Source organism: Carya illinoinensis, chromosome 8 (assembly GCF_018687715.1).
Source record: "Carya illinoinensis cultivar Pawnee chromosome 8, C.illinoinensisPawnee_v1, whole genome shotgun sequence".
In the NCBI taxonomy this organism is placed as follows: Eukaryota; Viridiplantae; Streptophyta; class Magnoliopsida; order Fagales; family Juglandaceae; genus Carya; species Carya illinoinensis.
In genome coordinates, this window is record NC_056759.1 from 3,371,592 (window position 1) to 3,429,226 (window position 57,635).

The window sequence follows — 57,635 nt, forward strand, 5'->3', positions numbered from 1 at the left end:
AAATACCAACATTCCCCCACTATTTTTTTAATAAAAGAATATTTCCAGATAAAAAAGGATTATTATGCATCATGAAGGTGTGCTCTGTATTGAACCTTCACTTAGTGAAATAACAATCTTTACTCTAGAGTCAGTAGTGGTCTCAGACTTGAACTATGACTGCTTAAGGGAAATAAAGAATTATTACTCACACATAGCAATCCAGTGTTGACATGAGCTTTATTAGCCAGCACATTACGGCCTTGTACTAATCCCGGTTTCATGAGTGTATTTAAGAATAAACCCAAATCTCATAGAGAGCGGCCCCACTCTCACACTCACATAGGTGAAATCTGTCAAGGGTGCTCCTGTAATTCTTACACCCTACTCATAAGAGCTACAAAATTTCATTAAGAGTTTCTCAAAAAAGTCATCCTCCACAACATTACAGGATAAATATACTCACGTCATAGGAATGTGAAATAAATAAATAGTGCATTTCTTACGACCATCATATAATTTGTTTTTCCCATTGAACCCAGTTCTCAGGATCTCTGGTCCCCAGGTTGGGTATCTTCATACATGGCTCATGAATTTATGGGTTTTAATCTCATTCCCCTCGATGTATTCCAGACCCTTTCTCTTGTTAAGGCCTTGGTTAGTGGATCTACAAGATTATCACAAGATTTAATATAATCCACGTTAATAACACCATTATTCAAATAAGATCTCACAGTATTGTGTTTTCTCCTTATGGATCTGGATTTACCGTTATAATAACGGTTTTGTACTCTACCAATAGTAGCAGTACTATCACAACGAATTAAAATGGGTGGAACTGGTTTTTCCCATAAGGGAATCTCATGTAGTAAATCTCTCAACCAGTTTGCTTCCTCACTTGCTGAAGCTAAAGCTATAAGCTCAGCTTCCACGGTTGAGTTAGCAATAATCGTCTGTTTTTTAGACTTCCAACATACAGCACCACCACCCAATGTAAAAATATAACCAGTAGTTGAAAGAGAATCACCTGACAGGGTATTCCAATCAGCATCACTAAAACCTTCAAGTACAGCAAGATGCCTTTTATAAAATAAGCCATAATTTTTTGTACCAGATAAATATTTCATTATCCGATCCATTGCATACTAATGGTCTCTTCCAGGCTTAATAGTAAATCTACTAAGTACTCCTACTGCATAACCAATGTCAGGTCTAGTACAATCAGTCGCATAACGTAAACTTCCAATCATGCTAGCATATTCCTCTTGATTAATCACATCATCATTATTTTCAATAGAAAATAAAATAGAAAATAAATGAACACTAGAATCAAAAGAAGTAACAACATGCTTGCATCCAACATAATTATATTTCTTTAATAATTTTTCTACGTAATGCGATTGATCAAGAAAAATACCATCACATGTTTTGGTAATTTTCATACCCAAAATAAAATTAACCTCACCAAGATCTTTCATATCAAAATGGTTACTAAGCATGTTTTTTGTTTCAACTATGACATGCAAATTAGAACCAAATATCAATAAATCATCAACATATAGGCTAATAATAACATGTGATTTTTTTCAAGATTTATGATAAATACATTTATCACTTTCATTTGATTTAAAGCCATTCTCAATCATGCAAAAGTCAAATCTTTCATGCCATTGTTTAGGGCCTGTTTTAAGCCATATAGAGATTTAATCAACTTACACACTTTTCTTTCTTGGCCAAGCTCTACAAAGCCTTCGGGTTGATCCATATAAATTTCTTCATCTAGGTCCCCATTTAAAAAGACTGTTTTAACATCCATTTGATGAATTTTTAAATTATATATTGCTGCAATTGCAATCAATAATCTAATAGATGTTATTCTTGTAACTGGAGAAAAAGTATCGAAAAAATCAAGGTCGGCTTTTTGTTTGAAACCTTTTGCAACAAGCCTAGCCTTAAATTTTTCAATTGTTCCATCCGATCTAAATTTTTTTCTAAAGACCCATTTACACCCTATGGATTTGCAACCTGGTGGTAATTCAACTAATTTCCAAGTTTTATTAGAAATTAATGAATCCATCTCATCATCCACAGCCTCTTTCCAAAACACAGAATCAGGTGATGCTAAAGCTTCTTGTAAATCCTTTGGATTTTCCTCAATATTGTAAATATAATAGTCGGGACCAAATTTTTTTTTCAATTCTAGCTCTCTTACTCCTTCTTAATTCAAAAGATCCTTCATTTTCTAAAGGAGTAGAAGAATTAGTTTTAGAAAAAGAATTGTTTCTAAATTCTTGACCCCCACTATTTTTTGATTGAAAAGGAAATTTTTCTTCATGCAAAATTGCATCGCCCGATTCAAAAATAACTTTATTTTCAATATCATAAAATCTATAGGCTGTACTATTTTTTGCATATCCAATAAAGACACAAGTGGTAGTTCTAACACCCAATTTAGGCCTTTTAGGATCTGCTAGCCTTACAAAAGCCAAACAGCCCCAAACTTTAAAATATCTCAAATTTGGCTGATACCCTCTCCATAATTCAAAAGGTGTAGTTTTTGAATTTTTGTAAGGCACCCTATTTAAGACATGACAAATAGTCAAAACTGCTTCACCCCAAAAACTTGAGGGAGCACCTGAATCAATAAGCATAGCATTCGTCAACTCAATCAAAGTTCTATTTTTTCTCTCAGCCACACCGTTAGAAGCAGGTGAGTATGGTGCAGTAGTTTCATGAATAATTCCCAATGACTGAACAAAAATATTAAACTCATTTGAAACATACTCTCGACCTCTATCACTTCTAAATCTTTTAACCTTTCTAACAAATTGATTTTCAACTTCATGGAGGAATTCTTTAAACTTTTCAAAAGCATCACTTTTATTTTTCAATAAATAAATGTATGTATATTTTGAGAAATCATCAATAAAAGAGATAAAATATCTATTTCCTCCACGAGTTAAAATACCTTCAAATTCACAAAGATCGGTGTGAATTAAATCTAACAATTTGGTATTTTTTTCAACACTTCTATGAGGCCGTTTTGTAATTTTTGCTTGACTACAAACTTCACATTTTTGAAAATCTTTTGTCAACTTGGAAATTAATCCTAAACTACTCATGACAGCAACATATCTACTATTGATATGACATAAACGTGCATGCCAAAAATTTAAAGAATAGAGCATATAAACACAAATATTCGATGCTTTATGCTCAACATTTAATTTAAACATATCATCACAAACATAGCCATTGCCCACAAAAACTCCATTTTTTATTATAACAAATTTATCGGATTCGATAATTTGTTTAAAACCAGTTCTGTTGAGTAAAAAACTCGACAACAAATTCTTTCTCATATATGGTGTATAAAGCACATCTTTCAACGTCAATACACACCAGAGGTGAATTTCAATTCAACCTCACCACTACCAACAGCCTTGGTTTTACTAGAATCACCAAGTGTAATTTCTTTCTCTACTTCAAAAGGAGTATAATTTTTTAACAAACCTTTATCATAACAGCTATGCCTATTAGTACCGGAATCTGCCCACCACCCTTCAACAAATTGAAAGGGTTTATTGAGATGTCCACCGCTTTCCGTGCATTTTTCGATTGTAGATTCCATCTGAAATTGAATCTCCTTAAAATTGTTAGTGAAAATACACAATAATATAATAAAAATTACAAGGAAATTAATATTCAAACGAAATCAATTTGGACTGAGACACGGAAATATCGCTCTCTTTAAGGAGATTCAAGCCCTCTGCGGTGTACAAAATCTCAAATTAACCGGTGCAGCAGAACTTCTCTTGACTTGACTCCTCCAGGATACAACAGCCCAACTGATCGTCGTATAGCCCGAACCAACTCTGCACAAGTGGTTGAGCTCAAAGCTCCACCAGAAGAACACCTTTCTTTTATCTGGAAATACTCTCAACAAATATTTACGTACAACCCTCTATTTTATTTTATTGTATATCAAGATAATACTACTTTCAAAAGCCTCATCGTAGACTAAATGGACGCCCCCAATATATAGAAAGCAGTTAGCATGTAAAAAAGGTAGCCGTTTATACATACGGCATCTGGGCAATAAAGAAGGAAAAACAATAAAAACGTTGGCCATTATCAAAAATCCATATAAAGAACGTTGGCCAATTAACAATAGTTATTACCCCATTAACACATATCAACGGTAAGTAAAATAGGCCAAATAAATATTGTTTAACATGTACCAACGGTAAAAGCAATGATTAAAATATTAATTAAAAAAAAAATACCAACACTATACTATGATAAATGTCACTTTGATGATAGGAACATGGGTAGATGCCACAAAGAAACATGGCAAAATTTTTGCATTTCATTCGGACACATCGAACGTGACAATGAAAGGTGGTATCACTCTCAATTACTTAATTTAAAGTACCTCAAAAAAAATTTAATTTGGCAATAAATGGGGGTACAAGCGAATTTAATTTTCGTGAGAGGGTCTTTGTCATGGCCAATTTATTTTATTTTTTATTTTTCAAAAAATAATTGATTGACTCGAAGGATTTTGTGAAAATAAATAATAGTTGCAGTCGTGAGTTAGCAAGTACCATGCAATTATTTTAAAAAAGTAAATAAATACGGAATATATATGAAAAAAATTAATTTTTTTAATAATATACCATACTTTTTTTTAAGTGACTGTATAATATTTATATATTTCACGATTGTATATAGTATTATTCATAAAAAAAAAATCAGCCTCTCGTAGAGAACCAAGTTTTATTATGTTTTGGTACACGTGGCACCTACAGCAATTTCACTTTCAATATTGCAAAGCTACAAATACTTTTTAGTGTTACTATTACTTTTCATATACTTTTTATTATTCTATATTATTATTTAATATTTTATTATTATTTTTTCACTACTATTTATAAAATATCAGAGATTACCTCATTATCCAAACACAACCTTAATGTAATGTGTGCTGAATTTTCCCATGATTTTTTGGACGTTTCCTATACCCATTTTATACGTTTATTTGTATAAACTTGTACACATGATGCTTCTCAAACATGCTATATATTCTCTTTCATTTGTATAGCACGTTTGGAGATCCTCCGGGTGAGATAGGATCAATGGATGCTCGAACCTGGCTCGAACTTAGCCTGACCTTTACCCGGAATCAGTTTTCTGGCAGATTTTAGAACAACCCAAATAATAGTTATTTTATTTTATTTAAAAAAAGCCCAAGTGGATTCAAAGGGGCTGAAATTATGAAGTAGTCAGACAGCAAGAGTGTGGATATCCAGCCAATACAAGCTTAATAGAGAACAAGCCCAAGTACGAGGCTAGCACACCACTAACCTGTAATCCAACCATTCAATTTTCCATCTGGGCCATTTTGATAATGATCTTAAATGAGCAATATAGAGGCCTTTAATTAAGCAGCAGGCTTAATTTTTTTAATTTTAATTTTTAAAAAAAGGAAATACTAAAATTAGATTCATAATAGTTTTCCATAATAGCAAACCATCCCACGGTCCACCCCATAAGCGAAAAGTTATTTTGTTTATCTTGATCACTTTGAAAAATTATTTTGTGTTTGATTATGGTTTCCTTAAAACGCCTAGGCTTGATTCCAAGTGAAGTATATCTGATTAAAGATAATGGTTTTGTTAACATGTGTGCCAACTGATCTTTGGAAACAAATTGTACTTTGATGATATTTCTTGTAATCAAGTCCTAAACAAAATAGAAGTCAATCTCGATATGCTTTGTGCGTGCATGGAAAATTGCAGAGAGATAAATATATCCTATATTGTCACGCCACAAAATTAGAGGCTCTAGAGTTGAGATGCCAATTTCCTTAAGTAGTGAAAGTAATCGTTGCTAGCAGCTGTGTTAGATAGGGCTTTGTACTCAACCTTTGTACTAGTCCTGGCAACAGTGACTTGTTTTTTACAATTTCAAGATATTAAGTTCTATTCCAAAAAAATACAAAAACCGCCAATTGATTGACGATCATCCATTAAGCCTGCCCAATCCGTGTTGGAGAAGGCTTGCAGCTAAGTAAATTTTGACTTTTATAGAATGAAACCATGATCAATAGTTTGTTTGAGATAACGTAAGAGATACTACATAGACTACCAATAAATGAGTTTGGGATTGTGCATAAACTAAGAAAGCTTGTTAAATGGGAAGACAATGCTTGGCCTTATTAAAAAAAGATATTGCAGGCCGTTCATAGTTCTCCTATATAGACTAGGATCTTCATAATCTTCACCCTCATGTACTGTTAAACTGGTAGATGTGGCCATGGGTGTAGCAGTAGGATTGGCCTCACTCATTTTGGTCTTGTTTAAAATGTCCAAAATATATTTTTATTGAGATAGAAATAGTTTTCCCCTATTGTGTATAGCTTCAATGTCCAAGAAAAAAATTTAATGAGCCTAGATCCTTAATGGCAAGGTCATGTTGCATAGCTCTAAGTAGTTAATCAACTGTAGAAATATTTGAACCGGTAATCAAGATGTCATCAACATAAATTATAACATATATGGTCAAATTGTGTGATGTATGAGTAAACAAATAAGAGTATGATCTAGACCCTATGAAGCCAAGGTCTAATAACTTGTTGCTCAACCAAGAAAATCAGGCTCCATCAATCCATATATTGTCTTGTGTAATTTGCAAATATAGTTAGGAAATTGAGTTTGTACGTAGCTTGGGGGTTGAGCTATATATACTTCATCTATTAAAGCATTATGTAAAAAGGCATTTTGTACATATATTTGCCTTATACGCCAGCCACAAGATATAGCACGCGAGATAATTAATTGTACCGTGGCAGGCTTTATTATCAGGCTATAGGTTTCAGAGTAATCAATGTCGAACTGTTGTAAGAAACCTTTGGGCACCAACTATGCTTCGTATTGCTCGATATCATTTTTGGCCTTTCTTTTGATTTTAAACACCTACTTGGAACCAATGATGTTATGGGCAAAGGAAAGTGGAACTAATGACCAAATTATGTTCTTCAATAAGGCATCAAAATCAAGATTCATGGAAGCACGCCACTTAGGTAATTTAGCTGCATTTAAATAGCAGTTGGGTTCGGTGACAGAGGGATTGACCTCAACAATGAGAGCTTTAGGAAGATGATATCATATGGAGGAGTTGGTCGGTGTAGGTCTTGGGTTTGAAGATGTTGTTTCGAGATCTGGTGACCATGGGGTGCCGATTGGCAATCAATGCCACCCTAGTAGGTGAGACTGTGGGTGGCAACAAGAATGCATTTGTAGATAAAATAGTTTTTATTTTCAAATCATATCTTAAAATACGTGTAGATTTAATAAGAACTAAAATACAGATTATTATTTAATATAAATAATTTTTCCTACAAATCAAATCATAACATGTCAGTAGAATAAATATTCTATTTGAAAAACTGGAAAAATGCTGAAAACAGAATGTTTAATTGTTGACAAGCTTCTCATAGCAAATGGCAAAGCATCATGTATATAGTTAGATGGAGTTTACGTAGATTTGGAGCGTATAATATGATTTTATACACCTCGGCAAGATTTAGGGAATCATTGTCACAATGTTTCATTATATATTAAGATACTATACTATGATAAATGTCACTTCGATGATAGGAACACGGGTAGATGCTACAAAGAAACATGTCAAAATTGTTGCATTTCATACGGACACATCGAACGTGACAATGAAAGGTCGTATCACTCTCAATTAATTAATTAAAAGTACCTCAAAAAATTTTAATTAATTATAAGGGTACCTCTGGCCCCTGGGTATCAATATTATTAATAACTAATCAAGGTTGGCAATAAATGGGGGTACAAGCTAATTTAATTTTTGTGAGAGGGTCTTTGTCATGGCCAATTTATTTTATTTTTTATTTTTCAAAAAATGATTGATTAGCTCAGAAGAATTTTGTGAAAATAAATAATAGATCTAGTCGTGAGTTAGCAAGCTCCATACAATTACTTTAAAAAAGTGAATAAATACGGAATATAAATAAAAAAAAATTAATTTTTTTAATAATAAATCATACTTTTTTTCAAAACGGCTGTACAATATTTATATATTTCAAGATTATATATAATATTACTCGTGAAGACAAATCAGCTTCTTAAAGAGAACCAATTTTTATTATGTTTTGGTACACGTGGCACCTAAAGAAATTTCACTTTCAATATTGCAAAGCTACAAATATTTTTTTGTGCTACCATTACTTTTCAGTTTTCACTTATTTTTTATTATTTTGTATTATTATTTAATATTTTATCATTATTTTTTACTACTATTTATAAAATATCTGGGATCACCTCACTATTCAAACACAATCTTAATCGCTGAATTTTCCCATGATTTTTTGGACGTTTCCTATACCCATTTTATATGTTTATTTGCATGAACTTGTACACATGATGCTTCTCAAACATAATATATTTTCTCTTTCATTTGTTTAGCACGTTTGGAGATCCTCCAGGTGAGATAGGATCGATGGATGCTTGAATCTGACTCGAACTTAGCCTGACCTTTACCCGGAATCAGTTTTCTGACAGATTTTAGAACAACCCCAATAATTGTGTGTTTTTTAAAAAAAAAAAGCCCAAGTGGATTCAAGAGGGCTGAAATTATGAAGTAGTCAGACTGCAAGAGTGTGGATATCCAGCCAATACAGGCTTAATAGAGAACAAGCCCAAGTACGAGGCTAGCATACCACTAACCTGTAATCCAACCATTCAATTTTCCATCTGGGTCATTTTGATAATGATCTTAAATGGGCTATATAGAGGCCTTTAATTAAGCAGCAGGCTTAATTATTATTATTTTTTTTTAAAAAAAGGAAATACTAAAATTAGATTCATAATAGTTTCCATAATAGCAAACCATCCCACGGTCCACCCCATAAGCGAAAAGCATCTGCTATATGAAAATACTATTTATTGTGATACTTTCAATTATAAAAAAATAAAAAATAAAACACAAATATTTTTTCATGTAAATTAATATGTAATGTGTTTGACGTGTTAATAAATTAATAAATAAATTTACAAATGCAAATTTTCCAACACTTATTGGTACAAAAAATTTATCTGCAGTTACTTTTACGTACTATTTTAAATATTTCACTAATATAATTAGTTATATAATTTTTTTAATATAAATTAATTAATTTAACTAATCACATTAATAAAATGTATCAAAAATTCGTAAAATTGATTATATATAATAAACTAGATTAGAGCTGAACTCAATTCTCAACCCTGTGACTCTACTTTTAGCACTGGACCTTGTTTTCCACCCACTGCGCTGGCAAAACAAAAGGACAAATGAGATCCATACGAGACCAAGCATGCATCAATATTCATCCTCCTGCACCCATGTTCTAATCAACAACATTGTCACGAGCAAGCAAAACTGCGGCAATTACAAGGACGAGATCATGAACATGATACTACAAACCTAAAAAGGGGGTAGGAAAGAACAAAAAGGTGAGATTATTGAGGATGATTTGGTTTTTCTTTTTGCCCTTTTAATCAGGCTCACAAAAAGTCCATGAACTTTCGTCACATTGACAACTACCTTTAATTTGTCCCCTTCTCTAGCATGCAGTAATGTAAGTGCAAGTCGTTTTCACCAACCTGATCTCCTTGTAAGAAAGAGTCATGTGTCCTATTCCAATTTCACAAGCACAAGTTAAGGGAGTGAGAGGGAAAGAGATGATGAATTAACATTAATGGTTAACGCCCTTTTCAATGTCGCGACCAACTTCATGATTGCATAACTTTGAATTCTAACTTCCCCATAATTCAACCTTTCCATTTTCTTTACTAGACAACCAGCAATCAACTTTGTGAAATTTGAGGATTATGGTTTTTTTATTCTTTTTAAAATAAATTAAAAGTTTTTCCGTTTCGAAATTAATATCGAAACATTTTAATAAATACTTTGTACTGACTAATGCATTACACTTCCATATCAACATCGTGTTTAAAATATTATTTAAATTTATTTTTCTTAAATTAATTAAATTCTTATACTTATTATCTATTTACCAAATATTTGATAAAAGAAAAAAATATTAAAAAAAATAAAATATATGATGTGCAGACTTATATGTAGAATTTTTTTAGGTTTAATATATCAACAAGCGATTGAGCTTGTAAATATAATTTTTCATTAGCTAGTTATCACAAGATCATCTTGGATACAAACCCTCTTGGATGCTTGGAAGAGTTGAGAAGGTTGTCGAAGCTAAATTGGACATGTGGACTCATGCATTTGGCTTATTTTAGGAGGTATATGCATAAATATATATTATCTCACCTCTTGGCCGAATCTTTTAGTTCACTTTCTGCCACGGAAACGGTCTTACTCGAGTCACATGTGGTGTACAAGCTTAACGACAAGTTCGGTGGGGTGCAACCCACATGTGCTTAGAAAGCTACCCCATAGAAAAAGAAAAATTCATTCATTTGTCTGATCCAAGAACGGATCGAGTGCAAGAATTAGAAGGGAATAGATAAAAGAATACTTATATATCTTTGTTTTTATTCTCTCTAAATCCAAGCAATAATATTGTGGATGTGAACATGACTTTCGATAATGTTATATGCATGAAAATGACTTTAGACTATAAAAAAAATATAAAAGTAATTTTATAAACTGACGTAGTTTTATTATGTAATTCGTTAAATTTACTTTATAATATAATTTTATAATTTGACGTATTACATTTAGTCACATTAATTTATAAATTTACTTTTACGTAATTTCTTTATTACTAAACTATTTCTCTTTTATGTTTTTGGCTCTCGAATTTCTTATTTAGATTTGATGGTGAAGTTAATGTATACGACATAAAAGAGAGTGCAACTATACGAAATCGTTTGTTTTAAAAGGAATTTATACTGCATTGAATATTATAGACGACGTGTCGGAATGAGATCCACTCAATTCTATTTGAGATATATAGTATTAATTAGACGTGAACTATGAAAAATGTACAATATTTTGCAGACACTGCTTCAATAATAAAGGGCAAAGTTCTGATATAAGATGCAGCAGCTGTGTTGTCTTTTGTTTGATGCATGCTCCAAGCTTTCTGGGTACATTTTTGATGGCAGGGAGCCATGTAGCCAACGAACTTTGCCACAACTGTCAACCACCTCTTCCCTTCTATATATTGATGAATCAGTAATTTATCCATCTAACAAAAATAGCAACATGACTCTCATTCGTAGGGTTACCCTTTAATTATAGGGCCACATTAATGTGGTAATGCATACGTGTATTTCATCTACATTCTACCCTTCACATATACTTTTTATCCATATTTATTTTTGGGATTTACCTTATGCTTTCTCGTTTGAATAATGTTAGATATTATCATAGGTTGTGCAAGTGTCTATCTACTCTTTTTAAAAAATAATAAAGTCTATTATTAAAAAATTATTTTTTTATATGAGTCCTATATTTATTTATTTTTTTAAAAAGAATGCCGATGCTTGCGTATTTTATGTCTACAAATATGATTTCTCATCACATATTAACGGTAGAGTTTGAATAAAAAGTTAAAGAGATCCAACTCATTCAAAGAATCTATAGTATAATTATACTTGCATGATGCGAGATTGGTCAAACAAATGTGTAAATTATTTCTTGTTTGACCATAATTAAATTTTTGATCAATTAATTAATCTAGTGAGAATTAAGATCCAACTTTAATACTGTGGTCTACGCTCACCTTTTGACCCTCTTGTAATTCAATAATTAAAAAAAAAATTGTGGGCCTTCTAAGAAGCCGAAAGTTAGTGAAAGCATTGGACCATTGCATCAAATCAATATATATATATATATATAATATTATTTCACCTAATTAATGGGTCCGATATGATTAGAATTATAAAAATAAATGTTTTAGTAAATTTCATAAAAATAATTTTACTTGATATTATACGTTAGATTGTAATATTATTTTTATTATAAATTATATCTGATATAACATTTTCATAATTGCTCATCTCTCGTAAATATAAAAATAGTTGTTGTTGAGAAATAGTAGGACTATTGCCTAAAGAGTGACTCACAACCATGGTTTTTAATTTTGAAAAATGCTATATTGAAATAAATGTATTGTAATTTTACTATAAAGTAGACCTAACGTATTATATAAATATATATTAGTTTGTAAGTTTATTTTTATAAAACTTATTTGCTGTTAGCTCTTCCCATAAATATAAAAATAGTTGTTGAGAAATAGTAGGATTATTGTCTAAAGAGTGACTCTCAACCATGGTTTTAATTTTAAAAAATGCTATATTGAAAAAAATACGGTTACACTAACCGTCATTGGCATGGGTCAAAGACTCAAATGCAACTGTCCCTATACTCTATAGCATGATCCTTTAATTTTTGTCCAAAGTATTGTGTAATATCGCGTTATATTTATAACGGTATGGACAATGAGATTAATATCTTACAAAATCATTTAAACATTTTCTTTTGTTTAATTAATATTGGTTTTGCAATATACACTCTTTAAATCATTTAAATATTGTTGCAAGTCTAAAATCAAAATAATAATAATAATATTTTATTTAATTTTTATCTTTCATCTAAAATCATTTAATCTCATCTTTAAATAAAAAAGAAAAAACTTATTATAAAAAAATATCTTTTTAATGATTTATACATTTTGATAAAAAATCTACATATGAGTTGTATATTTAAAACTTGTACGTATAATTTTTTAATTATATGGAATGAATGCATTTAACACCCTATTATAAATATATTTTTAGATAATTTATTAATTTCTGATATTTTAGATAAAAACATTCACTCCACAGATTCTAGTATTTTCTGCTTACAAATTGACAAAAAGAATAATTTTATTAACTTTAATTACGAGAAAATAAATCTTGGTACAAAAAGTTATCTCAAAGGGCTACCCTTCCCCTCTCTCTCAGGTTCTCCCTCTGACATAACCAAATTACAAAGGGTCAATATTGACATTTCGTACTAACCGCCCGACAGCTACGCGCGAATGTCCCCTTGCCCTCGCAAACTTCCTGCTTTAAAAAGGCTAAAAGAAAAGAAAAGAAATGAAAAATGAATTACGATATTCGTTAATTAAATGCGTAATTAATGAATACTGAACTTTGATTTAATAAACTAATAACTGGTTCGCTCTATGATTCCTTCCCTCCATCATCTTCGCCTTCCTGTCTGTATATCACAAAACCCTAACTACCTCTTTCTCTCTCTCTCTCTCACACACAGACACACTCACTCTGAGTACTCTCTCCGTCTCTTGCTCTGACTTCTATGCGCTGACCCCCCACTTCCGTCTCCAAATGCGGGCCGCCAGATCTCTTGTCAGTGCTACCAATGTGATCAATAATCTCTGATCTATCCGATCATAACCGTCCATTTCTATCTCTCTCTCATTATCACAGAGGCAGTGGCGTGTATGTGAATCTCTTGCTAAAGCTAAATCTAGCTTCTTGCTCCAGCTGGTTTCGTGGTTCGCTGTTAGTTGCAAAACCACTTTGCTTTTGTTTATTGCACCTTTATTTTTCTTTGTATTGACGGGGATCTTCTTTTGTGGCCGACTATCTTTTTCGGGTGCTCAATTAATATTCTTTGCTTGGATCGCCGACTGAACTTAAAGCCACTGATTCTCCTTCTTATGAATTTTTTATTTAGATAGAGCTGGATCGGATTGGACAGTCTCTTTTTGTGAAATGTGGTTTGATTTCTGCTAGTATGTGTAGATGCAAATATTGAACCAACGCTTTGGTTGATTGAAGCTTTTCTTTTGGTGATCAAAGCTGCTTTCTCTTAGTATTCAGTCTTGGTCATTCTTTTTGTTGTTCAATGATCGGTATACATGCCGCCTCTGTTTTTGTTTAACTACTTTAGTAATCTGGTTTTCTCTGAAATGAGCGTTTTTTTGGGGCCCCTGAAGTGAGTTGTTTTTATTTTTTCTTTGTTGTTTGGGGTTTGACTTTTTAACCCAGATTATTTTTGTTATTATGATTATTATTTTTTCCTTTATGGGTTCAAAGTTGTCAAGGTCGGACCGGTTAGATTTTCTAGTTCCTCATGTTGGGCGGTGATGTAATTGGGGAAAGGAAAAATATATTTGAGAATTTCGATGGAGGATTTCACAATAAAAAACGATGATATCGCCTCAGCTACTCATACAAGTAGTATATTCCGGTTAGGTGGAGGTTATTATTATTATTATTTTTTTGTGTGTAATAGGTTTTTCTCGTAATCGACATTAATTTTTATTTAAAAAAATTTCTTCCATTCTTGACAGGAGCAAAATGCTCAAGTTGTTCATCCTTATTATCACTACATCTATTTATGGTCGTCATCATCGTCTTTATTCGTTTATCTTGCTATAATTTCTACGAAAATCTGAATATTGTTAAATTTCTACGGGAACCTCATTATAAACTGTCTGTTTTCTGATGAACAGATATTGTGGGCTACTTAATCATTGAAAATGTGGGTATCGGAGCTTGGGTGCGCTGTCCTAGTGCTATTTACTGTCTTGACTATTGGGAAGGCGGAGATTTACATAGCTACAATCGAAGGAGAGCCTATCATAAGTTACAAAGGTGGGGTTGACGGTTTTGAAGCCATAGCTGTGGAATCCGATGAGAAGATTGACACCACCAGGTATCTTCAAATTATTCTCAAAATTGTCATCTGTTATGAAACATTTAGGGAGTTCCAAATTTTGAATGAGACTATTTTCCTAGTGTCATACAATACTTGCCAGCTTGACATGCCTTGACCATGCTAAAGCTGTATGGAATGTTGAAGTTGTTAGTGAGGATCTTTTCTTAGTGGGGTCTTGGCTTTTGAGATATCGTTGTTGGATTGTGGACTTTTGTTTGAATAGACTTTGCAAATAGAAGTGTAGTGTCAAAGCCATGCGTGAGCAAGCATTTGATTGTGCCTAGGTATATGATCCAATTTACCTGAATAAAAAATTTAAAATGCATTTGAATAGTTGTCATATTCTGAACGTTATCTTTCTGGTTATGAATATTAGCTTAATAACGTGCTGCCTAGGCCTGACCTGATCCATTATCATCCTTTTCATGTGGTACCAGAAATTCAGAATGGGTGCTCCTTTAGTTTTTTACTCTTCACAGCTCCTTTTGGCAATATCGGCAGCCAAATTTACATTCTTGAGAATGACTTAAGGGAACAAAGGGTATGTTTGGACGGAAGACTTTCTTGAAAACTTCTGAAATTCTTTAGAAAACTTTTGGAGGGGAGTTTTTGGGGACTTGTGAATATGATGGGACCCATTAAAAATATGTTTTTATTGTGAAAGTTTTTTGAGAGGTATTGTGGTCTATTTCATTATGTAAATCGAGGTTAAGATGTTTGATGAAAATTATTTTTGGGATTGTTTTGGTAAGATGTTTGGATTGACTCGATTGAGAGTAAAAAAAAAAAAAAACAAAAGAGAGAATTTTAAAAAATTCTCATTTGACAGCAAGTCTTTGGGATCAAATCAGAGCTGAGTTTTTTTTTTTTATTTCAGTTTTTTCCTGATCAAAAGCGCTGAATTTTTATGCTATTAATTAGAAACACCTGTTAGGAGTAGTAGAATAGAGATAAATGCTTAACAATTGACCTTCATAATTTGCTTGTATCCATCATTGGTGCTTTGTGGTTATTAGGTGTATTCTGTGTATACTTCCTATGTACTTGGGCTATACCTTTTATACTAATAAAGTTTTACTTTTACACACGTGCGCGGGCGCGCACACACACAAAGCATTTGGGGGGATATTATCCTTACTCTTCCAAAGGAAAGTTGCAATGCTATTATGTGAACTATATACTGGTGTAGATTGCCTTGAGTCTCTCTGTATGTGTGAATCCAGATGGATACAGTGAGATGTAAGAATTTCTTTATTATTATTTTTCTTGATATCATGGGTCTTCTTACAGTGAAATGGTTACATCCTACGCACGTCACCTTGAAAAGAAACATGATATGCTTCTTGGGATGCTGTTTGAGCATGGGACCTACAAGAAGCTCTATAGCTATCGACATCTTATAAATGGTTTTGCAGTTCACATTTCCCCTGAGCAGGTAAAAACGTGGGCAAGTAATATTTTAGGACTTATCGCTTTTATAAATCTTTTAATTTTCTTTTTCATATACATTCCTCTTGCATTCTCATTCTTACGATATCGCTTGTATTACTAGGCAGAAATCCTGAGACGTGCACCTGGTGTGAGATCTGTGGAGAGAGATTGGAAGGTGAGGAAACTTACAATACATACCCCACAGTTTTTGGGGCTTCCAACAGGAGTATGGCCAACAGGTGGTGGCTTTGATAAGGCTGGAGAAAACATTGTAATTGGATTTGTGGACTCAGGGATCTATCCCCACCATCCAAGCTTTGCGACCCATAATACTGAGCCATATGGACCTGTGCCAAAGTACAGAGGAAAATGTGAACTTGATCCTGACACTAAGAGGGATTTCTGCAATGGGAAGATTATTGGAGCACAGCATTTTGCTGAAGCTGCCATAGCTGCAGGGCAATTTAACCCTTTTGTTGATTTTGCTTCTCCTATGGATGGCGATGGACATGGAAGGTAGGCCTCCTATAACTTCTATAATTTTCAAGGAAAATCCTGCTCTACCGTATATTCATTTTACATCAGTGTTGCATTACTTGAAGCAATATGTTATAGCTGCAAAAAACAAAAGATTGACAAGCTAAAGCTGTGCCACTGAATTTTATAAACTGTTCATCTTCATCATAGTTAAAAACATAAAAATTAATTTTTTAGTTGTGGACTCCACACATGATGGTGATATTGTGACAACATTTTGGCATGATCTAAAAGCAATTTTAAGATTCATAAATCTTCATACCTTTTAATTCTCTGGTTCCACATTATCAACCCTTATAGATTACCCACTCATGAATAGATCATGCAGTAATAAATCTTGACAATGACAAAGAAAGCCAGCTTCAGAAAATGAATAAGAATGACATCGCCCACTTTATGTGCAGCATTCCTCTAGCCCCTTCAAAAATTGGAGAAGTAGCTCAGTCAAGCTCTGATACTGGCATTTTCCACCTGAATCTTATCTCACTGTAGCGTGATGAGATGTTTCTATGGCCAGTTTAAGTTAGCAACTTCTGATAGAAGGGAGACATTCTTTTAGACCAGTATGTGCTTATGGATTTAATTGTTAAAAACATGGAATCTTGCCAGGTGCATATGGATTTAATTGTTAAAAAATACTCATCCCAACTAGTTCGAGTTGACAACATTGCCACTCCTGTTCTGAGAAATCTATTATTAATTTTCTTTGTTCATTATGGTGTCTGATGGAATTTTCCTTCTTTGTTTGTGTTATTGGCTGCCAGTCACACAGCAGCTATTGCAGCTGGAAATAATGGAATACCTGTTAGAATGCATGGCCATGAATTTGGTAAGGCAAGTGGAATGGCTCCCCGTGCCAGGTGAGGAACAATAGCCTTCACTGGTGATAGGGCATTCAAAGTATTAAATCAGTATCCTTCCTTTGACAATAGATACTTAAAATTGTGTCCAGGATTGCTGTGTACAAGGCACTCTACAGGTATTTTGGAGGGTATGTTGCGGATGTAGTTGCTGCAATCGATCAGGTTTGCCCCTAATAAAATGCCTGATGTAATATACTGGCAGTGTTGCCCTTTGTCCGTTCCAGCGGGGCGGGGGGGCGCATTTGACCTGGGGTTTCAGGTGTAATATAGCTTACCACATTGAGTGATGATGGTTATGTTTATGCTCCTTCTTGTTGAAATTTGAGCAAAATATTTTTTTTCATGTTCTTCTTGTAGTACTCTTTCATAAAAATGGCATACTTGTGCATGCTTTGTATTTGACTCTAGAGCCTCCTCTACACACTTGTCTCTACTTAGTCATTTGTTGAAAAGAGGGGAAAAGGCAAACAGTTTTCAGTTACTTTTGTATGAAGACCTGCATTCTCTGAATAGATTTTAGATGAATAGATTATTTTTTGCCTGGAGGATGACTGAAATTTACATTTGTACTGGTAAAAGATGTTAAATTTGAGACAACTTTTGTGAACAGGCTGTTTATGATGGGGTGGATATACTCAACCTCTCAGTAGGGCCAAACAGTCCTCCAGCAGACACCAAGATCACATTTTTAAATCCTTTTGATGCTACACTTCTTTCAGCTGTGAAAGCTGGTGTATTTGTGGCACAGGCAGCTGGAAATGGAGGCCCTTTTTCTAAAACTTTGGTTTCTTACAGCCCATGGATAGCATCTGTGGCAGCTGCAATTGATGATCGCAGATACAAAAACCATTTGACTCTTGGAAATGGAAAAATTCTAGCTGGGCTTGGGTTATCTCGTAAGTTTTATCAACCGTTGTAGTTTTTTTTAATCTGCCGGCCTCTGGAAAGAAAAACTAATTAACTTGTTTGACATTTCTGTTTGATCACTTGATATTGAAGGTTGATATGGTAAATTTATGTGGGATATATTGCACCGTGTAAAGTTATTCTCATTGGGGTCGAGAGGTTGTAAATTTTCTAGTAATTGTACATTCCATTGTAATTTGTTTCTGCTTCACTTACATTGGGTTCTTCTGTTTCTTCTACACTATTTTTGTTCCTTCTATACCTCATTCTATATATTCTTTTGATTTTGCTCAGACTGCATGGGAAGTTCTCAATAGTTGTGTAAATAGTTTATATGTGCACATTAGTAGACCACATACATTTCATGACTTCGAGTGCAAAGGTGTCACTGTTAAAACTTACTTCCATAGAGTGAGGACAATATGTGAAATGTGGACTGCTTTTACCATTTCATGGTGACTTTGAACAGCCACAGTTAGTGATGTTGCACTCGTGAGGCTGTTTGGTTGTGCATTATTAAATCTGATATTTTCATGTCATGCTCTTAGTTCTTCCAAAAATCCCAATTTACATTTTATTTTCTCTTTGACGATTCACATCCATAAACTATCTATTTCTATAGAGAATTGAAATATTGTTGAAATTTTGTAATTTTTTAAATTATATTTTTGCATGGTTCCAGGGAATAGTGAGCACTATATTAGAGCGCAAATGAAGATGTGGCTTCTTCGTTCAAGAAAATGTTTAAAATCATGTCATTTCCTTTCCTCCAAGGATTAATTTCAAATTTTATTAAAATTTGGTAAAATTGGGAATAAAAGCCAAGAAGTTAAAATAAATACAATCAAAACATGTCTTCTCTGCACCTTTGTTGGATTGAAACTGAGTGGTGTAATTTCTTGGGGATCCTGAAACACGTTTATGGTTTTGGCTCTAAAAAAATCACCTTATTTGCAGTTTTTGTTTGTTTTGCCAATTCTTATCAGTATATGTAGCTCACCTTACTTCACAAACTCACATACTCAAAACACATTGTAATTAGAATTGCTTGGCTTCCAGTTAGTTGATTTCCAGTTTCTTTTTATGTATTTTTCCTTTCTAAAGCTGAAGTATGTGCTCTCATGCAGCTGCTACGGATCCGAATAAATCATTTACCTTGGTTGCTGCAAATGATGTACTGTTGGATTCTTCAGTTAGGAAGTACAGCCCCACAGACTGCCAGAGACCTGAGGTCCTAAACAAGAACTTGGTTCAGGGGAATATTCTTCTTTGTGGCTATTCCTTTAACTTTGTTGTTGGTAGCGCATCGATCAAGAAAGTCGCCGAAACAGCCAAGAGCCTTGGTGCCATTGGCTTTGTTTTAGCTGTGGAAAATGTTTCTCCAGGGACAAAATTTGATCCTGTTCCCATTGGCATTCCTGGGATTCTTATCACAGATGTTAGCAAGTCATCGGTAATTATCCTTACTCTTCTCCTTCTGTGATATGGCTTTTCCCAAAGTTTATCGCTGTCCATGATGGGGCTGATACATAACCTGAAAATAAATTGTTGGTAACTTTGGCTGAGTGTTTGACACTTAAGTGGGTGTATCCATATCTTCAGGATTATATTGTGCATTTTTGGTTCCATATAGTTCCTCCTGAATTGTGAGCAGCCGGACTATAAGCTTGTTATGTGGCAAAATAACATCGACCTTGGAGAAGAAAATTAAGGAAAAAGTAACAAAGAAAGTATTGGGTGCTAAGAAGTTCGTAGAATTCTTACCAATAAAAAAACTTTATAATTCTTTATGTGAACTGTCAAATTGGATTGATACCTCCATTGTGAGGATTTCCTTTCATTATATAGGCACAAGTGTGCATGATACAAGGCTAGAATCAAGCCAAATTTACAGTAATCAAATCTGTCTACAAAAGGAAACTAGGACTATTTACATGATCTGTCTGAGGAACATTATCTGTCTTAGTAAGGAACATGATATGTCTAAGTAAGGAAGTATATATATACAGATTAGGAAAGCTAAATAAGGAAGGTCCTGCTGTCTAAGGAAGGTCCTGTTGTTATGAACCCCGATAGGGAGGGAGGGAGGCTCTAAGACTAGTGCCATTCTCTCCAGATTTCACTTTTGGCATCTTTAATAAAATGTATTAATTTTGATAATTATTATGGTTAATTTCGGTCATCCACGCCCCATCTTTCTTTATTTTGTTCTCGCTTGTCCATGACCCTTATAATTATGTTATTTGGTGCTTGCACATCACTGCTATATCTAGGATCTTATAGACTATTACAACATCTCTACTCCAAGAGATTGGACTGGAAGAGTGAGGAGCTTCAAAGCCACTGGTAGCATTGGGGATGGGCTGATGCCTATACTCCATAAATCCGCACCCCAGGTGGCATTGTTTTCTGCTCGAGGGCCCAACATAAAAGATTTCAGCTTCCAAGATGCAGATCTTCTCAAACCAGACATCCTAGCTCCTGGTTCTCTTATTTGGGCTGCTTGGTCTCCAAATGGCACGGATGAGGCTAACTATGTTGGTAAGGAGTTAATGGGTCCATTCAACTCTATTATTTTTTGATGTTCCAGCTGATGCTCCAATCGTGTGGACTTGGTCAAACTTGGTCACTTTAGACTAGGACATGGAATTTTATCTGACTCAAAAGAAAATTATTAGCAATGGACATTTCAGTTCAACGTCAGTGCCAACTTCATTAACTTTCATAAGCATATATTTGAAATTTCTGCCAAAATTTTATCCATTTTGATTTTCCTTGCCTTTGTGGCCATAAAACTAAGAAGAGAAAATAAAAGCATGATCGGAAAAAAATACCGCTGGAATGAAAAAAGGAAACCTCATTTTAAGCGACTATTTGCTTTGCACAGGAGAGGGATTTGCCTTGGTATCTGGAACTAGCATGGCTGCACCGCATATAGCAGGAATAGCTGCTCTTGTAAAGCAGAAGCACCCTCATTGGAGCCCTGCTGCCATCAAGTCAGCCTTGATGACAACTTCAACAACGTTGGACAGAGCAGGAAGGCCTCTCCAAGCACAGCAAAATTCTGATAAAGAAGTCATGACGTTTGTCACTGCTACACCTTTTGATTATGGCAGTGGCCATGTCAATCCAAGAGCTGCTCTCGACCCTGGACTTATTTTTGATGCAGGTTTATTTTGATCTGCCTCATCATATATACAACTTGTTGGTTGGTAATTTGGCACTACAATACACGGATTTGTTTTGAACATTGAAGTCAAAAGGAAAAAATTTATTGTGTCTTGTCTGGGACGCCCTAATTGTAATAGGAGGCCAAGACAAATAGAAAACTAGAAACATAGTGGAAACTGGAAGAGAAATATGGTGGGGACACACTTTATCTGAGACAAATAGCCAGCACAAAGAACATATAAAGGGAAAAAAAAAAAATTAATTTTATCATATCTTACTGAATGTTAGTTTTATCATATCTGAGACAAAAACATTTTGGAGCTTGTTTGTCTGGACCCTGCAGATGTTTTCAGACAAAAGTTGGTAATCATAGTAGGCACATTCAGTGAAATTGGAAATTTATTACTAATTTTTGTTATTTGTTTTTTGAAGGATACGAGGATTACTTAGGGTTCCTATGCACGACCCCTGGAATCGATGCTCGTGTTATAAAGAACTACACAAGCTCGCCCTGCAACTACACCATGGGCCACCCATGGAACCTCAACACTCCATCAATCACAGTCTCCCATCTTGTTAGAACTCAAACTGTTACTCGCACAGTCACGAATGTAGCCGAGGAAGAAACCTATGTAATCAGAACCAGAATGGCACCAGCCATTGCCATTGAAGCCAGCCCTCGAGCAATGACTCTACTTCCCGGTGCTTCACGAAAATTCTCAGTGACTCTCACTGTCAGGTCAGTGACTGGAACATACAGTTTCGGAGAGGTTTTAATGCAAGGCAGCCGAGGGCACAAGGTGAGGATCCCAGTGGTAGCTATGGGATACCGAAGATAGTTGACTTGGGGGATCATATATTGGATTGGTCTATCTGAAAATTATGGGTTGTGGTGGTAATATTCTTTGCAATATGTGGGAATAAGAGGCTAGATATATTTTCTGGAATATATATAGTGGATCGCTGTAAAGATAACTGGTATAAGGGGTAGACTTCTTCCAAGTTTCTTCCACTGATAAGTTTTGCTAATTTGTTAGTGATTTGGTGGAATGCTTCCCCACCTTCTATTTTGATATTTTCTTTCTTTAGTGATGCATCCTTGTAATTCTTATTAATCCCAATATCACGTTGAATTTAATTTTTGTTTATTATATAGAGATAAAATAAATCTTAGTAAATCGTAGTGATACTTTCTTAAGACTTCCATTTCCACAGAATACTTGAAATTTCTATTACATGTGACCTACCAAAAGAAATCTAGTACATAATAAACTTTTCACTTGACTCCATTGAGGATTTAAATTTAATGATGTCTACATACTCACTTGGAGATATATAAATATTGTGAGACTTCTTTAATGGGTTTGGACAGTGAGTTAAGATGAGCTGATATGAAAATTAAAAGTTTAATAAAATATTATTTTTAATATTATTTTTATTTTAAAATTTAAAAAAATTGAATTATTTATTATATTTTATGTGGAAATTTAAAAAAAAATTATAAGGATGATATGAAATGAAATATCAGCTGGATCATCCATTTTCTTTTTTTTCTTTCTAGGTTGGGTTCTGTTTGGCCACTAAGAATTTTCAGATGAAAATTTTGAGTTTTAAGATAAAATATTAAAATATTATATTTTAATATTATTATTATTTTGGGATTTGAAAAAGTTAAATTATTTATTATATTTTGTATTGAAATTTGAAAAAGTTATAATGATGAGATGAGAATTTTAAATTTGAGATGAAAATTTCAAGTGGCCAAACACGAAATTTCCGAAGGGAACCATTGACTGTAGAGATAATAAATTGAGTCAGCAATGATAATTAAATTTGTCGTTTAAGATTTCTCTTTGGGGCATTGTCGTTTAAGATTGAATCTAGAATAAAGATTTCAGATTTAATAGATAATAATCTTAGAATTATTATTTTTTAATTCGAAATAATTTTAGATGTCAAACGAAATGGTACTTTATAAGTTTATAGACGTTGCTCGTTCATTTATCCCAAACACTGTCCATCTCATTCTCAGAGTGGCAGTGACAGTGACGGAGCGATAGCTAAAGTTTGCTCGAAGTTTACAGGCATCGAATAGGTTCGATTCCACATGCTTAGTTATTCTTACTTCCGGGCTTCAAAGTCTATGTATTTCTTTTTTCGAACACCCGTTGTTTGGTTGCTCCCAGAAACCTGAAGAACAGAAGGGGACAACAAAATCGCATCCTACAATACCCAAATTTCAATTCTTTACATTTCCTTCGTTATCTTCGAGACCAAACAAATTATAATTTTTGCGCGCCAAAATTATTTGCTTAGGTTCTCATGTTACTACTGTTTTTATTATTTGTTTGCGCTCTACGAAGTTTTATACGTACGGGAAACAACTCTCGGCATTCGTTACTTGTTGGAAGTTTTTGTCAGAAGCATGGAACATGTTTGATAGAATGTTTCAGACAAATGTCTTCGAATGTGTGTGTATGCATAATGCATTCACTTAGACCCTGTTGTGTAATGCTTGAACTGAAATTCTTTGGTGAAATATTGGAGAGGAGAAGTAAATTTAAAGCAATCGGTTACCATTTTATTTTCTTGGGCAGTTAAGTGAGGTAACCGAGCTATTGGTGAGCATTGCTAGATTGGCTTGTTTATAAGTAATGTAAATGTGTGAGAAGATAGGAACTCAGATCCATTTTGTCAGAAACTTGTGATTAAGCAACACCCGGTGTGCTTCTGTTTGACAGTGGACAAGTGGGTGGCTCTAATGAATAGTTCTCTTCCCCCCTCCTTCCCTTTTTCCTGAGCAGAATGAATTCTGGAGTTCTGATAGCATCTGCAATTTTTAAAGCAATGAATAAGGATGATTTAATTGAGCAGTCATATAAACTAAACATTTTATATATATATATATATGCCATGTCCAGGTGGTAAAAGTCTCACCTAGAATATCTTTTTGAAATTGATACTTGAATAATTTGATGTTAAACAAGATAGCTTCCCTTAAGACAGTACATAGTTCTTCGTTCTTTCTGAATGAAGTTGAAATAACAAAGACCATTATGCTTTGTAAAATGTACTCTGTAACACACCACCTAGCATCATCACACGCTTTCAAATAGGATAGGTGGGAGTGAATTTCAGCCGCTCAAATGGTTTATAAGATCTCTATTTTGGCTATAGAGGACAAATTCTTTAATCTACAAGATTATATAAGCAGTGTTGGATGTGTATTTTTTCTATTGGTTTGTCGATGTCAAGTGCAAGTTGCATTTACATATTCATGTATTGGTGTTGTTGGATCCGTACTCAAAATATAAATTACATTACCTGAAGCCGAAGGATTTGAATGGGAACATGGGTTGTGTTTAAGTGTGTCAGCAATTCCTGTGAAAACCAGTTATGTTACTTACCGCATATATGATGAATTTAAATTGCAGGATATTGAAAAGGGGGTCCAGCGTGTCAATAGATGATATGGGAGATCCTTCATTTTTTGATCGAATGATCAGCGATCTCCGCGCAAGATGCAAGTATGAGCATCATAAATTTATCAAATACTTTTATGTTTTAATATACGAATTTCTTGTGTGTACTGCAGTAAAATGAGTGCTAAATGTATTTGAGAGCTGAATTGTTGTGGAGAGATGCACCCATGCTACGCATGGGCTTTCCTCACATGTTGGCTTACAGGACTCTTATCTTCCCGTTGTTTGTTATGCCAGAGCTTCCCCTCTTCTCCTTTTCTAATGCAACACTTTGTGAAAAAAATTTAAGGTACTATACTGGTTATCCAAAGGATCTTGGGCCATCACGGGTCATTCATTTTACCTCAGAACGTGAGTTTGTTCAGCTGCTTCATGAAGGTCATCCTGTTGTTGTTGCTTTTACCATCAGGTTACTTGGAGTTCACGCCCATCTTGTTAGTACCTGTTGATCATTTCACTTGATTCTTAACTACTTACCTGATGATGCAGGGGTAATTACACAAAACATCTCGACAAAGTACTAGAAGAAGCTGCAGCCGAGTTTTATCCAAATGTTAAATTTATGCGCGTAAGTTATTTGTGAATGAGTTTCTCTATCGCACATTTTGTTTTTTTTTTTAAATAATAAATTTCTTCACAACCTTTTGCATAACATCTTTTCTGAAAGATGAAATGTTAACACTATAGCCATGTCCAGTAGACCCATGCATTAAAGGTCATAGTTCAAGAAATGATTGATGTCTAATACTTTTTTTTGGGATTTCTGAAAAAAAAAAAAATTGTTCTTATGATTTTCAACCTCCCTTGCCTTTTGTAACATTTGCTTCCGCATTTTTGTTTCTTGCGCTGGTGTTTTATAGGTTGAGTGTCCAAAATATCCTGGGTTCTGCATAACGCGACAGAGGACGGAATATCCATTCGTTGAAATTTTTCATAGTCCAGAACAGGTAGAAGTATCCTTTATCCTGTAATATACTATTGTAATGGCTGTCTTCCTTGGCATGGAAAATAAACATGCACTGGTTGTTGAGCTCTATCAAATGCTAGCTTTTGCTGTGATACAATTTGTATGCACCCAAGGCTGCCTGTGAATGGTTAAAATTCAGTAGGTTGCATCTTTCTGATACAGGCATCTAGCCAGGGGAGGGCTGCTGATCCAAATGTTACAAAATACTCAGTGAAGGTTCTTCCTGTAAGTTTCAACGTCTGTTTTCTGTTTACCATGTTGTCATACAAGGTTGCTTCTCTTTGACATATTAGAACTTGAATACCACCTTTTCTATCAATACTCCAGTCAATATTCCAGGCAGGCTTATGAGTCACAATTTTTTTTTTATTGTAGTTCTGTAAATTTATGTTTCTGAATTATATCTAGGTGTAACACTAAAAGTTTGATCAATGAAAAAGAACGCATGCATAAATTCTGAATCTGTGCGTAAGCAACAAAAGCAATGAAACTTTATAAAGAAATCATGTGATACACAATTTTTGTTTCTTTTCTCGTAATTTTTCAAAATCCAAAATATTGTCTGATTTATTATTTGTTGTGCCCATATCCAGTTCAATTACGACCCCAGTGCCTATGGATTCAGAGAATTCTTCAAGCGCCATGGAATACGGGCATCAGAGGTGAAATAAAAGCCAGGTGGGAAATTGTATAATCTTTAATAAGCAGGTGGGAAAATGTTTAATTTACTATCTTAAGAGCCACTTCCCATAGGTTTTCCAGCATCATTTCTGGAATAGATACCCGCTCTGAAATGTTTTACCTTCAGGACTTTAAAACCGATATTGTTTTGGATCATATCATAATGTTTTTCTTGTTTCGGAAGAGCATTTTTCTTTGGATCAAAAGAAGTTTCAAACCCCTTTGCATCTGAAGAGTTAGGTGTCCGTTTCTCCATATCATACTGATCTCCTCCCCTTATCTGTCATCTATCATCGATACAGACGAAGTGCCACTTGTCTCATATATCTTAGAGCGGTGCTACTCTGCCGCTTAGAGGGCACTGTTTATTTTGACCGCATGCACACTTTTTTTTTTTTTTTTTTAATATATTTAAATATTTTTAAAAAATAAAAAAATTACCAATATGCTCAAAATCACTTCTTTAATCACTATGTCAAATGACCAGCGGTCACTTTTTTTTTTTTTTTTGATATTGGGAGATTTGGAAAGGGGGATGAAACTCACGATCTCTTTTATGGAGACTGAGTCTTATGCTATCTGAGTTTTATGCTCTTGGCTCAACGGTCACTTTGAGGGGACATGAGGGCACACGTACAAGTATTTTTCTATATCTTATTGGGGCGTACGTGGTCCAAAAAATAAAAAAATAAAAAAGAAAAATAGAAAAAAAGAAAAAGACAAAGGAAACAAAAAACAAAAAGACAACCACGGGATATATACAGATCTTGGGATGGTGTGTTGTTGAAATCTGGGTTAGTTGGGATCCCGGCTATTGAATTGCCCATCGAAAACTTTGACCACTTAGCCTTAGCTGGCTTCGCTATCTTCAGTGTCAAAGAAAATATTTGAGGGATTTTTATTCTCACGAAATGATTTTCTGAATTATTTTCACTCTGATATCATTCGGCGAGGCGAGGTGCACGATTCTAGAGATATCAACGTCAACTTTAAACTATATCTTAAAATTTCTGTCTAAACCTTAAAATATAATAAAAATAAACACATGATATTGTAAGGATCACTTTACGTCGGAGTGAAGTGGATTTATGAGTGCAATCAATGAGTCTACCCTGTTCCCCCGCCCAACCCCCATAATTGGCTTAGATAGATAAGAAGAACGTTGTTTTGGAGTTGGAAGAATATTTTAATTTTGGATGGATTGGGGGGGTTTCATCCTTCCCCATGGATGTGTAGGTTGCAATAAATGGTAAGGATACCATCAAATTCAAGAAAACGTAGAAATCATTTTCCTTGGAAGAATGTAATATTGGATTGGGGTTTCCATCCATCCTCTATCAATAAATGGAAATGATATCATAAAAAAAAAAAAAATGGATTTATTTATTTTTTTTGGGATTCTAAATGTGAAAAAGCATATGGAAAATATTAATTTGCTGAATTTAATTTTGGCAGATCAAACAAACACAAAATTCAAACATCACAGCTAAAGTAAAGATTATAGTATATGAATAAGACATCATGTGAACGAAGTTATGCCCGACTAAACAAATTAATTGGCCTCCCCGTACCGCCCTATAAAGATTTCCATTTGACCTCACAGCAAAACCACCCAGAAATTGTCCTCCCTGCGAGTAGTCTCAATCGATCGCACGCACGCACGCACAATCTCTGCACGCTACAACGAAGCCTCTTCAGTACTGCAGTTTCCCTCTACGTACCGACGGCCAAGTCTCTTCAAATGGTATGCCTACTTCCCACCCTCCCTCCCTCTCTCTCTCAAATGGTATATCGATCATATATATAAATATAAATATATGTATGTATGTATATAAGAAAAATGGTTATTTGTATCCGTATATAGATCAGTAGTTCCCTTTATGAGTTTCCCAAAAAGAAGCGGTATTATCAAAACCATTTAAGCTTGTGGTTTTGATCACTAGCTTTAAAAAGAATTCCAGTTAGGTTTTGATCCAAGGTGGTTGTTTCCGGCACGTAAAAGCTGTTTCCATCGGCAAAAGAAGTTTGCCGGCGGACTGGCCATTGCTTGTTGGAGCTAGCTAGCGTATTGTTGTCATATTTGATATTTTACGCGTGATTCTGTCTTTTGTGAAAGCGGCAGAGATAAGGGAAATATATAATGAAACATACAAAGTATATATTAAGAGAATAAATACATATTAGGTGGCCGTCCACTACAAATTTCTTAGTTATGATCTGATTAATTAATTTCCATTGTCTTCTTTTCAACGTAAATTAATGAACACGAACACGCGCGGGTTCGTAGGTTCGCGTATTAATTAAGCATATATAGATGACTAAGCTATCTATCAAACACGAAATCACGTACGGAAACCACCACGTAGTAGACATGAGAGCCATCAATCTTCAATAGAGAAAGAAAAATTGCCGTCCACTACTACCAATATTGCAGGCAGCTTTAGATATTTATGTGCATATATGTATATATATATTTTATGATTATAAGGTTGAGTATCTTCCAAGGTTTGACTATTGTTATTTACGCATGCAAATTGTCTAAGTTCTTCTTTATATGTTTAGACTTAAGCAAAGTTGAATTGAATCGTAATTAATTTGCTTGAATTGTGCATAAAGAGTCATGGTGCGGTGATGAGTGAAGGCTTGAAATTAATGAAAAACCAAATTGAGTAATTGATTCAGACATGCATATTATCTCTTTCTATATATATCTATTCTATTCATAAATGGTTATCTAACTGTTATAGTAATTTTTTTTATTTTTCCGTTAATTCCGTTATTTTCTTGTTTTAAGGATACAATTGTCTTTTTTTACCTCTCTCACTCTCATTCCCGATTCCCTCTCCTCTTATCTCGAACTTCTTTCAGACTCTTCGATATCTGTCTCTCTACCTACCTTTCTCAAATCCATAATTTCACATGTTTTTCTAAAATATTTAGATATGTAGGAAAAAAAGAGTAATAAAAAACAACAAGTACAAAAAAAAAAAAAAAAAAAAAAAAAAAAAACCTCCATAAAGAAAAATACTCAGATCTGAACAATATATGTTCAAATATGTCGACATTAAAAAAAATTATATCAAAACACATGATTTGCATTTATCATCCAATATCTCAAAAAAACATGAAATCTTATGCGTTCTTTGAGTACGGCGGTAATATTTATTATGGTGACAATGATATTATTTTTATTTGTCTATATTATTCTAATGTATCTTGACTTTAATTTTAAACTAATTTTTTTATTTTCTAATATATTAAATATGTAATTATTATACTTATTGATCTATCATTGTCTAAAAATATTTGCTAAAATTTACTTTTTTGTCTCTATGCATTAAATTATTCATTAATCAAGTTTTTTACAAATAAAAAAAAAACTTAAAAACCATATTATTTTTATAAAAATCATGTTTAACTCAACTAAAGAAACGTGATTTACCCGTGCTCTGACCTAATATATATATATATATATATATATATATATATATATATGTACGTACCTTGTCATGAAGTATATATTTAGATATTAGTTAGACACGACACTTATTTTAGCACAATTAATTCAAGACTTGTCTCTCTATACCTAAGATTTTGTCAATTGTCCTTCAATCGAAAAATATTTTTTTAACACAAGAAATCTATAAAATTAAATTGAGAGTGACGTGATTTGACGTATTACATTAGATTGTAAAGTTATTTTTATTGTTAAATAAATTTTAATATATTACACAATTATATTAATTTGTGAGTTTATTTTTATAAATTTTTTTAATGTAGCATTTTTCAATTTTTTTCTCCTATAATTGGATGTAATATTTTTGGTTTAGTCCTCCAATGCATATATGGGTTCAGGGTGATTAGGGTGCGGTTTGGATAGTAAAAAAAATAAAATAATTTTAGATAAAAATTAAATAAAATATTATTATTATTTTAAAACTTAAGAATATTAAATTATTTATTATATTTTATATAAAAATTTTAAATAATTATAATAATAAAATAAAACAATCTAAAAGCGGTCAATACATACCAGCCCATAGAAATTTAGGGTAGTTTTAACAACGAGATTCTTCTATATAATATGAAAACGAGGAGAGATCTGATAAAGTACACACCAACACCGTTCTTGGAGGCTGCAAGTACGATCAATTATTCATTATCAGAGTCTCCTAGTACCGTCGTTGTTATCGGAAAAGGGCGATAAAGGAAAACACAACTACGTTAAAAGACAAAAATTGCCGAGAAAAGAGGAAAAAGACAACAACTTTACGAAGAATGAAAGAGACAACGCGTGCGTTTCATGCAAAAGAAAGAAGGAGCGGATCAGGGCAGGAAGAAAGGACGGGTCTAGCAATGCACAAGTTTTAAATTTTGATTCGAGATAGCTTAGATTATACGAAAACTAATTTTGTCCCTATTTATTTATTTTATTTTTTATAATTTTATCCACAAAATTAGATTTTCTGATTCCACCTATAAAAGGATGGAATGGCAAGGAAGTACACAGACGAACTTTGTATGCGTGCTTTGAGAGAGAGAGAGAGAGAGGCGGCCGGACCGGGGTGCTTACAAGATAGAGAGGTGGTTTTTTCCGTCTCTTAGTGCATGACAGTTGGGAAACATTATATATTACAATATGATGCAGGTCACCGGAGCTGGGAATGATGAGAGCCGGATTGTTCTGACAAAACCGGTGACATTGGAGGGGGAATCAGATATTGATTACACAGCTCCTAATCCTCTCCAGCTCGTTTTGAGTCTCTTCAAAAATGTCATGCCAGGATCAGACCTCTCACGCTTTCAGGCAAGTCAAAAACTCTTTCTAGTCACCACATATATTTATGATTTTTAAAGTACTTGGACTTATAGGCCTGACTCTTATATCTAGCATCATTCGAATGGTTTTGACAATACTATTTCTTGTTTCATTCAGCTGCCCCCTACCTTCAACATTCCAAAGTCACAACTTCAGTGTTTTGGCGAATCGGTGTATTGCATTGCTACTGATATGTTGAGCAGGTGCAACGGCGGCAAGAGCCCCCATGACAGATTCATAGCCGTTACAGCCTGGAGCATTTCCACACTGCGTCCTGTGATGTTCGGTGTGGCTCCTTATAATCCCATTCTTGGAGAGACGCACCATGTTTCAAGTGGGAATCTCAATGTTCTTCTTGAACAGGTATTTTCTTTTTCTCTTATGAATTTCCAATTAACTATCCACCACCCTTAAGTTGGAAGAGTGGAAAGGTAAATACCTTCAGGCCAGAGAAGGCTCATTTATCTCACGCCTGGCCTTGTCAAGATTGCCATATTTATGTTAGGCAAGAGCCTGGACATGCCCCAATTTAGTCTCTAAGAAACATGAGGTCAAACATGTTTGACAAACTAGCTTGATCTTGATGCAAGGAACAGCTTTCCGGCCCAGTTTGAACTGAAGATTTATTTATTTTCTTCCTTACTTTGGCTACGCTCTCCTCTTTGTCCTGTCTGCAGGTTTCACACCACCCACCAGTATCTGCACTCCATGCAACCGATGAGAAAGAAAATGTTGAATTGATTTGGTGTCATCATCCTTCTCCCAAATTCCATGGTACGTGAATTTTAGCAAAGTGATTATTATGAGTTTTCTTTCTATGCTAGCTGGATGCTGTTTATTGAGATTGATATGTGCACGTTGGGCCCTTGGGTTTCAAATCCACTTGTCCTGAACATTCTTCAATTAGTATCCACTGGTTTAACATTCCTATAAACATCTATAACTCCAGTTGTAATACTTTCACTTACTTTAGCTACCAATGATGAAATTTTGTTCAACAATTATCTTTCACATTTATAAGGCTACATCTATATGGTTTCATGACTAGTGTTTAAAGATATCCAACAAGGCAAATAACATTTGAATCTACATACTCCTTTGGCTTTAGTATATTTTTCACTTCTCTTGTTTTATACTATATGCACTTAACGTTTTTTAAAAACCAATACAGGTACTTCAGTGGAAGCTGAGGTGCTGGGCAAAAGGCAGCTGAAGCTACTAAATCATCGAGAAACCTATGTAATGAACTCACTGAATCTATTGATCAGATTCCTTCCAGGTCCTAGGACAGATTGGGTTGGTAAGGTCAAAATCCAGTGTCAAGAAACTGGGCTGGAAGCTGAGTTGTGTTTTAGGAGCAATTCTTTTCTATGGTGCAGAGGAAATCATCGATCTGTTAAGGGGAAGATATTGGACTCATCATCCTTGCAGACTCTTTATGAGATTGATGGTCACTGGGATAGGTATAAGTGTCTTTGCAATATCATTCCTTCTCCATTCTGCAAGCATTAACAATCAATCTCTATTAATACATTAGCATGGTATGCGTTTCCCTTCTCTGATGTTTTTTGGTTGGAAAATGAGGATCTTAGGCAAAATTAATTTCCAGGCTCTTGGTTACTTGCCTTGTCTGTGAGGGGAAAGGAATTCGTGATTCATTCTGCTTTTAATTGAAATAAATAGTTATGAACAATAGCTTTGATTGTACATGAGTTATTGTTTAATATCACAGAATATGTTTGATGGTTATAAAAGCACCTGTGTTATTTGTATACTAAATTGCTAGTTTTTTTATTTCCTACCGCAGAACTGTCGGAGTGAAGGACATCAGTAATGGAAAATTAACAATTATATACAATGCAAAAGAAGTCATTTCAGGATTGAATGCTCCAATTGTCAAGGATCCAAAGGTAATTCACCTGTAATCCTCATCTATCCCTCCTTTCCCCTGTTTTTCCTTATAGTATCCGTGTACATTTTTATCAAGTGTGATGGGAAATAATGGGTTCCCATTTAAATCCAAGCCCATTGATTCTGTGGCTAAATTTTACAATGTTAACATGACAATTGCATCTCTTTTTCCATACGGAGAAAAAACTAAAATTTTTTTTAATAAATAAAATTACTATAACGTGAATGCATACAGTTCAAATAGAGAAAGCAAAGGAGGGAACTTATTTTCTCAAACGATGTGACAAGAACCAAACTTATTCATTGCTACATAATTTTGTTAATTGAATGCTTAGGCACATGGTTTTGTTTCAATTGGGGGCGCAAATATACATGTTACAGATGTGTCTGCAAAAATAGACGTCTTTTACATTTGCAAGGGTGTCTTTGTGTGTACCCGATTATGATATGCGATTCTCTTATGCCAACAGGAAGTGTGGCCAAGTGAATCAGCCATCGTGTGGAGTGATGTGAGCCAGAGCATCCTGAGCAAAGATTGGGAGAAAGCAAGAGAAGCAAAGAAGGTGGTTGAGGAGAAACAGAGGGAGCTATTGAGAGAGAGAGATTCAAGAGGGGAAACTTGGATTCCTAAGCATTTTACAGTTTCTCATAGCAAGGAAGGTGGGTGGGACTGCTCACCTATTCAAAAGTGGGTCCCACCAGCACCCATAGTCGTGCCCCTTTGATTCATTGACTGTATAGAATCGTATCAAATCAGTTTCTTGTGAACTTTATAAGAATTGGTAGTGGCTGGATCAACCAACCCTGTAAACAACAAAGCCTCACCTGCTTTCATCATCAAGCTCCCAAGTACTAATAAGTACAGAAGTCAGCTAGAAACATTGGGGGGGATGGCTAAAGAATGCTCACAACAAGTGGCTGGACTTTCACACTATGCTGAAATTCACGAGAAAGAACTTTATTTGCCTTGTGAAATATCTGCCTCACTTATACCTAATGATAAGGAGTTCATCGCCTTTTTCGGTGGCCAAGTCAAATGAATGTAGTCCTTTTCCATGCACTGCCTATCCATGCTATCCGGATCTTCTTCTTTTTCATGTAGTAGTTGAAGTGGGGCTACTTAATTCGTTGCAGTGGTCTACTTGTGGACATTACCAAGTTCTTTATGCTTAGACAAACATTAAATCACATTTATACTTGTATTGCAAAGATGCCATGCATATTCAAACTTGGGTTTGTATAGCAAGGTATCTAGAGACCTATAACCTGACTGCTCAGTGCCAAGAGTAATTTAGCACTCAACCGAGTGTGCTAAATGTTAATTACCATAATTTGGGGCCTATCCGCACTTGCGAATTCATGCTTCTGGGTTCTTTCCTTGCAAGCCGTATAGCAGCAATTGCGATGCCTTAACCCTTGCTAACATTACAAATATTTAAAGGACAAATCAGATGAGAGGTCCGTGACAAGGATGAAAGATATGACCCTTAAGTGAAGTTATTCCTGTTACTCATCTATGTAGTGATTAAAATTTCTGAAAATCGTACGATTTAAAAGTTTAATATGAACTCATACTTACAAAAACTGTACTGAATTCCAAATTCACATTTCATGTGATACACTATTTTAAGATCAGTGAAGCTAAATCACAAAGTAACACAATTTCACTTATAATCAACACCTACTACATCTCTGCCAACGTCTCCTAACCCCTATTCCTTCCTTTTTGATATTTTTATCCATCAAGCACGCCACCTGACTCAAATTCAAGCTATTGGACCATCTCCGAATGCTTTTCTTGCAAGTCTGACTCACTTCCACGATTGAACGACTTCTCTCTAATGGTGTTCAATATAGGCTTCCAAGACCGAGCTCTAGATGACCTCTGTGTATCGGAAGGTGTCATGGCTGCCTCTGGCTCCACAAACCGGTGAGGACTTCTAGATGGTGAATTCAATACAGGGGTTGAGCCATATGGACTCGCCAAGGGACTATCTCGGGGAGATTTAGCCTCACACCGGCTAGTTTTCGCTACCGCGGTTAGCTTCTTCACTACACAGGCCAAATCCATAGGGGAAATCTCAGCTTGTAATGCTGAGAATGGTAGCATTAAATAGATTTGGCCTAGTTCAAGTTGGGCATCAGGCTTTAGCAGTTTGGAGCCAGTGGTGGTGGTCCTGGTGGATAGAAGCTGAGATGGGGTGCATACGAAGTGCTTTGCAGGCTTGCCAGTGACTTGGCTAACTGAAACAGGATGTTCAAAGTTCTCCACATAACCATTCAAGTGAACCACTCTTATGCCTTCCAATGCCGGTGATGATCTGCAAGAAAAACAAGCACCCATGTTTCTGTAAAACATATGCAGAGAAGGAAAGTAGCTTCTGTAGGGATACTGGATATGAGCAATTGTGCGAGTAGGACTTACATATAAATATATATATACACACACATACATACACACACAAGAGAGATTCTTTTTCTATGCCTTGCTTGATAATCTACTTAAGCTGGCTGTGCTGACCAAGTACTTGACATTGAATACTATTACAGCCACGTGCTTCGATCAGCAAGAAAGCAACGATTTTGTCAGGTTTTAATTTCTTTTCTTTTTAGACCAAATGATCCATCCAAGCCGTATGAAAAGGGTTGCAAGTCTCTTCCACTGAATTTCAGAATCCTCTTTTTATAATTTCCCTCAATAATTTATAGACAATTTACTCTCTCACTAATGATGACATTTACAATTTAAGGTGAGGTTTATAAAGTAATTTGACTATAAGTGTTTGAACCAGTCAAGAGGAACCAGTCAAGAGGTGGATCTATACACATTCTAACGCAAAGGTTCACCTATGACAATGATTTGCTCTGACTCGTGGTCCCTGACTTTGAAAATGTCGTGGCCTTGGGGCTAGGAACTTAGCGGATTGTTCACAAGTTACAGATAAGAGTAGGCCCGGCGAGCCCAATATACAATTCAAAAAGCTTGACTGACGAGGAAGGAAGACTTCTTTACGATAATTGATTCTAATTTCCAAAATCTGTTTTTCACCTTGTCTTAGCTACGGGCAATCTTACTTTCCAAACGCATGTTTGACTACTTTTAAATTTTCTAATCTTATTTTGATGGGCACATATGGATCATTATTTTACTATTTAAAGAATTATTATTATTTTGTATTCTTTGAGAAATAGAATTGGAGCTTATACGTATTGTTAAATCATCGCTTGTCCTTAAAGTTAAGCTAATGAGAAGAGATTGTTTTCATTATTTAATTAATATCTTAACACATACCTAGTAAAGGTGATGATGAATCCAGGTCAGATTTGCATCTGCCATCAAATTAATCTAAGAACAGTATTTTGGTGCAGGTGGAATTGTCTGAGGTAGTGGAGTCAACCTGAAGGGTCCCCAAGTCAAATGACCCCAAACATCAGCAACCATGGACTGGACCTTTGTGGAGTATGTTATGGGCAACGTGTCATTGATTGTGAAAATATTTGTCATTATATGAAGACAGTGTTGACCTGCTCAGTCCTAGTTCTACTTTCTTGTCTCTCTCTCCTAAATTTAGAAGAAAAGAAAGTAATTAAGGTTAAACAATTGCTGCAGAAGAGGGGAGAGAAATATAGACCTAGAACAAGGTACAATGTGATCTTCAAGTTCTAATTCAGTGGAGCAAAGAAGAACCCAGGTATAAATTTAAAAAAAAAAAAAAGAAAGAAAGAAAAAAAAAGATTTTATTATATGACCCTTCAACTCGTCCATCTTTAATATAAGAGAATACTATCCATCTCAAACCCATTTTTATGTGCCAAATGTAGGATGGAAGAAGAGAGCTACTTCCTCTTCAGAGAAATGCTTTAGATAGTGGTTAGTGAGGTTGAAACATTGTCGATGGAAACTTATGTTTTTCCCTTCCGAAGATGATATAGTGATCATGAGCATGCAAAAAGGTGAGAAGTAAGCATTTACAAACCAGTTTCTACGAACAAGATAGCTGAACCACGGAATAAGCATCCAGAAACTCTTCAGATTGTTTCTTCTGAAATGACAATTATGTTGAAAGTAGATATAAAACGTTGACGATTATACAAATGTTTAACCTTTTCTAACTAAATCGACAAAGTATTGTTAATTTCTACCATATATATAGAAGGAACTTCTACCCTCCCACAATAACTCTGGGCACCTACTCACGTAACCTTATTTTTTTTTACCTCTTTCTACTCAAAAGTATGAATTCAAGGCTCTATTGATGTCTCCTACTAAGAACTTCTCCTTGTCATCATCTTTTACAAAGATTTAACCATAAATGCGCAGAAATAATTCCCCCAAAATTTTTTGCAGCATGGAGTAGATAAACATTTGTAGCCCGCATTACAGGGGAAAATAATCAATTCAATTCACCCATCCCCAAGGAAGTGACACTAACAACCTGGAAGCCTACTACCAACTTAGGTCACCCTAATTGCTATGCCAGTTGCCCTTGCACTCTAAGAATTGCGAAAGGATATATGGGAACCAAAGATTGAGTGAAAGGATCGAAAGCAACAATCGATTCGACCAAAAGAATTTAAAGAGTAAAAAATATCTAGCTCAAATTGCTGTATAATTGGAGAATAGATGCAATAAGTTATCCAGAGCCTCTGGGTAGAATTTCCTGGCAAATAGGTAGCATGGCCGTTGTTCGCCATTCCATAAGCAAGGCCATCTTTGCACTTCCTTCTGTAGAAAAGCCCAAAGGAAAGAAAATTGTTTTCAGACACTGCCTAACCAATCCACGCGTGAAAGATTGAATCAGGGTCCATATAGAAAGCATACCTTCTCATCACTGGTTACATGCACGCTTTCATCAATTGACTGTATACACAACACCGTTCAAAGTGTCAATCAAAATCCATGCTGGGCTATTTTTGGTAAAATAGTGTACAAATCAGGAAGAAGTATACCGTAATATTCTTCAGAAGCTCTTCAGTAATATCCCGAGCCTTGTATGATTTTGGGTGCCACTTTCTCTCTGACCAATCAACATGTGTGATCGACCAGTTGGCAATTCCACCAGGATCAACAATCTGGAAATATGCTCAGAAGATTAGGTCAGAGGTGCTGAAAACAAACCAAAGCTAAAGAAGCTATGTGGAAAGAAATTCTTACATGGAAAAAGGTTGGCAGGTAATGTTCATCAGCAATGCAATTACGCCCCTCCAAACCTGGCTGTAGTTATCAAGGACACCGACGCTAATGACTGTTGGTGCCAATTTACAAAAAATACAGTTTCCAAGATCTCACAAACCCATATTAACATAGTCACCCACTTAATTGCTTAGGGAATGCATGTTGGCAAGGACTTAGAAGAATAAAGACAGTGGGGAGACATCCAGTATCTCACAATGAGCAAAATTATGAAGCCAAACCATTAATAGAACAAATACAATTTTAACATGCAACTGAGGAAAGAAGATATGCATGGATCATAGGAAAAAGAACCATACATTGGTCAAGAAAAAAAAATACAAACCTGACAATGTACCGTGACATGCGTGAGATAAAGGAAGAAAGACGGAAGGTATCTGTCCTATTGATGATCAGGTTTTGGCAGGGAAGCATTTTTTATGCTTGTTTCTAAGGGTCAAACATAAGTATATATAACAAGGGATTATAGCGCAGACCTTACGGATTACATGGCATTAAGCCATTTAACATGCTGAAGTCATATATCTCTATTTATAGTTGCAATATCATGTCTTCAGAAACAACAAAGAGGACAGAAGATGTAAGTCAAAATTTACCTTACAGTAATCACGGAATTTAGAGTAGTACAGATAGTCAGCCAAAACTATCACAGCATGCTGCCTTTTCATTGAGAACCACTGAACAGAAATAAAAGAATTAATTGGTACCCAGAGAAGATACTGAAGGAGGTTCAATTCTAGAGGTGCTGTGCTGCATGCTGGTATATCTAAAACCAAGAACTATTTCAACAGCACCAACCCTGCCCTGACTAATGGGAAAACAGGTAAAGGCTAAAGCTCTTAGAGCTGGATGCAACAATGCATCACCTCTGATAATCTATAATTGTTTGTTAGACTTCAACCACCAGCATCTAGACAAACCGGCCAATAGAGATGGATGACAATAGTTAGTTAACTGTCTCAAAGTCCTCCCCCTGTCTACTTGGGCTATGCCTATTTAGGTGGTTTTAATTAAATTTCTTTTTACCTCTAAAAAAAATACTCTCAATAGTCCTGGAAGAATTAATGATGCTCTAATGGTAATGTATCTTCAAAAACGAAATTTTCCAAGCTATTGAAATATGGAGACCAGTGTTTATTCAATTTGTACCCATCAAGAAAAGGGATAGTGCTTCGTATATTATGTCCATTATTTGTCCAAGTAGCTGTCTTCACTGCAATATATACGCATTGAATATCCCATGTAAGCTACATTCCTAGCATCATTACCATCTAGCATAAAATATACCTGTGCACCCTTTCTAAAGTCTTTCTTCTCAATTTCAGGTAACATGTGTTCTGAATACCGGCCATTTCCATGTGGACCAGGATCCTGAAAGCTGAGGAAAAGAAAAAGGAGTGCCTCAACAAGGGATGAGTCTAGATCCAAATCAATGCGACATGATGAAGAATTTCCAATTTGGAATGCTTGCTCCACACTTATAATAGGCTATTATACAAAAAGATTTACCAGTCAACAAAGCTGATGTTCGTATGCATCAGATAGTTGTAGATATAGTCAAAATTGTGCAAAGGAACACAACTGCAATCCAGAAAGAATTGAGCAGAAATTTATATTAGCAATCAATTACAGTTAGTAAAGGAAAAGAACTCCAAATAATCCCTCATCTCATCACCTATCAGAAAGTAAAACAAAATGCTGGTTAGCAGGATCTTGGAGTGCGTATGCCAATAATCGTCTCTCTGCATCGACCATTGAGATTTTCCCCCATATGACCTGCACCATTATCAACTGACTAAACTTATACATTTAGCCGTGGACAGATCACTGTCTCATTAAAAAACAAAAGTAACAATATCAATAACTACAAACTAACAATGTTAAGAGTTCTCCTTACAATTATTGCCTCTACAGAAAAGCATACACATTCGGGAGGAAAGAAAGTGTTTCTATGGTTCACTTTACCAGGGTTATCCTTCTTTTCTCAGGGGTGCAATAGAATGTGTAGTCATTAGTTAATGTACTTCTTGATTTATTTGTACATCCCACATTCTCTCAGAAAAGGGCAAACACGGTAATGCCTTAAATACAAACAATAGAGAACTCTTATGGTCCACATTTCCAATGGCATTAAATCCAAGAAATTACTAAACAAGAACAAACGCAAGTCGAGCAGAGCCTGTCCTGAAAACTCATGATGTTTTGCTTTAGTTGCATGCTGGTTGATTTTTAAATTACTAACAGAAAAAGCTCATGTTGATGTTACCTACATAGCATGGATACTTTTAAAATGAAGTCATCTCATATCTTAAGCAAATTATTTATGTTAACCCCAGGATACTTCCTGTAGATTTATGGATTTTCTTGAGCATATCAAAAACTAAACGGACAGTTTTTATTTTGCTAAGTGTACCCAAAGGTTCTTGAATATCCCCAGACATGTACGGATTTTCTCAACCAAATCCTAATTTTTTTTTATGGTTTTTCGCAGCAGTCTATACAAATCATATCAAATTGATATCCTAGGTCTATATTAATGAATCAAACAAAGCAACCAGCCAAACTAGTAAGTGAAAGACTAAACCAATCAATCCATCAGGGAGTTATGCCCTGCCCATCTTCAACAGACGCTATAAAAATATTATTCATGTCAAAACCATGGAAGCGTTTATAAGCAGTTGGGGGCCTGGTTTTTCATATGAAGCCATAATTTCAAGAGTAGACAAACAATAGAGATAGTATATTCTCTAGATTGCAACAGAAAAAGAAAATCCGGTATTAATGAGAGAAAGGGAGCTCTTGTAAATTCTTAAAAAAATGGAAAAAAGAATAAAAAATATAAAATGATTGCAACAACACGTTGTTCATATTTTTCACTTTAAATACATAGCACAAAATGTCTAATCATGGAAGGAATGTAAACTTAGATCACATTCAGAAAGCAAAGTTGTCCACCTGATCACTGTGTATGTCCCGATTAGCAAAATGACCGCTCACATGTATAGGTTTTTCTTTAGATGCATGCACATAAACAGAGAATTTGTCTTCATGACCCTGCCAGAAAAGATTAAAAAAATTTAGCTAGATATATTAACTTACCAACAATAAAAAATAAAAATAATTTTTTTTTTTACAAACATAAAACAATGTTCTAAAAGAAATAGGTCTCACATCTGTTTTAAACAGACTAGTTCTATAGAAAGAAATAGGTCTCACATAAGGCGTGCATTTATCAGCATGGCAGACATGTTAGTTAAGCATAAATTTAAAAGTCTAACAAGAAAGACATAAATAGCAAAGCTCCATTATTTTGGTGCAAGTCATTTAGGAGCAAAACATGAAGCGAACTTGATACTTTTTTTTGATAGTTAACATAAGTAAAAACTCAAATAAAAGGAAAAGAAGAAAAATTTAAGCAAGATATGCATGGTTAGGACAAAAGTGAAAAGAAATAATTCATAATCAAGAAGCCCATCACTTTAAAAAAGAAGATAAAGCAGAAACTTACATAGAAAAACTTATCCCAAAGCTTCTCAAAAGGCAATGACCCCGGGGTCAAGAACATGAAGGCAATTTTAGAACTTTCAGATTGAATAGCAGGTGTATTCAAAATATCTCTAATTACAGCTCGAGATGCAAGTTCTTCATCAGTAAATTCCCGTGCAGGAGTAGGTGGAAGCCAATTTGAAATAACCTCACAACCCCTAGAAGAAAACACATAACATGCACCACTGCTTTGGGGTGGATACATATAAGCGCATATTAGAAATACTGTGACCAATGAAACCAAGACAATAATCCACATAGGCCTCTTCATGGGAGGACGATGGCGAGGCCCAGGGAAGACCTGCATATCACCCATGCCTACTCGCCACGCCTGGCCAGTCTTCATCTAGATTAAATGCATCACAACTTCATATCAAGCAATGTCCATCTTGTCATTTGTCTCCAATTAACCGTGACATTCTTTTCATATGGAATTAGTATTTAATATCCCACCAAAGAATCCTCAACCTATCTGTGTAGAAGAATCTGAAATTGTAAAGAAATTCCGTTAGCAGGCCAGATAGGCGTGATAAAGCTTAAACATTACAAGAGATTACCCTTTGAAAAGTCAGACCACAGACTCTATATTCCCAAGTATCTGTTATGTACGCTTTTAAGTAGACCACCTAAAAAAAAAAAACAGACTGAAAATTAATTGCTCAAGACAGGAAAACGATAATAGACAAGATCAAAATATGCCTTCATACGGGTAATTTCTTCTAGGGTTCAAGCTTTTAAAAAAATAAAATTAAAAAAATTGTGAAATAAGTGAAGTACATGAAAATCAAATAAGAAAAAGTAGGCTTCCATATAACTCGTGTAGAAAAAAAAAAAAAAAAAAAAAAAAAAAAAATCATGATAAAGCACCCCAGCCAATAACGAGATAACGGACTCTGCTGGGCAGTTTCGCACCAAAGAACTCACATTCAAGACCAGCGTATTATTTCCGTTTGTTCCATTCATTTAATACCTTTCCTCATTAACCCAATAAACCGAGCAAAAGAGTATAAACTTTAAGCAAGTCAAAATGAAAGTTCATAAATATTAAAAACAACAAAGGCCCGCGATATAGGAAACAATAGAATCATTGGAGGAAAAAAATAACAAAAAGACTAAAATTATCAAAAGTAGACAGAAGAAAAAGTGGAAGGCAATGTTTGAAAAGCATGCCCTTTAAATTCAAAGTTGTGAAGCAATCCAAGGACTTGAACCAACCGATATCCGCATTTCTATACGTATACAAGTAACTAACAAAAACCAAAGCTTGCGTTTAAAAAGTCAAACTTATATCCGACTCCCGTAAAGTTCCAACCTACCCAAGAACCAAGACACGCTCAAACACCACAAAATCCAAATCCCAAATGCACAGTCCATTGAGCGATTAGTCAACCTGCCCTTTCTCCAAAGTTAGCAATTTTGCATATACACCGTTTGGTTCCCGATATAATTCGTAAAGCCAATACAAGAACGTGAAAATGATAAATTACTAAAGAAAATAACCCATCAAAATCTCCGCATCTTCCTCTTTAACATGATAGATACCTGGAAAGGAAATGAGCTGAATCGAGCTGAGAAAGATCCCTGATCCACGCAAATCTGGAGCGTCAGATGAAAGATCTGGAAGCCGAAGCTATAGGATAATGGTTTTTCAAGATCAAAGGCAGCAATTAATGAGAAAGAATCGGACCCAGACTCCTACAAACAGGGAGTGAGAGGAAGGGGAAGGGGGGTTTATATTTACGTAAGATCATATGCATAGAAATAGGTAAGAGGCGTTGGAATATGATTGATTTGATTCCTTAGACTATACAGTTTCCGAATTCTGTTGTCGATTGGTTCTCCCTTACCGAGTCACTCACTCACTCACTGTGTTTCTTCCTCCCTATAAATTATAAAATTCTCTGAGCAGAAAGAGAAAGTTGAGGAATTGGAAGTGGAAAGGCCCTTTAGTTCTGGTTTTGGTCATGGGCCTCTATGGCTGTTCTCTCTCTCTCTCTCGCGTGCAGTACAAAGAAAAGTTACAAAATGAGCCATGTCAGCCGGCGATCTTTTTCTTGTTTCTTTAATATTAATTTTTTATTATTATTATAAATAAAAATTTATAATACAATTATTTTTACTTATATTTTTATATATCTTATTAATATATTAATTTTATATTAATAAAATTGATTAATTATATTAATAAAATATATAAAAAATATATAAAAATAACTGTAAGCACCGTTAGTCTGTTATAAATACAGAGAGCTTTCGTTTGGAGAGATGGCTGTAACCTTAAAGCCCACTCGTGCCGCGTGTTTGGCTCTTCCTTCTAGCCATAATTTAGGACAATTTTGTAATAATAATAATAATAATAATAATAATAATAATAAGTGATCGAAAATGGTGTTCTATTGTCGGTGCAATTTTTTTCTTTTATAATATTTTTAAATATTAAAAAAATACACAGATTTATTAATAATTAAAATTTTAAATATTAAAAAAATATAAAATGGATCAAATTGAGCACATGGGCACCACTTTCGATTCTCCTATCATTTTCCTATAATTAATTTATCTTGTGAAATTAATTATTATTTGCTACGTTCACAAAGAAACGCCACACCAAAAAAAAAAAAAAAAAAAATTGCACTTTTTTTATACATTTTTTTATATATTTAAATATTTTTGATAAAAAAATATTATTTAAAAAATACTTATTTAATCATTAAGTAATATATATATATATATAAATAAAAAGTACAATCTTTGGCCACCATACGTGAATAAAGCATTATCCTTATTCTATTATTATCTCCTTAAATGATATAATAATTAATTTATTATTTTGAATAAATATACTTATTATTCTCGACAAAAACTTGTTATGTGATAGACTATTAAACTATTTAAATATATTATATTAATAAATGTGAATGAAGATAATAATATCTGAAGTAAAAGATGTATTATTCTATTATTTTTATTCAATATTAATTTAATACGATGTCAAGAAATAATAATAATAAAATATAGAATGAGAAAAATAACCATTTCCTACACTACACATTGAAATGATTTGTAATTTTTATATTTTTATTTAAATATATATTGATATGTAAATATATGTATTTAAATAGAAGGATAAAAATGATAAATTATATATTAGTTTATGGTGTGGAGATGATGAGTAATATTTCTAATAGTATAATATTTTCCAAAAAAGTACTATACTTATGCAAAATTATTTTTTTAAATAAAATAAAAAATGAATATGAAAGAATATCTTTTCAAAACTTAGTGTTGAAACAATCAAGATTTTATCAAAATTGATTATTTTTTAATATAGTATTTATTTTAAGATTTAAAAAATTAAATTATTTCTTATATTTTATATAAAAATTTTAAAAAAATTAAATAAAATGAATTAAATTTAATTGAATTACATTATTAGTCCCGATACAAACGGCACCTTAGTAGCAAAAGACCCCTGCGTCTTCCATACGGCCGCACTCTTTATCATTAGACATTTGACTCTTCTTCAAATTCGCCACTATTTTGGACTGGTTCGTCAGCCGTGCCACACATTCCCAACTGGCAATAAATGTCGGAGAGAAATTAGACTCGATTATAAAAATGTATAAAAAATTAAAATTTTTCCTGATATGACTCATATTTTTATAAAGAGAAGAGGCTTATATATATATATATATATATTTATATATTTAAGACTTGTGTTTAATATTATTTAATTTTATTTGAATGAGATAAGATGGCAGGTGGTTACGTAATTAAAAGTATAATATTAAAAAATAATATTATAATAATATATTATTTAATTTTTAATTTTCATTTCATCTCGATTCACTAAAAAAAAATGGACAAATCTCTATATTTTAGTAATGATTAATTTCTCCTCAATATTTTTGACGGAAAAATACCCTATACCCTCACTTATATATGAATAAAGAGTTTTGCTACATGTAAATAAAGTCGCATATTAATCTGCATACATATACTGATTTCTTTATACTTAAAATTTAAATTAATACTATTTTCAATAAAATCTACTTCTTGACTAATCATATTAAATTAGTGTGTAAATTAGTGTTATGCTTGCAACTAAATTTTTCCATAAATAAAAATGGATTTTATCTTAAGAAAAAAAATATATCAATTAAAATTGATACTTACCCAAGTAATCTTAATTACAAGGCATGCTCTGACGAAATGAAAAATATCACTTCATTTATTCTCCGAAATATCCAATGATTTTTCCTCAAAAATCAAAGTTAATAACCATAGTAACACTTTAATTAATTAAAATCATCTGACGACACCTATTAGGTTTATATTAATAACTATAAATATCTAAGAATTTATGTTAATAACTATAAATTATTTATTGATCATTTAATAATATCTAAGAATTTATATTAATAATTATAAATACCATAAAATCTAGTTTATGTGTTTATATATCTTTCTCACTTTTAAACTTAAATTTGAATAATAACTAGGTGTGAAATGAATACGTAGGAAAATGTTGAGAAGAAGTTGCATATAATTTTAAATCAATTTGCATTATAATTAAGGCCCTATTTGGATTCTAAGAATATTTCGAGTCCTCTTTGAATAATATATAATAAAATAGTTTGTGAATATACAGTAGTGAACTGTTTATAAATAATAGTGAAATAATTTGATAATAGTATAGTTTCCAAACTCCTAATGGACCGATCGAGATCCTTCACTATTTTATTTTTGAAATATTTTATATAATTCAAAGAAGATAAACTCAATATGTGAATTTCATAATATTAAATATTGTCAATGAATAATATAAAACCCAACATTAATACATTGAAATCAACCCCTTACATTTCTCCAAATTATTATTGATATTTATACGGATAGAGAATATTTATTTTGGAACTACATGCATGCTTTTATTTAGAGTTTTGTTACTTAATACTTATTATCCCCACACATCATATTTTTTTTTTAATTTTTTTGAGTTAATTTCTCTTAAACTAATTGACTTATTTTATTCATTATCCATATACCAAATATTTGGTAAAAAAAAAAAAAAAGCACAGTATATGATATGCAAAGATGATGAATAAAAGAATTCAATTAGTATTTATTATTTTATCATTACATTCACATACTTTTACTAGTTTGTATTATTATTTATTACTATTTAATATTTTATTATTATTTTTCATTACTTTTTTTTTACTATTTACAAAATATATGAGATCAGCTCAATTCACAATCGCAACCGAACTTATTAACTGGCTATGACTTATGAGACTGGACTTTTTCTAGTCATATATACTCTCGAAACTAACAATTAAAGAATAACTTAATTAATTAATAGAGAATTTAATTAATATAATATATTGTAAAAATATTATATTTGATGTTTAAGAAATTAAGAATCTTATTTCATCAAATATTTAGAGATCACGTTTTATCAACTTCAATTAACATGTTAAAATGACACATGACTTTAATATTTATTTTATCCGAAATTCGAGCAAGATTTTGAGATAGTGTTTTTCCCGACCCCGAGCATTATGTTAAAACATGATATACAAATAACTAAAAACAGACATCTTTCTATCGGTTTAAATTTTAGGAAAAATGATAGTTTCGTCTAGTATTAGAGTAGAAGTTATGAATTTGAATTCTGGCTCTACATTTCACTACATTAATTAAATATTTTACATGTTTAGCTTCGGCGATAGTGAGTGGCAAAAATAAAATATGAATACTCCAGATTCCTCCATAGATAATGGAGAAAGAATGTGGCATCAAGTTCTTTACCTTTTTGTACATGTTAGAGGTTCACCTGATTATACTCTATAGGAAGATTCTTTCCTTTTTCTAACGGTGACCGGGAAAGTTTTTATTCAGACAATTGTTGGTAAGTTTTTCCAAATTCGTAATTCAACTTGACAAAGATAAACACATGATGAAGTGAATCTTACCGTAAGTATATAAAGATAACAAAAGATCATATGGCAACGACGTCTGGATAAGCTATATATATATAGGTTTTAATTCGGAGCAACGTCAACATAACATGACTTGGATTAATCTCCCATTTGGGTCTCCGGCCCCATGATACGAGCAACGATTGAAAGTTGAAACCTTAATGCAATATTGAGCAAAAAAGAACCTGCAGCTATTGCAATAAGATATTTGAGAACATGCGATAATGAGTTAAAGAAGAAGCACAGAATGTGCTCGATAGAATGTCAGAGAGAAGCCGAACTTTTCTGAAATGTATCTTGAGTAATATTATTCTTCCTCAATACAATGATACTCGTATAGATGAGCTATTTATAGCCAACAGTACATACGTAAATCATAACAACCAAATACAAGATTAAATCTCCACTGTACACATCATCATCTTTCTGTTATGCAAAGAATTCCAGAATATTCCAATGATGAGAGTTTGTTATTTCTGTCCAGATGGTGCTTGGTGTGTTGGCATGGTGCGGTTACAGCCTTGCTGTAATTCTGAAGAATTTGTTGCTTCAGTAGTCCCCCTCGATTCAAGTGGCACAGGGAAGATAGTCAAGGATGAGCGAAGCGAGTTGAATCGATTCGGAGATAGTGGCTTGGTGAGAATGTCAGCCACTTGATCCTTGCTTGAAGCAAAGGCAACTCGGAGTGTCTTGGCTGCAACTCTTTCTCTTACAAAGTGGAAGTCAAGCTCAACATGTTTAGTTCTTGAATGTAACACAGGATTGACTGACAAATAAGTAGCACCTAAGTTATCACACCACAAGGTTGGTGGGTCAGATAAAGGAATGGATAATTCTTTTAACAGGGACTGAATCCAAAGGATTTCACAGGTGGTGTTAGCCACAGCCTTGTACTCAGCTTCTGTTGAAGAGCGGGCAATGGTGGGCTGCTTCTTAGATCCCTAGGAAACTAAGTGTGAACCAAAATATACACAGAATCCACCCGTGGATTTTCGATCATCGGGACACCCTGCCCAGTCAGCATCCGAGAAGGCAGTAAGTTTGAAGGAGGAAGATGATGAAAGATAGAGACCAAAATTTTGTGTAAGGCGAAGGTAGCGTAAAATACGCTTGACGGCTTGCCAATGGGAGACACGAGGGCAATGCATAAATTGGCACACTTTGTTCACTGCAAATGACAGGTCGGGTCGAGTAAAAGAGAGATACTGGAGACTGCCGACTACACTCCTATAAAGTTGAGGATTTTCAAAGGAAGGTCCATCAAGTGCTGAAAGTTTAACAGTGGCACACATAGGAGTAGACACGGGCTTAGAATTGTGCATGTTGGTCTTTTGTAACAAATTGGAAATGTAGCAACTTTGAGACATGAATAAACCAGAGGATACACGAGAGATTTCCACACCCAGAAAGTAATGTAAAATACCAAGGTCTTTGACAGGGAACTCATTACGAAGGGAATTAATAAAGTCATGAATTAAGGAAACAGTAGATGCAGTCACTATAATATCATCAACATAAATTAAAATATAAATGGAATCAGAACCATGGGAGAGTATAAACAAGGACGAATCTGAAACTGAAGCATGAAAGCCTAACGAAAGCAATTTAGAACTCAGTTTAGAGAACCAAGCCCGTGGGGCTTGTTTCAAACCATAAATGGATTTGCGTAGCTTACATATGTGGTGTGGGAAATCAGGATTTATGAACCCAGCAGGTTGATGCATGTAGACATCCTCCTCCAAGTCACCGTGTAAGAAGGCATTCTGAATATCAAGCTGATGGAGAGGCCAGTTTCGGGTGACAGCAATGGACAGAAGGAGCCTTATGGTGACAGGTTTAACAACTGGGCTAAAAGTCTCTGAGTAATCAAGACCAGGCTGCTGATGAAACCCCTTAGCGACAAGACGAGCTTTCCGTCACTCGATGGTGCCATCAGCCTTCCGTTTGATCTTGAGAACCCACTTAGACCCGAGAATATTGATGTGAGGAGAGGGCGGAACCAAGTCCCATGTTTTGGTCTGAAGAAGGGCGTGAAACTCTAGGGCCATTGCATCCCGCCATTCAGAATATTTTTCAGCTTCGGTATAACAGGTGGGTTCGTCTGGAATGGAAGGAGATGCGGAAATTGTGAGGGAGGCAGATTTGGGTTTCGGCCAGGGGATGGTACCATCGGAACGAACAAGAGGACGATGTGTGTTGGTCTTGGATCGTGTGACTATGCCGAGCGGAGGCGAGAGAGAAGGAGCGAAGGGTTCAGATGATGTCGTGGGTTGCTGATGGGTGGGGTTTGAAGTAGAGAAAGGTAAGCTGTCCGCTGGAGAGGAAGTAGGTAAGCTGTCGGCTGGAGAAGAAGAGGAAGAAACAGGGGAGCTGTCCGTGGGTTGTGGAGAGGTGAGTTTAGAGGATGAAATCGCAGAAGAGGAAGAAACAGAGGAGCTGTCCGCTGGAGAAGAGGAGTGGATGGACCGGGTAGAAGGGAAGGTTGGATGGGCTGGGTTATGTGAAAAGGTGATGGGCTGTAAGGAAATGTGAGTGGGACGAGTGGATGCAGAGAAGGTAGGCTGGGTAGATGAGTTTTGTGATGAATTAAAAGGGCCTTCGGTGTGGAGAGTGGGCTTAGAGATATATGGCTGAGTGGAAAGGCCAGAGTGAGATGAGGATGGCTGAGAATCAAACGGGAATTTTGTTTCATCAAATCTAACGTCCCGAGAAATATATAAACGACCAGAGGGAACATGTAAACAGTTGTAGGATTTGTGATCAGGTGTATATCCAACAAAGACACATTGGTGGGAACGTAAATCCATTTTATGCTTGTTGTAAGGCCTTAAATTAGGCCAGCAAGCTGACCCGAAAACCCTTAAAAAAGAATAATCTGGTATTTGGTTGAACAAAACCTGAAATGGAGAGATATTGTTTAAGAGAGGGGTAGGCATTCGGTTAATGAGAAATGTTGCTGTTTGGAATGCTTCAGCCCAGTACACAGAGGGCATGGAAGAATGGGCAAGAAGTGAAAGTCCCGTCTCGACAATATGTCGATGACGTCGCTCGACACTCCCATTTTGGGGATGAGAATAGGGGCTGGAAATTCGATGAGAAATGCCAAATTGTTTAAGAATCGTGTTTAAGGGACGAAACTCTCCCCCCCAATCAGACTGAATGGAGATAACATTAGAAGAAAAGGTATTGCTGACGTAACGTAAGAATGCAAGAAAAATGGAAATAACATCAGACTTAGCATGTAGTGGAAAGAGCCATATATATTTAGTGAAATCATCTACAATAGAGAGATAATATCTGAAACTCTTGGTGGACAGCACAGGCGCTGGTCCCCACACATCTAGAAATAGAAGTTGAAAAGGGAAGGAAGAACGAGAAGGAGAAGGGGGATGGGGAAGAACATGAGACTTAGCTTGTAAACATGCAGAACAAACAAACGATGACATAGTAGTAGAAATAGGTAAATGAAAATTCCGAATGGTGAGTGAGGTAACACGGGGATTGGGATGACCCAAACGGTAGTGCCAAATCTGAGTGGAAGTTCGTTCTCCGATGAGTGCATGAGGGGAAGTGGAGGGGCCGTGTTTGAGAGGGACAGATGGTGGTGGTTGAGCTTCTGCATCAGCTTGAAGAACATATAGCCCATCCTTAACATGGCCTTGAAGAAGTACCTGCTTGGTACATAGATCCTTCACAAAAAAACCAGAAGAGTGAAACTCAAAAAACACATCATTATCATGACAAAATTGTCTAACAGAGAGTAGATTACGGGTAATTAAAGGCACATGTAATAAATTTTTGAGAAAAAATTGACGAGAAGAGAAAGAAAGCTTAGCTGTGCCAGTGTTTTGAATGGGAAGAACAGATCCATCACCAATGCTCACTTGATCCGATCCATTGTAATGAGTAGAGTTGAGGTTCATATTTGCAAAGTCAGAGGTAAAGTGGTTTGTAGCAGCGGTATCAGGAAACCAGTCAGAAACAGAGGGTGGAACAGAGGGAAAAGTAGTGTAGTTGGCGTGAAGAATGGGAGGAGGAGGGGTGTGATAGACATGATCAAGCCGAGAGTAACAAGACAAGGCAGAGTGTCCAGACTTATGACAAAGCTGGCATGTTGGGCGTTGAGGAGAGTGAGCGGGGAAAAAATTAGAGTGAGGAAGAGGAAAACCACGACCTCGACCTCGGCCTCGCCGACCACGACCACGGCCTCTGTTGGAAGGAGATGCAGAGAAGGAATGAGTGACTGTGGGATTAGCTGAAATCGGACTGGCAGAGAGAAGGGAGTGGGTTTGATGAGCCAGCCGTGACTCATGATTGAGGAGATAACTGAAAACTTGAGCAGGAGAAAGTGAGTCAGGATGAGTTGTAATGGAGGTGACAATGGATTCGTAGTCCGAACCTAGACCAGCTAAGAGGTAGATGATAAATTCTGATGGGGAAAGGGGACGCCCAGCAGTACTAAGAGAGGAAGAAAGTGCTGTAGCTTTGTGAAAGTATTCGGAAATGGATTCAGAACCTTTCTTCAAGGTAGCCAACTGGAACTGGGTTTGCATAATGTGGGCTGAAGATTGTGCCGAAAAGAGAGAAGAAAGGGTATTCCAAACTTCACGCGAAGTTTTACACTCAAGAACCTGCGCAAGAACAGTGTCGGTCAAGGAAGAATTTATGGCCGAAAGAACAAGTTGATCCTGAAGAACCCATTCCGTGTAAGCTGAGTTGGGTTGTTCGTCCACACTGGGTGGAGAGGAGGGAATCGTGCCATCAATGTAGCCAAAGAGGCGATGGCCTTTAAGAAAGGGTAGGATTTGAGCTTTCCAAAGAAGGAAATTATCAATATTGAGCTTAACAGTAATAAAGTTTGAAGTGTGGTTGGGGAAGGTGGTGGGAGCGGGATGTTTATTGGGAGCCATTGCAGGTCAGGAATTTGGATGTGAGTCCTATTCTAGGCTCGTGATACCATAATGAGTTAAAGAAGAAGCACAGAATGTGCTCGATAGAATGTCAGAGAGAAGCCGAACTTTTCTGAAATGTATCTTGAGTAATATTATTCTTCCTCAATACAATGATACTCGTATAGATGAGCTATTTATAGCCAACAGTACATACGTAAATCATAACAACCAAATACAAGATTAAATCTCCACTGTACACATCATCATCTTTCTGTTATGCAAAGAATTCCAGAATATTCCAATGATGAGAGTTTGTTATTTCTGTCCAGATGGTGCTTGGTGTGTTGGCATGGTGCGGTTACAGCCTTGCTGTAATTCTGAAGAATTTGTTGCTTCAATATGCGATATGGGAGATCAAAAGGTCCTAGCTAGCTAGAATGCTAATTTAACTAGACAGACAATAAGGGTTATTTGGATTGAAAAATCATATTATTTCATCTCATTATTACAATTTTTTTAAATTTTTACATAAAATAAAATAAACAATTCAATTTTTTCAAATTTTAAAATAATATTAATATTAAAAAAATAATATTCTAATAATATTTTATTCAACTTTCAACTTTCATATAAAATTATCTCATCTCACTATCCAAACAACCCCTAACCGTAAGATTGAAACAATCCTTCTTCTTTCTTAACATGCAGATACGACCTTAAACTCAAACGTCCTTGCTTCTCTTACAATCTTCTAGATCTTGGCAGGATCCGAGTCATGTATAATATTGCGATAATTAAGGTGGTCGATCGAGCTGAGTTTCAAATGAGAGAAAAGACAACGAAGGTGAGTTGACAAGGATGACACCAGCCTGCAGGACCCAGGAGTACTAGGGGCATTCTAGTTCCCATGCATGCAGCAGATGCCAGAAAGCATCCTTGGCTCAAATGCACTCTCTATATGCATCTCCTCCATGCAACATGCCTGAACTATCGAAAGACTTTGAACCTGAAACATTTTCTAGTAATTAATTATATTTATGTTTGTTTCTACTTTTAGACCGTGCGCATTGCTTGCATATTTGTAGGCGCTCAAAGATGCATTCATGGCTGGCATTTAACATGCACAAGCACATCATGTGGCGTTTAAAATGAATTTTATAGAGAAAAAGAAAAATTTTATAATTGCAAGATCGAATTGGATGATGATATTCTTACATTATCTGTATGTTCTTTTCCGAAAAAATGATTAATCATATTGGTGAGTGGTGAGAGCATTTTTCTTATAGCTTTTTATTAATACAATATATGGAAATTGGGTTAAATTATGGGAAAAGTCTAAACGAAGGTAACTTGGGGACGGATTGTGCACCAATTCCATCTGTACGGTTTAATAAAAGGAAAAGTATAGTTGCAAGCACAATTGTGCACTAATCTGTGCACCAATGTGATGTGATTGGTCAAAAAGTAAAGTTTATTGAAAACAGTGTTAATTTAAATTTTAAGTATGAATAAATCAGTGTTGGTACATAGATTAGTACGCGACTATGCTTGTATGTAGCAAAACTCTTAATAAAATGGTGCGTTTTTATCTTAAGGCAGTGAATTGAGTTTTGGGAGGGAAAAAAAATCACCTACTCATCTTCTCTGCTCTCTCTCTCTCTCTCTCTCTCTCTCTCTCTCTCTCTCTCTCTCTCTCTCTCTCTCTCTCTCTCTCTCTCTCTCTCTCTCTCTCTCTCTCTCTCTCTCTCTCTCTCTCTCTCTCTCTCTCTCTCTCCATACTCCTCCATTCTTCTTTGCGTTCCTTCTTTCTCTTCATGAACAGGTGAATTCCAAGTAAAAATTAATGGAGCAATATATATTCTTACTCACCCAGTTTTACAGAGTTGAAGCTATTATGAGGTCCTACTGAGTCCCTCTAGTTTCTTCAGCTCTGCTAAGAATGGGTATTCGTGGGGTTATAGTCTCTGATGTTTGGGGATTTGGTGCTCAAGGGGGATTAGAAGAAAGGTAGGGCGGTTTTGAGTTTTCTAAGGGCAAGTTTGTTGCCAAAGTTAAAATGGAAATTGTGGTAAGCAAAGATCAAGTCGAGACAGTAATAAAGACAATAATTAAGGAGGCAAGAACTGGAGAGATTGGAGATAGAAAATTTTTCTTGGTGCCTATGTCAGACTTAATAAGAGTTTGCACCGGTGAGCGTGGAGAGAAGGCAGAGAGGATGATTGGAGGGTGCGCCGGTATGCCTGCTACTACTTGACCAATTAAGAGTTGTAAATGGCAGTTTCATATTAGCATCTAAGCCTTTATTTTTCTGCAACTTGCTCCAAACAACCTCCTACCCAGTTCTCCTCCCTTCTTTAGAGCTTAGAAGCCCATGGTACTTCTATGTTCTTGTGAAGAATGATAAATAAAAAGGAATACCTTTGTCTAAAAAAAACCTACCCACCCAGTTGGATTTGAGATTTTAGCCTTTCAAGTAATTGATATGGTACAGTTGAAGTACTCTACATCACACCTTGGGCAATTTCACTTATTCCTTCTCTCTTGTTTCTCTTGCGAAAAATAGGGTGCGAAGATGGGAGGGGAGACGGAGGGGAGATAAAAATGGCTTCTCTTCTCCTCTTTCTTGCTTTGAAACTGAGATCAAGAGAGAAAAAAATAATGTTTCTTCTTTTCTATTCGTATTTTTCTTTTTTCTTATTTTTTTTTTATAAAAAAATTCACGTGGCAGCAAACCATGTCATCTTGGTACATGAATTGGTCCCCAAAATGCTTGTATGTAGAAGAATTCTAAACTATGTGGAAGGGATATTTACACCCTTTAGTAATCAAGCCCATTATCCACAATTTTAACTAAGAAATAAAGTCAAGAAAGAATTCAAACTCCTGAGAGGAAATTGACTCAGACTCCTAAAAGGGAGCTGACTCAAATTCTTAAGAGGAGATAGACTCGGACTCCTACAAGTAAAAAAACTACATAATGCTAATTGAACTTCTATCATTCTAAGAAAATAATTTCTATAAATAACCTACAGGAGGTAACAAATTTTTTACTTGATTTACTTCATCTTCTGCATATACTTACCCTCGTACTATTATTCTGACTTTAGCATCAAAGTATCCCTAGACAACTAATACTGTCCCTTTGTTCGTTGCAGGTCATCTGTGTGGTTGGTGATATGAAACACGTCCTTAATACTATGGGCCGGGGATATATATATGTGTATGTGTGTATATATAATGAGTTTAGATGTATATATGGAGGCCAATAAGTTTCTGACGGAAACTAGCTAGCCTAGCATGCAAGCTGTGCTTATTGTTCTGTGTATTTTCCTTGCATGGCGACCCAGAAACCAAAGCAAAACAATTGTTGCCTTCTGCATGTCAACCATATATAAGATCAGGTCAAATCTCCGATCCCATTCCGCACCCCACTTGTAAACATGACCGGTACCATATATCATTAGATCGAGGACTAACAAATGATGATAAAGAAGAAAAAAGGGAGGGAGCTGGGGGATAGGAAAGAAGTACAAAAAAGGTCCCAAGCGCCAGTACTATCGATCGATCGAGAGACTGACATAGTTCGGAAAGGGGCCGGAATAGTCATGATCCAAAAGAGTGAAGAAAAATATTGCGGGGAAGGGAGAGATCATGCATGAATGCATGCGATCAGACACAATGAAAGCCGACAGCATGCATGAGCACTAGGTCTAACTTTCTGTATATTATATTTTCATTCTAGTATATATATATATATGCAGTAAGACAAGAACTAGATCAGCCGACACAAGGTGCTCATGACAAACTGAACCAAACTACCTACAAACAATCAACAATATTGAAGCTGCTAGCACATCTCTGGGCGTATGTTTGAGAGACATGTATGTACGTATATGCAATCTGATTTAAAAGTCAATATTAATGTTCAGGAGGCCTGGCATGAGAGATTTAGAGAGCCAAGGAGAGCCAAGAATGACTTGACCGAAGGCCGAGCCAAAAGCATATTTGCTTTCACAGCAAATGTCGGCAAGTCATTCTTGGCTCAACTCCACTCTCTGTCTCTTCATGCAAGACACTTCAAACAAAGTGGTATTCCTCGATATCTGTCTATTTAGTTCACATCCTGCGGCTTAGCTACGGCTGCACACACAAACACGCATATATATAGAGGTAGAACATGAGATCCCAACTCCCAAGTGGCTGCAACTTTTCCCTTCCCAAAATTCATATCCCTTCTTGTCTGATCGATCAAGTGTATTTAGTACTAGTACTCTTTGACAATCTCATCACCCGGTGATCTCTTCGGTTCATGCATGTGGAGGTAAATTCGTCCAATTGATTGTTGTTCTGGGAATAGAATCTGGAAGGTAGACGGCATGACTACGATCGAGGCAGATACAGGGCCACATGCATGATGATGATCTTTCTATGTCAACGGGAATTTGTGCACTAATTAATTACTCCTTAATTACCAGTATTTATAAAAATCGACTTGGTCTAAGTACTACTTTACTTATTTATCTTATCTAAAGTACGTGA

General features: G+C 34.9%; 5 protein-coding genes and 1 long non-coding RNA gene across 12 annotated transcripts; 3 read left to right on the top strand and 3 right to left on the bottom strand.

Moving 5' to 3' along the window:
• The first annotated feature begins 13,176 nt into the window (after positions 1-13,176).
• On the top strand, positions 13,177-22,758 carry LOC122318518 (subtilisin-like protease SBT2.6). 3 transcript variants are annotated; one of them, XM_043135941.1, is made up of 11 exons: positions 13,177-13,550; positions 14,507-14,709; positions 16,003-16,147; positions 16,265-16,659; positions 17,445-17,540; positions 17,633-17,705; positions 18,154-18,439; positions 19,577-19,902; positions 20,723-20,990; positions 21,337-21,618; positions 22,053-22,758. In XM_043135941.1, the coding sequence occupies exons 2-11, from the start codon at positions 14,534-14,536 to the stop codon at positions 22,457-22,459; spliced, it is 2,454 nt and encodes an 817-aa protein (XP_042991875.1). In that variant the 5' UTR covers positions 13,177-13,550; positions 14,507-14,533; the 3' UTR covers positions 22,460-22,758. The 3 variants fall into 3 exon arrangements, with proteins under 3 accessions (XP_042991875.1, XP_042991876.1, XP_042991877.1); XM_043135942.1 differs by having other exon boundaries at positions 13,177-13,487; XM_043135943.1 differs by lacking the exon at positions 13,177-13,550 and adding an exon at positions 13,660-13,840.
• LOC122318519 lies at positions 20,244-21,438 on the bottom strand. Its single transcript, XR_006244855.1, has 2 exons — positions 21,306-21,438; positions 20,244-21,104 (listed from the first exon to the last, which is right to left on the bottom strand). It is a non-coding gene; the product is annotated as an uncharacterized LOC122318519 (long non-coding RNA).
• An 810-nt stretch (positions 22,759-23,568) lies between the features above and the next one.
• Positions 23,569-26,983, top strand: LOC122318520. Of its 2 annotated transcripts, none has more exons than XM_043135944.1 (7): positions 23,569-23,715; positions 25,055-25,147; positions 25,392-25,511; positions 25,592-25,670; positions 25,963-26,049; positions 26,232-26,294; positions 26,663-26,983. In XM_043135944.1, exons 2-7 carry the CDS (start codon positions 25,092-25,094, stop codon positions 26,738-26,740), a joined length of 483 nt encoding a protein of 160 aa, XP_042991878.1. In that variant the 5' UTR covers positions 23,569-23,715; positions 25,055-25,091; the 3' UTR covers positions 26,741-26,983. The 2 variants fall into 2 exon arrangements, with proteins under 2 accessions (XP_042991878.1, XP_042991879.1); XM_043135945.1 differs by lacking the exon at positions 23,569-23,715 and adding an exon at positions 23,786-23,936.
• A 1,259-nt stretch (positions 26,984-28,242) lies between these two features.
• LOC122318521 (oxysterol-binding protein-related protein 4B) lies at positions 28,243-34,689 on the top strand. The gene is made up of 7 exons (XM_043135946.1): positions 28,243-28,494; positions 31,399-31,557; positions 31,687-31,932; positions 32,247-32,343; positions 32,741-33,032; positions 33,377-33,479; positions 33,951-34,689. Exons 1-7 carry the CDS (start codon positions 28,258-28,260, stop codon positions 34,203-34,205), a joined length of 1,389 nt encoding a protein of 462 aa, XP_042991880.1. The 5' UTR covers positions 28,243-28,257; the 3' UTR covers positions 34,206-34,689.
• A 562-nt stretch (positions 34,690-35,251) lies between these two features.
• On the bottom strand, positions 35,252-35,824 carry LOC122318709. The gene has a single exon (XM_043136283.1). It carries the CDS (start codon positions 35,822-35,824, stop codon positions 35,252-35,254), a length of 573 nt encoding a protein of 190 aa, XP_042992217.1.
• Positions 35,825-38,009: 2,185 nt separating this feature from the next.
• LOC122318522 (glycosyltransferase BC10) lies at positions 38,010-44,246 on the bottom strand. Of its 4 annotated transcripts, none has more exons than XM_043135947.1 (12): positions 43,763-44,244; positions 42,778-42,846; positions 42,183-42,706; positions 41,630-41,728; positions 40,350-40,465; positions 40,184-40,255; positions 39,962-40,052; positions 39,271-39,351; positions 38,636-38,695; positions 38,431-38,553; positions 38,303-38,341; positions 38,010-38,206 (listed from the first exon to the last, which is right to left on the bottom strand). In XM_043135947.1, exons 3-12 carry the CDS (start codon positions 42,564-42,566, stop codon positions 38,078-38,080), a joined length of 1,194 nt encoding a protein of 397 aa, XP_042991881.1. In that variant the 5' UTR covers positions 42,567-42,706; positions 42,778-42,846; positions 43,763-44,244; the 3' UTR covers positions 38,010-38,077. The 4 variants fall into 4 exon arrangements, with proteins under 4 accessions (XP_042991881.1, XP_042991883.1, XP_042991884.1 ...); XM_043135949.1 differs by having other exon boundaries at positions 40,350-40,450; positions 43,763-44,243; XM_043135950.1 differs by lacking the exon at positions 39,271-39,351 and having other exon boundaries at positions 43,763-44,246.
• Positions 44,247-57,635: the final 13,389 nt, after the last annotated feature.

Coding starts and splice junctions, on each gene's coding strand:
- LOC122318518 (XM_043135941.1), top strand. CDS start 14,534: ATGTGGGTATCGGAGCTTGGGTGCGCTGTCCTAGTGCTATTTACTGTC. Junction 14,710..16,002: donor GAGAAGATTGACACCACCAG/GTATCTTCAAAT, acceptor GTCTTCTTACAG/TGAAATGGTTACATCCTACG. Junction 16,148..16,264: donor TTCACATTTCCCCTGAGCAG/GTAAAAACGTGG, acceptor TTGTATTACTAG/GCAGAAATCCTGAGACGTGC.
- LOC122318520 (XM_043135944.1), top strand. CDS start 25,092: ATGGGAGATCCTTCATTTTTTGATCGAATGATCAGCGATCTCCGCGCA. Junction 26,050..26,231: donor TTTTTCATAGTCCAGAACAG/GTAGAAGTATCC, acceptor TTTCTGATACAG/GCATCTAGCCAGGGGAGGGC. Junction 26,295..26,662: donor ACTCAGTGAAGGTTCTTCCT/GTAAGTTTCAAC, acceptor GCCCATATCCAG/TTCAATTACGACCCCAGTGC.
- LOC122318521 (XM_043135946.1), top strand. CDS start 28,258: ATGAATAAGACATCATGTGAACGAAGTTATGCCCGACTAAACAAATTA. Junction 31,933..32,246: donor TCAATGTTCTTCTTGAACAG/GTATTTTCTTTT, acceptor TCCTGTCTGCAG/GTTTCACACCACCCACCAGT. Junction 33,033..33,376: donor ATTGATGGTCACTGGGATAG/GTATAAGTGTCT, acceptor TTCCTACCGCAG/AACTGTCGGAGTGAAGGACA.
- LOC122318709 (XM_043136283.1), bottom strand. CDS start 35,824: ATGGGTGCTTGTTTTTCTTGCAGATCATCACCGGCATTGGAAGGCATA.
- LOC122318522 (XM_043135948.1), bottom strand. CDS start 42,566: ATGAAGACTGGCCAGGCGTGGCGAGTAGGCATGGGTGATATGCAGGTC. Junction 40,256..40,349: donor TTTGTTTTACTTTCTGATAG/GTGATGAGATGA, acceptor TCTGGATTGCAG/TTGTGTTCCTTTGCACAATT. Junction 38,554..38,635: donor ACCTGCCAACCTTTTTCCAT/GTAAGAATTTCT, acceptor GCATATTTCCAG/ATTGTTGATCCTGGTGGAAT.